The sequence below is a fragment of the Mercurialis annua genome, linkage group LG7 (genome assembly GCF_937616625.2).
Source record: "Mercurialis annua linkage group LG7, ddMerAnnu1.2, whole genome shotgun sequence".
NCBI lineage: Eukaryota > Viridiplantae > Streptophyta > Magnoliopsida > Malpighiales > Euphorbiaceae > Mercurialis > Mercurialis annua.
The window spans coordinates 44,311,152-44,383,240 of NC_065576.1; the positions used below are offsets into that span (position 1 = coordinate 44,311,152).

At 33.2% G+C, this 72,089-nt stretch overlaps 5 protein-coding genes across 5 annotated transcripts; 3 read left to right on the forward strand and 2 right to left on the reverse strand.

Moving 5' to 3' along the window:
- The first annotated feature begins 10,712 nt into the window (after positions 1–10,712).
- On the forward strand, positions 10,713–14,930 carry LOC126657234 (uncharacterized). Its single transcript, XM_056103809.1, has 7 exons — positions 10,713–10,795; positions 11,320–12,559; positions 12,641–12,927; positions 13,072–13,468; positions 13,628–13,996; positions 14,073–14,172; positions 14,247–14,930. The coding sequence occupies exons 1-7, from the start codon at positions 10,723–10,725 to the stop codon at positions 14,928–14,930; spliced, it is 3,150 nt and encodes a 1,049-aa protein (XP_055959784.1). The 5' UTR covers positions 10,713–10,722.
- A 340-nt stretch (positions 14,931–15,270) lies between these two features.
- On the forward strand, positions 15,271–16,951 carry LOC126655507 (uncharacterized). Its single transcript, XM_050349724.1, has 5 exons — positions 15,271–15,316; positions 15,402–15,534; positions 15,619–15,918; positions 16,003–16,107; positions 16,422–16,951. Exons 1-5 carry the CDS (start codon positions 15,294–15,296, stop codon positions 16,833–16,835), a joined length of 975 nt encoding a protein of 324 aa, XP_050205681.1. The 5' UTR covers positions 15,271–15,293; the 3' UTR covers positions 16,836–16,951.
- Positions 16,952–33,118: 16,167 nt separating this feature from the next.
- On the forward strand, positions 33,119–37,048 carry LOC126657393 (uncharacterized). Its single transcript, XM_050352067.2, has 5 exons — positions 33,119–33,225; positions 33,317–33,387; positions 33,498–33,578; positions 33,881–33,924; positions 36,817–37,048. Exons 1-5 carry the CDS (start codon positions 33,129–33,131, stop codon positions 36,914–36,916), a joined length of 393 nt encoding a protein of 130 aa, XP_050208024.1. The 5' UTR covers positions 33,119–33,128; the 3' UTR covers positions 36,917–37,048.
- A 120-nt stretch (positions 37,049–37,168) lies between these two features.
- Positions 37,169–38,782, reverse strand: LOC126657394 (glucan endo-1,3-beta-glucosidase 1). The gene is made up of 3 exons (XM_050352068.2): positions 38,674–38,782; positions 38,340–38,594; positions 37,169–37,379 (listed from the first exon to the last, which is right to left on the reverse strand). Exons 1-3 carry the CDS (start codon positions 38,738–38,740, stop codon positions 37,345–37,347), a joined length of 357 nt encoding a protein of 118 aa, XP_050208025.1. The 5' UTR covers positions 38,741–38,782; the 3' UTR covers positions 37,169–37,344.
- Positions 38,783–39,703: 921 nt separating this feature from the next.
- On the reverse strand, positions 39,704–50,436 carry LOC126654929 (histidine kinase 2). The gene is made up of 14 exons (XM_050348931.2): positions 49,364–50,436; positions 47,602–47,793; positions 46,477–46,971; positions 45,573–45,848; positions 44,705–44,874; positions 44,399–44,611; positions 44,128–44,314; positions 43,710–43,761; positions 43,363–43,592; positions 42,917–43,015; positions 42,131–42,798; positions 41,359–41,859; positions 40,536–40,929; positions 39,704–40,250 (listed from the first exon to the last, which is right to left on the reverse strand). The coding sequence occupies exons 1-13, from the start codon at positions 49,745–49,747 to the stop codon at positions 40,680–40,682; spliced, it is 3,717 nt and encodes a 1,238-aa protein (XP_050204888.1). The 5' UTR covers positions 49,748–50,436; the 3' UTR covers positions 39,704–40,250; positions 40,536–40,679.
- Positions 50,437–72,089: the final 21,653 nt, after the last annotated feature.

Consider the following 72,089-nt stretch of genomic DNA (forward strand, 5'->3'; position numbering starts at 1 on the left):
TTCAAAGTTTTAACTTAGAAGTGGCCCACTCCCTTATCTTGGTTCTCTTTTCTCGATATCGCTCTAAAATGACTGCCTTTCGTTTTCTTCCGTTTTATTTAAATAATAATTTTAATCTAAAATTTTAATAATTTTAGTTTAATTTTTGAAAATAAAATATTTTTAAAACTGTTCGGAAAATTGTTATTAAAGATACTGACAAAAAAACAAAAATAAATCAAGGTATTGGACAAACAAAATATTTGTAAAAATACTGAAAAAATACACTAAAAAAATATAGGCCTAAATGCATAAAAAATCACCAATTTTCAAGTGTTTTTGCTATTTAACACGAACTTTTAATTTTGGCATAAAAATACACGAACATCATTTTGGGCATAAAATGACACCGTTTCTCCCCTAAAACGGCACCGTTTTTGCCTTAAAACGACATCGTTTTTTGAAAAAAATGCAAGTTTGGTCTTATATGCAAAAATTTGATAGTTCATGTATTTTTACGCCAAAATTAAAAGTTCATGTTAAATATCAAAAACACGCGAAAGTTTGTGATTTTTTGTGCATTTAAACCAAAAATATAACATATAAAAAAAACAATTAAACTGTAATACCCCAAAATATTTTAAGGTAATTAAGTCGTGCCACGTGTCGTGATTTCCGATAAATTAAATTAAGGAGAATTTAATTTAATTATATCGGGAATTTAGAATAAAATTTAAGGAGTTAATTTTAAAAATTTGGATATGGAGACATTTTGGGGCTAAATTGTAAATTTTGAAAAGTTTAGGGGCTAAAGTGCAAATTAGCCAATTAAGCCCCGAAAATAGAAATTTGGAGGATTTCGATGGAAATATGTATTTTTAGTCAGTATTATTTATTCGGATATAAATAATACGTATATGAATTAATAGAAAGATTAATTGATTGGGTTTTGGATTAAATTGAAACTTTTGAAAAGTTTCAAGAACCAAGGCGTACTTTAGCCAGGATATATATATGAATCCTTAAGGATGAAGGATTCAGAACCTTCATCTGATTCATTTTTTTTCGTTCGTCAAATTCGTTCGGTTCGTCGCGCGGTTTTCGTTTCTCGTCCATTTCCGACGTTTAATAGCTCAAAACGATCGTATTTCGACGGGTAATCACGATCCGGCGAGGCAATTTCTGAATCAATTTCTTACGGGAATTGCGGCTATGCAAGCTAATCAGGCTGAGGTGCAGAATATGCATCGTGAACAACTTCAATAGCAACAGCTACGCAATGTTGCTTTCACTGACCGAGATATCGTTTTGGCTTATATGCGCCTCAAGCCAACTAAGTTTGACAGTACAGGCGATGCTCTCGATTTCCTTGAAGAAGTAGAACGTAATGCTCGACGCCTGCAAGCTAATGAGAGACAGACCATCATTATGGTGGAAATGTCATTGAAAGGACCTGCGAAAGATTGGTTTCAGCAGCACATTCAGCCAGCCATGGATACTATGACCTGGGCTGAATTTGCAAACCACTTTAGGGAATACTTTTTACCATATGCGGTGACGGAGAGTTATCGTAGTCAGTGGTTGACCCTGAGTAGAGGCAATCGGTCTGTGCAAGAGTATGTGACAGAGTTTACCAGAGTGAATAGGTTTGCACCAGACCTGACTACAGACCCAGTCAGAGTGAACTCGAGGTCTGTAGAGGGTCTAGGAGCTGAATTTGTGAGTCTGACGTCTGATATCGGAAGAACCCTAGTGCAACTGATTGATAGTGCTAGGCAAATGGAAGTTTCTTTGATTCGTTTTGTAAGGATTCCCGATCCTTCCAATGTTGCACCTGTGAGAGATAATACGTTTCGTAGCATACAGAGTGCACCTACTCAGTCATATGTTGGGAATTATTCTCGATACACACAACGTCAGCGAGAACGCAAAAGACCTCGACGTGGAACACGGGTTAGTACCTCAGGCATCGGATTTAGTGCCAGATCGATGAGTGACATGGGAGGCGGAGTTCCTTTATGTCTGAATTGTAATAGGAGGCACTACGGCGCGTGTTACACTGCTAATGGAGCATGCTTTAACTGTGGTCAACGGGGCCATTTTGCTAGAGACTGTCCGAGGCAGATGCCCCAAGGCTCGATGACTACTGTAGTACAGCCTTCTTATCAGCAACAGAGGACTGCACATCAGGCAGCGTCAGGATATGATCAGACAGGGAGTACCTTCACTGGCCAGAGAGGCCGTGGTTACGCAAATCGAGGAGGCAGAAATGGCGGAGGACGCGGTACTGGCCAGACTTCCCAGGCTGGCGGGAGTCAAGCCAGGGTCTTTGCACTGAATCCTCATGAGGCTCAGGCTTCCAATGCTGTGGTGCAAGGTACCTTTCCTATCGCTTCTCAAGACGCACTAATTTTATTTGATCCGGGCGCTACGCGTTCGTTTGTTTCGCCTAGTTTTGCTAGTAAGTTAGGAGTGCAACCAGCGTATCTTAGGAATCCCTTGTCTGTAGCTACTCCAGTTGGAGAAAGTGTGGAAGTTAGTATCGTTTATCCGTCTTGTCCTGTAAGAGTTCAAGGACGAGATTTGTTAGTTGACTTGATTTTACTCGAGGTATTAGCTTTTGACGTCATTCTGGGAATGGATTGGCTAGCTCAGCACTACGCCAATGTGGATTGCCGGAAGAAGACGGTAACCTTTAACACGCCTGGAATTGAAGTGGTATCAATTCAGGGTGATAAGACGGAATCTCCTACGAGTATTATCTCAGCTGTTAAAGCTTGTCGTATGTTGAAGAAGGGATGTCAAGGATTTTTAGCGATAGTACGAGACGTGGAGAAGAAAAGTGTAAACTTAAGTGATGTGCCAGTTGTATCAGAATATCCAGATGTTTTTCCGGAGGAATTACCTGGATTACCCCCAGATCGCGAGATTGAATTTTGTATCGAATTGGCTCCTGGCACGAAGCCGATATCGATACCGCCTTATCGGATGGCGCCAGCAGAACTCAAAGAACTTAAAGATCAGCTAGAAGAATTATTTGATCGTGGTTTCATTAGACCAAGTGTATCCCCGTGGGGTGCACCAGTGTTGTTCGTGAAAAAGAAAGATGGATCGCTTAGACTATGTATCGATTATCGACAGCTGAACAAGGTGACAATTAAGAATAAGTATCCGTTACCTAGAATCGACGATTTGTTCGACCAATTACAAGGAGCGAAGTATTTCTCCAAAATCGACTTGAGATCAGGGTATCATCAGCTGAAAATTCGTGACGATGATGTACAAAAGACTGCTTTTCGAACTCGATACGGACATTACGAATTTCTCGTTATGTCATTCGGGTTGACGAACGCGCCAGCAGCCTTCATGGACTTGATGAATAGGATATTCAAACCGTACTTGGATCAGTTCGTGATCGTGTTCATCGACGACATTCTGATCTATTCACGTACAGAAGAAGAGCACGCTCAGCATTTACGGATAGTACTACAGAGGCTAAAAGAACATCAGCTTTATGCCAAATTCTCAAAATGTGAATTTTGGCTAAAGGTAGTGGCCTTCTTAGGTCACGTGGTTTCACAAAGCGGCATTAAGGTTGATCCAAAGAAGATTGAAGCTGTGATAGAATGGAAGCGGCCTGAATCAGTTACGGAAGTTAGAAGTTTCCTTGGTTTAGTGGGATATTACAGACGATTCGTGCAAGATTTTTCAAAAATCGCCGTACCTTTGACGAAGTTAACTCAGAAAAACGCGAAGTTCAATTGGACGGATCAGTGTGAACTCAGTTTTCTGAAACTGAAGGAGTGTCTGACGACAGCACCAGTCTTAGCACTACCAGAAGGAACAGAAGGATTCACAGTATACTGTGATGCGTCAAGGATTGGATTAGGATGCGTCCTTATGCAACACGGTAGAGTGATTGCATACGCTCCGCGACAGCTCAAGAAGCACGAAACAAACTACCCGACACATGATCTGGAATTAGCAGCGGTAATATTTGCGTTGAAGATCTGGAGACATTATTTATACGGCGCTACATGTGAGATCTTTACAGATCATAAAAGCTTGAAGTATATTTTCGACCAGCGAGAGTTGAATCTCAGACAAAGGAGATGGATGGAGTTACTAAAAGATTATGACTGCACGATACAATACCATCCAGGCAAGGCCAACGTAGTGGCGGATGCCTTAAGCAGGAAGTCAGCAGGAAGTCTCGCGCACGTTACAACGACATGGCGGAGACCATTAATCAACGAAATTCATATGATGTTTAGCCAAGGAGTTGAGTTCGAGATTTCATCTCTCGGAAACCTAATGGCTCAGCTAACGATACGATCGACGATGATAGATCAGATCAAAGAGTTGCAAGTAGACGACCCTCAATTGAAGCATTTAATTGAGGAAGTTCAACAAGGAAAGAGTCAAGATTTCAGTATCGTCAACGGAATGCTGAAATACGGCAATCGAATGTGCGTTCCAGACGTGGAAGACTTGAGACAGAAGATCATGGAAGAGACACATGGAACGATCTATAGCGTTCATCCTGGTTCCACGAAGATGTACCATGACATCAAATCAACGTATTGGTGGAGCGGAATGAAGAAAGATATCGCAGAATTTGTGGCTAAATGCCCGACTTGTCAAATTGGAGCATCAACGACCTTACAAATTTCTTCAACCGTTACCCATTCCGGAGTGGAAATGGGAGCAAATCACGATGGATTTCGTAATTGGATTGCCCAAGACGCAAAAAGGTTTTGACTCTATTTGGGTAATTGTGGATCGTTTGACGAAGTCAGCGCACTTCATTCCTATAAAGACGACTTATTCTGCAGCAAAGTTGGCGGAGATTTATATCGATAAGATTGTGAGCCTACACGGAGTTCCCGTGTCAATCGTTTCCGACAGAGGTTCCGTATTTACCTCTCATTTCTGGAAGAGCTTACAAGACGCGTTGGGAACGCGATTGAATTTTAACACTGCGTTTCATCCTCAGACGGACGGCCAGTCTGAGCGGACGATTCAAACGTTAGAAGATATGCTTCGACTTTGAATATTAGACTTCGGAGGTAGTTGGGATACGTACCTACCTCTAGTCGAGTTTGCCTACAACAACAGCTATCATTCAAGCATCGAGATGGCTCCTTACGAAGCATTATACGGTCGCAAGTGTCGATCCCCTATCTGTTGGGACGAAGTCGGTGAATGAATGCTCACTGGAGCAAAGATCATCCAGATTACGTCAGAAAAAGTACCATTGATAAAGCAGCGTTTGAATACTGCTTCCAGTCGACAGAAAAGTTACGCGGACCCCAAGAGGAAGGATATCGAATTTCAGGTCGGAGACTACGTGTTTCTCAAAGTATCACCGATGAAGGGAGTAATTTGTTTCAGAAAGAAGGGTAAGTTGGCTCCGAGATATGTCGGACCCTACTAGATCGTACAACGTATAGGCTCAGTCGCCTATAAGCTGGATTTGCCACCAGAGATGTCGCAAGTTCATCCTGTCTTTCATATTTCCATGCTTCGGAAATATGTACCAGACCCTTCTCGAATAATTCAACCGCAAGTGGTGGACGTGAGCGAGGAACTGACTTATGAAGAACGGCTAGTGCAGATTGTCGACACGCAGATACGACAATTACGAACGAAGAGGATTCCAATGGTGAAAGTCCTTTGGAGAAGTCAATCCGTAGAAGAATGCACGTGGGAGACAGAAGAGGATATGAGGCAGCAATATCCTTACCTTTTTACTCAAGGTATGTGGCTAATTTTAAATTTGAGGACGAATTTATTTTAAGGGGGGGTGAATGTAATACCCCAAAATATTTTAAGGTAATTATGTCGTGCCACGTGTCGTGATTTCCGATAAATTAAATTAAGGAGAATTTAATTTAATTATATCGGGAATTTAGAATAAAATTTAAGGAGTTAATTTTGAAAATTTGGATATGGAGACATTTTGGGGCTAAATTGTAAATTTTGAAAAGTTTAGGGGCTAAAGTGCAAATTAGCCAATTAAGCCCTGAAAATAGAAATTTGGAGGATTTCGATGGAAATATGTATTTTTAGTCAGTATTATTTATTCGGATATAAATAATACGTATATGAATTAATAGAAAGATTAATTGATTGGGTTTTGGATTAAATTGAAACTTTTGAAAAGTTTCAAGGACCAAGGCGTACTTTAGCCAGGATATATATATGAATCCTTAAGGATGAAGGATTCAGAACCTTCATCTGATTCATTTTCTTTCGTTCGTCAAATTCGTTCGGTTCGTCGCGCGGTTTTCGTTTCTCGTCCGTTTCCGACGTTTAATAGCTCAAAACGATCGTATTTCGACGGGTAATCACGATCCGGCGAGGCAAGAAGCAGCTGGACCAGTAGTTCGGGAAGCTTGACGTTCTAAAGCCCCGACGTATTTTTGGATAAGCGTTTTCTGTGAGTTTATACGATTTGCTTTTAAAGTATTTATTCAAGCAAATATTTTATATTGCCTTCTGTTTGAATTGCATGATTTATATATTAAATCTCTATATGAATTGCACATATGCTTGATTTGAAACCAGTATTGATCCGATGGAACGTGCTACCTATTGAGCGGCAATAGGACTGTGTGATCACCAGTTTTGATTTGATACAGCTGTGAATACGATTAAGTACATGAATTCTGAAGGCAGATGTATGATTGTGATACGAGAGTGAACTCGGTTACAGTGTAACCTGAGCCCCGTATCTAGTGGGTTAGACCCACCAATGGGATTAAGAGAATTGTCGCGACTGACGTGGTAGAGTGTGAATACTCCCGGGTCGGACTATTGGATAAGTTTTCCTCATAGTGTATACGTTTAACATATTCGAGGATTAGGGTTTCAATCGGATCCTGTACTTGGCTGCATATGATTGATTACGATTTTATGTTTTATTTGAATACTTATTAGTAAATGTATGAACTCACTCAGTATATCCCAATATACTGACCCTCACAGATTTCCTTTCAGGATAAAGACGCTTTGAAGCAACGGACTTCTATCCTACTCCCAGAAGTCTGTATTTTTGAGTATGTAAAGAAATAGTGCTTTACTCTTAGAGCTGCAGTAGATAAGTATTTTGCCAGTCAGCTTATATGTATAGTTTTCTGTATATATAACTTTAACGTTTTAAAGTTTAAAACGTTTACGCTTGCTGCGTTATTCTTATTGTGACTGTCAGAGGATATGTATGCCTGGCATGTATGCTTCTGCATGACACGTGTTTATGTATGTCATGCATGACGTTTATGTTTCGTGAAAAATTACTTTATGTTTTTAGGCTTGCTACGGGTTTCGAAGCAACCACTCCCATTCCCTAGCGCCGGTCTCGGCCCTGAGATTGGGTCGTGACATAAACATTACAAAGTACTAAACTGAGAACACTGAGAAAACACCGAAAAATGAAAAAAAAAACACTAAAAAGTACTCCTCCATCCCAATTTAAAAGTCTCATTTACGTTTACATATAGATTAATAAAACATTTATTATCTTTGATTTTTTTATGTTTTTTCATGTTTTGCCGCGATTAATGATAGTGAAATTCCCATAGAGTTCTTTTAAAATGGAGAAATTTTTAGGTAGACTCAGTCAATCACGTCATCCATGGATTAAACTTATCACATTATGACATGTCATTAAAATAATGGCATTATCGTAATATTACTATTCAAAAGTGTAAAAAGAATTACGATAGTGCCACTATTTTAATAATGTGGCATAAAAAGCTAATCCACGGATTACGTGATAGACTGGGTCTATTTTAGAATCTTTTTTAAAATGACTAAAAGAAGGATAAAATAAGAAATATAATGAAAAAATATTCTACAATGGAAATGAGACTTTGTAAATGGAATATGAGACTTTTTAAAGGAATAGAAGAATTAATAAATTGTAAACACTAAAAAACACTGAAAAATAAAAAAAAAACACTTAAGATAATAAATAATACTTTAAAACACTTGTTCATAAAAAGCTAATAAAATTCAACAATCCACTGATCAACAATAAATATAGCACGTGTTGACCATGTGTTCACTACAATATTAACTATTTATTAACCGCGTTATTAACCGTCGTTGACCGACAGTAACCACAAATAGTTTTTGTCAAATTCTAGCAACTGGTCATGGGAGGAGCCATAACGCCTCCAATCGCGCCTCACCTATAGTAAATGTGAAATTGATGTTTCAGACCTATACACTTCATTCCGGTGTAAAAATACAAAGCGCAACTTTGGAATTTCACCTAATTCGAAGTAGAGATTGACATATGGTACAAATAGGAGTTTTCTACAGCATATTAAAAAATAAAACATTATTAGTTTAGACTACAAACCCTACAATAGTTTAATTTCAATTTTAGGCTAGTTTAGATTAGAATTTCAGCAAGACGATTATAATTGGAGAGAGGAACGAAGATGCCTACATTATTCGAGAGATTGTTTTTATTTGTTATTTTTTTACCATGAACTCTTTTATTATTTGTGATATTGATTTTATGTTTATAAGCAACTAAACCCTTAACAACTTGAAGTATGTTTATTTAATTATGGATTATGGTTTTTTTGTCAGAATTGTATATTGTTTATTTTGCTTAATACTTGGTTTGAATTGATGAGTTAAATCATTGTTATGGGTTTTGAATTTGAATTGACCGAAAAGAGCTAATTTGAAATAACCATTAATAAACAATAACCTGCGATTTAATTTTGCGAGAGTGAATTGTTGATTAGATGTTTTTTAGGTTTGTTTTATCAATTTAGTTAGATAGATTGCTTAGACTTATAATTATGCAAGAGTGAAGTATAGGATTAGTAATTAATTTAATTAGGTTTTTGTCATATTATGACTTGAGAAAGCTTAATTTGGTTTATTCGAATAACCTAAACTTCAATTAGGTAAATTGGCCATAATCCATGAATGGAATAGCATATGAATAGTTATTAATCCCTGGTTAATCTCTCATAAGTATTAATCATTTTTATTTGAGTTAGTTTACTTCAATAGTTTAATTTCCTAATTTGATATGTCAGCTTTTGGAATTTATTGCTAAACAAATTGAGATTTGTAATTTGGTGGATAGAGATTAACTTTTTCAGTTGACATCTGTATACTTGCAGATTTTCACCAATAAAAACGATCCAAACTGGGAAAAGTCGTGACTGTAACCTCTTCGTCGCTAAAAAAACCATCATCCATAGCGTCGAAAATATTTTTTGCCATTTTTTGAAAGAAGGTTTAGGGAAAAAAAGACTAGAAACACTACTAGAAAACATCACATTAGCGACGGATTTTAGTGACGGAACTAAAATCCGTCGCTAATTTAACATTTTTGCGACGGACTTAACGACCGAGTACATATCGGTCGTTAACCCATCAAAATTAATGGCGGGAGTGTTCCCGCCAGGTTAGCGACGGATATTTAGTCTCCAGTCCGTCGCTAAGTTGGCTGTAATTTGGAGGGAAAAGGGAGCGCCAAAATTTGGCTAAATATTAGCGACGGATTCCAATTTTCCGTCATTAATGTATAGTCCAGACTAAAACGTCGCGTTCAGGGCAACGTTTTAGCGACGGATTGGAAATTCCGTCGCTAAATACGTATCCCTGAACGCAGCGTTTCATTTAACAGTGATTTAGCGACGGAAATAAGATCCGTCGCTAAATCAGTGTTAAATGAAAACGCTGCGCCTTCTCTTCCCCCTTTCTTCTTTCCTTCTGTTTTTATTAAACTGCCGCCGTTCAGAAATCCCCTCCCCTGTTGCTGCCCACCACCGCCGTTCAGTTCCCCTCCCCCGTTGCTGCCACCACCGCCGTCCTCTTCTCCTTCCCCTTGCTGCCACCGCGCGCCGTCAGTTTTCTGTTCAGCCTTTGCTGCCACCGCGACGTCCAGTTTCCGGTGTCCCCCCTTCCCCTTGCTGCCACCGCCGCCTCTCCCTTTTCCCCACTGCCACCGGCGTTTCCCTTTTCCAGGTATGTATTTTTTTTATTTATATATAATTTGTTATTTATTATTTATTTTAATTTATAATTTAAATTAATTATTTTATTTACAGCCTCTCCGCTGCCTCCGCTGCCTCCGCCGACATTGCAACTCCGCTGCCACGCCGAACTTCGCTGCATCCGGTAAGTTTCAGTTTTAATTTTTATTATTTTATTTATTAATTAATTAGATTACTTTATTAGTTGTTAATTAGATAATTAGTAATAATTTAGGTTAGAGAATTAAACAATTAGGTTATTTAATGAATAATTAGTTAGTATAAAATATTGTAAATTAAATTTAAGTATTTTAATTATTTGTTAGATAAATTAGTTTACTAATTAGTTTAAATTTAAGTATTTAAGTATTTTAATTATTAGGCTAACTATTAGTTTATTAATTAATTAGGTCAATTAATTGTTTAATTAGAATAATTTGTTAAGTTGGTTAATTTTTTATTTTAGTTAATTTATTTAATTGTCTAATTAGTTGGTTAAAGTATATAATTAGTTAATTAAAATATTTATTAGTGCTAATTTGGTTAATTAATTTTGTTATAATTGAGTTGTATTTTGGTTTGTGAATTGTAATGTGCTTGCAGGACTTCCCTGAAAAATGGGTGATGCTCATTTTTAGGGGAAGTGCTGCCCAATTGTTTTCCTGAAAATGAATGTATTTATTAATTGTATAATAACAAAACAGTGAAACCAATTTCGTGATAGGTTTGATAGATGTCAGTTGGTTGCATCGGTCTGACATTTCTCATCGATTTTTTTTATCTATTGCGGTTCTGCTCTGCAACAAGTATACAAATATTATTTTTATTTTTAATTATTTAATTTTATAAGCTGTTTTACCCTAAAATGACCCCGATTTTATTCCCACCGAATAAAATCGTAAACCTAGCCATAGATTTCCCGTCCTGTGTGTTCAAGCGATTGAACGACACGGGATTGTACAGTTTGTACAGTTCGCAAAACTGGTCCTCCCGTAGCTCGGTCACGAAATTATATATGTCTAGTGGCGGTAGAAAAATATTCGGTTGTTTTCCAGCGTTTGTTCTCCGGGTGGATGTATAGTATATGTTCTGTAATGCTTATTCCTCGCGGAATATATAATTAGCGTTACACCACATATACTAAATATCGCACTAAAGGAGAACGACGCCGGAAGGCTGCCGAATATTTTCTCCGTTGCTAGGCATATATCGTGGCCGAGTTAAGGGGCGCTAGTTTTGCGAATGGGATAGGTCCATACCTTTAATGCAGTCAATTAAATTGACTTTACTATTTCCGAGCGAGAACCCCTCCTAATTATCCGTACTACAGTAATGGATACAGACCGAAGTTGGATGTATAAGCGGCTGCAGGGCGGGTTGCTATACCCAGGTTTTGACGAGCGCGTGCAGGAATTTGTTAATTTTGCTTTACGTCATCCCGCGTGCATGAGTGGGCCCGAGATTAAATGCCCATGTCCTAGGGCAAGATGTAAAAATACGAGTTATCGAGACGTCGAAACAGTGAAGCTGCACATTCTGCAGAAAGGGTTTGTGGCAGATTATAAAGTCTGGGTTTTTCATGGGGAGGGAAATGTTTTAGATCCTCGTCCCGTTGCACAGATGCCGGAGTATGACATTGACATGGAAAATGAGGAGGAAGACGATTTCAGCTCCGTTCAGAGAATGATTATCGATGCTGCTGGTCCAGAAGTAGTGTTCACGGAGGAGGAACCGAATAATGAAGCTAAACATTTTTATAATATGATGCGTGCAGCTGAAGAACCTGTATACCCCGGTAGTAGCAAACACTCTCCTTTGTCTGCGGCTGTTAAAATGTTGGACATCAAATGTCGACATAGTGGGTCAGTGGCTTTAGTAGATGATGTGACCGAATTTATACAAGAGCTGCTTCTAGAGGACAACAAGATGCCGAAGAACTTTGCCGAAATAAAGAAGATGGTTAGAGGTCTTGGGTTGCCGGTTGAAGTTATCGATTGCTGTTTACGCAACTGTATGATTTATTGGGGGTCAGACGCGGATTTAACGCGATGCAAAATTTGCGATCACGAACGGTGGAAACCGGCCCCTAACGGAAATTCTGCGAAAAGACGAGTTAACGTCCCATATAGGAAAATGTTTTATTTTCCTATAACTCCGAGATTGCAGAGGTTGTACGCTTCTAAAGCCACTGCCAAGCATATGACGTGGCACACTGAACACGAAATGGTTGATGGAAAGATGTGTCACCCGTCAGATTCCCCGGCGTGGAAACATTTTAGTGAATTGCATACAGAGTTTGCGGAAGAAATTCGAAATATCAGACTAGGCCTGTGTACTGATGGGTTTCAACCATTTGGGGCCTTCGGGCAGAATTATTCATCATGGCCAGTAATTTTGACACCTTACAATCTCCCTCCAGGAATGTGTATGAAAGATGAGTTCATGTTTTTAACTGTTATTGTCCCTGGGCCTCGAAATCCTAAACATCAAATGGATATTTTCCTGCAGCCGTTGATAGCTGAGCTAAACCAACTTTGGGAATTTGGAGTCCAGACATTCGACGTTCATAGGCGACAAAATTTTCAAATGAAAGCGGCACTGATGTGGACAATTAATGATTTTCCCGCTTATTCAATGTTGGCTGGCTGGAGCACATCTGGGAGACTGGCTTGCCCTCACTGCATGGAAAATACAGATGCTTTCACGCTGAAAGGGAGTAGAAAACAGTCGTGGTTTGACTGCCACAGAAAGTTCTTGCCTCGTGGTCACCCGTACCGTCGTAACACAACTCAATTCCGTAAAGGGAAAACCGTAAACAAAGAATTCGGACACCCGAAAACCGGAGAAGAATTGTTGGCAGAGGTGGACAGTCTGGGGTTTATGAAGGCATATGAATTTGGGGCTGAGAAAAATAATGCTGCGAAGTCGGAAAATTATGGTTGGAATAAAAAAAGTATTTTCTGGGATTTGCCGTATTGGAAAACAAATCTCATTCGTCACAATCTCGATGTCATGCACATTGAGAAAAACGTATTCGACAACATTTTCAATACGGTACTAAATGTTCCCGGGAAAACGAAAGACCATGCAAAATCTAGAGAAGAGTTGAATGACATATGTGATCGGCCTGAGTTAGCTAAAGATCCGGTTACTGGGAGATTTCCTAAGGCGATGTATGCTTTGGACAGGGACGGGAAAAAAGCTTTACTTGAGTGGATTAAGTTAATAAGGTTTCCAGATGGCTACGCGTCCAACTTGTCCAGATGTGTCGATACAATCGGTCTGAAAATGCATGGAATGAAAAGTCACGACTGCCACATTTTTATGCAAAGACTTCTGCCAATCGCTCTCCGTGAGCTATTACCGAAGGAAGTCTGGGAGCCTTTAACAGAGCTGAGTATCTTCTTTCGTGAGTTAACCTCCACGTCTCTAACAGAGATAGATCTAGATCGTATGAGGCTGGAAATCCCAAAGATACTGTGCAAGCTGGAACGTATTTTTCCGCCCAGCTTTTTTGACTCCATGGAACATCTACCCGTACATCTGCCGTACGAAGCTATGATGGCAGGTCCGGTTCAGTATCGCTGGATGTATCCATTTGAAAGGTAAAGTAATTGAATTTTCTCAATTCTGTGTAGTAGTATATATATTGACATGTCATGTTCACTAACTGAGGAATGTGGAATCAGATATTTGAGAAAGCTGGAAAAAAAAGTCAGCAATAAAGGGAGGGTGGAAGGAAGCATCAGTAGCGGATACTTGAATGAAGAAACCGCAAAATTTGCAGCTTATTACTTTTCAGAAGGTGACCCAATGATACCTGAGCGGCCGCAAAGGAATGAAGTTTATGACATTGAAGTCGATGACGATGTGGACAGACTATCTATTTTTAAGCCGCACGGGCAATCAGTGGGTGCTTGCCGCAAGAGATATCTTGAAGATTCTGAGATTGTTGCTGCTCGGACATATGTTCTGTTGAATTGTTCAGAAATTGAAAATTACAGAGAGTAAGCTTTAATACAGTTGTCAATGTCATATCCAATAATTATTCAGCTTGTAATAATTGTTTTCTACTTAACTAAGGGTTTTCGAAGGCGAGTTGCGCAGAGAAAACCCTGAAATCACCATCTCTCAAATTGAAGCGAAGTTCGAGAGTCAATTTGCCTACTGGTTTCAACAATACGTAAGTATTTTACAAAATACTTTTCGATTCTTTCAATAAAAAGTTCTGATTTATAATACACTTTTACGCTACAGGTGCAAGATCCAACTGTTTGTACTAATCCCTTTATTCTTAGTCTCGCTAAAGGACCTCTTAGATCAGTAAGAACATTTAAGGGGTACCGTGTAAACGGATTTAAGTTTCAGACTCAAGCTTATGGGGAGGAACAGCTTACTATGAATAGTGGAGTCTGCGTGAAGGGAACTCAATATGTCGACAGCGAAAATGACTTTTATGGAGTTCTGACAGACATAATTGAGCTGGAGTATCCGGCTCTTCCAATGAAGACGACTGTCTTATTTAAATGCGAGTGGTTCGACCCAGCACGAAATTCTGGCACAATTAGTAACAAAAAATACAACGTGGTGGATATTAATAACAGAAGGAGATACAATAAGTATGAACCATTCATCTTAGCCGAACAGGCCGACCAGGTTCATTACCTGCCATATCCTAGTAAAAGAAGGGATAAATTAAATTGGTGGGCAGTTTGCAGGACAAAGGCAAGATCTGAACTTGACATGCCCGAGGGGATTATCCCGGCTTTTCAAGACGTGATAGAAGAAAATCCTCTCATTGTTGCAACGGACGACAATTCGACATATTTAGCTGATGACAACGGAGAAGCTGAAGAAGATGCGTTGTTCGTGCCTCCTGATGAAACAGAATCTGACTTTATCGCATCCTCATCAGATGAAGATGAAATTGAAGAACTTTAGTAGCTTAGAGTATTTTATGTATTAGCATGTTTCTTAATTATAATTATGTTTTATAATTATTTATTCAAGTGTACTATTTTAAATTGAATTCATATTTCTTAGTTATATGTTTCACGTATGTAGTTTTATAATGTGTTGTTTAGTTTTGGAACAATTAACTTGACAATTAGTGCAGGTATGAGGGGTCGAGGCTCAGGCGGAGGCTCAGGCCGAGGATCAGGCCGAGGATCAGGCCGAGGACGGGGGGACCCTACTGAGCCCGTTGAGGAGCAGCATCGTGAGGAGGCTGGAGGACCTGTTCAGCCTTTGCAGGAGCGTGAGGCAGGCGAGCCCTCGGCCATTTTGGACAACCAGGGTAGGGCGATGGTTCGTCCGGACCCTAGCAGGTATGATTAAAGTTTTTTTAATTTTTTTGATTTTTAGTATGGAATTAATATGTATGTAAAGTAAATTATGCTTATTATATCACAGGACAATGTTGCTGGACTCTGGGCCTGTTTCTCGGGCTATCCGGGATATTTTCAGGCAGTGCTGGTTCGAGACTGGATCAGCATGGCGCTTTCTGACAGCGGACCAGAGGGAGTTCTATTTTCAGGAATTTCAGGTAATTAAATTTAAAATTTAATATATTTAAGTTTTGGTATTTGTGAAAATTCTAACTCAAAGCTCATGTTATTACTGTTTGCAGAAGAAGTTCTGGTGGGATGACTCTGCGTACAGCGAGGAGGTAATCAGACGGGTCTTCATGACCCATGCAGCCACCCGGTACAAAGACAACATCCACAAGATGAGGAAAATGCAAAAGAAGCATACATCTGTGAATCAGGAGATCTGGGAAGCCTGGAATGCATTTTGGGACACAGAGAAGGAGAAAAAGAAGTTAGAGACAGCTCGGGCAAACCGGATGAGTGAGCCTGCGGGCCCCGGTTCTGGTCCTGTCCGCCATACCGGAGGATCTCGCTCTGCTATCAAGCATATGGATGTGATGGTTTGTTTCTAATCAGTAATTAAATTACTTAAATAACGTATTTGTTTTATTTTAATACTTAATAAATCTGTATTTTTCTGATAGGCTAAGGAGCTCGGCCGGAAGCCGAGTGCGACAGAGCTGTACAGTCGCCTTCATAAAACGAAGGCTGAGAAGAAACCAGTCGACAAGAGGGCTCAGGATATGACTGTAAGTCCTTATCACATTAAAATTCTATAAGTTGTGTATATAGGCTTAAGTGTTGAATATATTATATATGAAGTGTTAAACTGTATAGGCTTAACGTTTGTGTAATTAGAACTTAATATATTTGGTTGGTTGGGTTATATATTGTAATTTGCTGTAATTTGCTTGCAGGACTTCCCTGAAAAATGGGTGATGTTCATATTACAGAGGAAATGCTGCCGAAATTTCCTGAATAATTAGAATTATTTATAAAGTGTTATGTTTTTTTATTTGTTATAAAACTAAACTGATATGTTTTGTAATTGTTTTGTACGTAGGACGCCATCGCTGAGAGGCTTGCTGCTGCGACACAGTCGCCGACCGGAGAGGGGAGCACCTCGAGTCCTGTGGATGAGACGCAGATATTTATGGATATCAAGGGCGTCAACAAGAAGCATCGGGTGTACGGCCTGGGTTCGGCTACCAGCAGATATGTAGGCCCGAGTATCAGACCGCAGAGAGGCAGCTCTTCACGGACATCACAGCAGGCGGATGAGGAGGTCGAGCGCCGTGTGCAGGCCGGCATCCAGGAGGGCCTGCGGCAGGTTGAGCAGCGGTTGGCGGCGCAGCAGGCCAGCATGGCACAGATGATACGTGATGAGATTGCACGGATGATGCCGAATCTCCCACCAGAGTATCAGCCACAGTTTCCCCCTCCTCCGCCAGACGGTGGCGATACTACAGATTTGTAGTTTCCTGTTTATTTTATTTTCTAAAATATATTATGTACGATGTTTTTTTTCAGACAACGTTTTATGTATACTTTGATATTTTATTTTATATATATATACTTTTATTCAGTTTCAAATAGGTGTAATCTAAAATAAAATTTAATTACTGTATTTAGCAGGTTTTAAACATCAGTGAAACACAAAAACAACAGAAAACGGCAGAAATTTGCCAAAATAATACAAAATTGGCGACGGAATTGTCAGGTTTAGCGACGGATATTTCCGTCGCTAACCGGTCACAGTGAGACGAACTGTGACCGGTTTAGCGACGGAAATATCCGTCGCTAAACCTGACAATTTAGCGACGGATAATCCGTCGCTAATATATCTATATCCGTCGCCAATTAGTCTCAGAATTCGTCTCCAAATGAGACTAATTGGCGACGGATTGGCAAATTTAGCGACGGAAATTCGCTAACTTTGCCACGGATTGAAAATGTTGGTCGCTACTTGTTTAGCGACCAACATTGTGGCGACGGACTTAATCCGTCGCCATTCCGTCGCTAATCACCATTAGCGACGGAATTCAAGGGTTTAGCGACTGAATAGTCCGTCGCTAAACCACTGTTTTTTAGTAGTGAAAAGGAGAGGGTGAAAGCTTCGGGAAGATCTTAAAAATGAAAGAAAAGAACTAAAAGAGTCTAAGTAGAAAGAAATGACAGGAGAAAGAAAATATCTATTGATAAAGAAAATGAGAGAGAACGAGGTGGAAATACAAGGGACAAAACCACTGAGAATTCTAAGAATTCTGAAGTCCAAAACATCATCATTAATCGCAGCATGTTACGAAAAACAATTAAAAATGAGGCGACGTAGGTTAGTAACCGTAAAAAATAAAGAGGCGGCAATAACATGTACACGACACCCGAGGAGCATTAAGCAAAACAAACTGAAAATAATTGTACAACATTACGAATGAAGTATAAATACCATCACAAGAAAAAGTATAAAGAGTACTAAAAAGAAAGAACATATGGAATAACAAAGAAGAATATAAAAAAAGAAAAAAGATAATTCTTTTCTTTGATCGTCGAGGTAACTTCAGGGTTTGTGCAACGTCTAAACTAGAGTCACCTCCAAGATCAAAAGGATCATTATCAAACAAGGAGTACCAACATGGAGCAAGAACAAACATAAGCTTTTCCGAATTTTGTATCGAGCTATAGTCTAAACACTCCTTGAGGGACTAATGATGGAATACTACAACATCCAACATCATTAGAAAAAGGAAGACAACCCAAAAAAGCCCTATAAAAGATGTAATAGTATCACTTCTCGTTTTTCAGATATGATTCATTTATTACTCGTCTAAAATACCATAATTACCCTTACTGGCTTAGGAACTGGAGCAAACTCGGGCCCCATAGCCCAAGTTCGCCTTTCCTACATCTGTCTTTTGTAGGTCATCCAGATCCTTTCGAGAACACGAAAAGACGGATTTCAATCACCATATTTCCGGATCCATCAATAATAGCGTGTTCTTTTTTCTACAGGTACACCATGTATGAGGTGTCTTAAATAGATTCCAATTGTAAAGCGGCATTTTAAAATTTTTATATTCAGACTAATTTATATTCAAGCCAGATAAATTTTGAGCAAATTATTTTGAGGCCCCTTACATATACCACAGTTTACAGTTTGATACTCCATATTTAAAAACTTTACTTAATGGCCTTTTACTTTCAATTATATAATCAATTTTGTTAATTTGTTGTAACAAATCGTTAAAGGAATTAAAATTGAGGTTCAAATCGTTTGAAATTGAGGTATCAACTCGTTCATGGAATTGAAAGTGAGGTATAAAATTGTTCGGGAATGAATACCAAATCATTAATGGAATTAACAAAAATTGTTAATTGTTAATGGAGTTAAAGATAATGGTCAATAAATGTGATTTCAAATAAAATATATCAAATTGTGAATTATGCGTGAAAGTCTCAGAATAATTTTCACTAAATTTTATACAGGAGATAAAACTTTAATTCATTTTAAATTTTAAAAGGCAGTATATCTATACAATTTAAATCCGTAATTTCATATAAATTAAAAAAAGTTTTATCAACTTGTCTGCTGTCGTGGTGGGATAAGTAATCATTTAAAGATAATTAATGTATTTTTAAAAGGTAATCCAACATTTTGATTAGTGATTACCTTAACTTAAAAGGAATAGAAACAAACAAACTCAGTGCATTGTATCTTCATAAGAATCATTGCTGCCTCCTTTATCCCGAATCCGATAATGCTAACTCACATCGTGTGCAAAAGCTTATCATGCTAAGCTGTCCAATCAAGAATGTTGGTGCCACTTATATAAGCATGACAAAAAAGATTGAAATTTCCTTAATAATTAATGGTAACAATCTTAAGATATCATTAATGTTGCAATCTACTACTAACAGTTTAAATTTGGAAATAAATACTATAGTCTTTATAATTAAAAAAATGGTTAATTATATATAAAATCACGACATTTACACTGATTCACGAAATAAACATTGACTTTTAAAACGTGACAATTGCACAACCTTTTGTTTCTTTTCAAATTCAACATTAACATATTTTTTGGTGAAATTTTGCTAACTTGGACACCTCATATTTCTGCCGCGTGTCATGCCACGTCAGCGAAAACGTCTCTAATGTTGAATTTGAAAAGAAAAGAAAGGTTATGTCTTCGATTGCTACATTTTAAGAGTCATATTTTTCGTGAATCGGTGTAAATGTCGTAATTTTATATGTAACTAACCCTTAAAAGTATAGGACACTTCTTGTAGGGATTGAATTATACGGAATTTATCAAATTTATAATGAATATAAAGATCGAGTTATTTTCTATTAATAGGGAACATAAATTTTATTTTAATATACAAATTATGACTAAATTGAGATAAATATTTTTTTTAAAAAAATGACTACATATTCCGTTAATTTTACAAATCTAAAACAATTGCATTTACGCAACAAATAAAAAAAATGAATAAATAAATTTTTCTTAATTTATTTTTATAAAAATTACACAATAATTTGAAAAATTCATAAACTTTTTTAAAAAAATATCTATCTAGTTCTATAAAAGTTGTAATTGAAATAATTTTATTATTATAAAATTATTTAAATTCTTTCTTCAAATACGAACTAATATATGGTAAAAATATCAAAAATATTAAATTATATCTTATTTTATTAGTTAAACTCTTGATAACTTTTATTTAGTTATTGAATATAATTTCTATAAATTATAAAATTGATAAATCAAATTGTCGAAATAGTTTTTTATAAATACTTTTATCAATTTGATTATAGTTTAAAATAAATAAAAATATTTTTTCGTTTATATAATTCATAATTCATTAAATCTCCAATCTACAACAAATTAAAATCATATTACTCTTTTATTAATTAAAAAACATACATTTCTCTTTTTGGAAAGCAGCCATGCTCCTTACGCTGAACCCTAACTCTAGCCACCAAAATACAGCAAGCCACCACCATGCTCCATGTTCAAGTTAGGTCATATTCCTCGTCCATAAATGTCACCTCAGAATAGCTAGAACTTTTGGTCTTCGGTTTCGCAATGATTCAGTTCGTGACTCCCGTTACTTTGTTCAAGTGGTTTCTAATAATTCTCTTATCTATGATGTTCCTACTTCCAAACAAGATTTCTCTATTAACTCTTTGATTGTTAAGGTGAAAAACATTAAGAGTTTGTTGCACATCAGTTCTTATTTGGAGGACATCGAGTTGGTTTTCGAATCAGAATCCTTTTTTGGGGAGGGTGTTTTATTCTGATAGGTTTTCATAATGAAACTTATCTAAATTGTTTTATAAGCAATATATTTTCAGTATGGTAGAATTTTTCGAATAGATCATCCCTTGGGATGATTCCTTTCTATCCAAAGAGCGTTATGCATGGATTTCACTGTCAAATATCCTTTTATGTGCTTAGGAAGGTGTTCTTACTAATTGGTGACAAACTTGGTCAATCCATTACTGTGCACCCTTCGGTGCTCGCTCCACTACTAGAAATCAGATTCGTTGCTAAAAACGGTTTGCAACGGATTAGCGACAGACGTGGTCCGTCAAAAGATTTATGATCGCAAATCGTGTTTACGACGCTTTTTCTTGTCTTTGGCAATTTAAGCGAGGAATATTCCGTCCCTAATTTTTTAAATCCGTCGCAAACAGTCAACGAACGAGACAAAAATGGAGGCGTTATTTGCGACGAAGTTGGCACGTTTAGCAACGGATATGTCTGTCGCTAAATGTGCCTTTTCTGTCTTAGGGAAGGCACGTTTAGCGACGGACAATATCTGTCGCTAAACGTGCCATTTTTGTCTTAGGAAAGGCACGTTTAGCGACGGATAATCCGTCGCTAAATAGATATAATATGTCGCTATTTAACAGGTTTTTCGGTAGAATTTTGCCGTTTTCCGCTATTTTTTTTGTTTTTTCCTATCGTTTTAAACCTGTCAAATACAGTAATCACAATTAATTGAAACTGAGTATATAAATAAGTAATAAAGTATACATATAGCGTCTAAAAAAGAAAAAAAAACATAATCTGTTCGTAAACTAATCAAACACAACACTACAAAGTTGTACGTGGTGTCGTCATCGTCTGGTAGGGGAGGGGGGAACTGTGGCTTATACTCTGCAGGAAGGTTAGGCATCATCCTTGCGAGCTTCGCATGGATAAGTTGGGCCATCAACTCCTCGTCGGTCGCCTGCTGCTGACGTTGTTGCTCCGCCAGCCGCTCCTCAACCTATCGCAGGCCCTCCTGCATGACGGCCTGCACACGACGCTCGACCTCCTGGATGCCTTCTTTTTCACAAAGTATTTTTGATGTGGAGGGGATGTATTGTTCGTTTTGCTCAAGTTTGGAGATATTTATATCTTTGTTCATTGTGATTTTGCTTGAAAATTTTGGAATACTCTTTTGAATAGTTGTGGTTTGATGTGGATAGATCCAAATTTGATTATTGATTTCATTCTCGTTTGAAAAAGTTTTGGCCGGAGTCGCTACAATGATCTTTTGCTGGCTTTATTTTTGTTGGGAAATTTGAAAAGCGAGGAATAGAAGGATTTTCATAAAGGAAAGCACAAATATTATACTTGGTCAATTCGACCATTACAAAAGCTGTTGGTTTCTACTAGTCCGTTCACAGTCATTTTTCCCATTCGGGCAACGATGTAAACCGTAGTGTAGACTCTTTATTCTTTCATAAGTAGTCTAATTTTGTTGGGTTGTGTCGTTTGAATTTATTTGCTTGCCACGTCTTGTGATTTTTAATAAAATCCTTAATTTATCCAAAAATTTAAAAGACATTTTAGTTTATTTATGTTCAACGCTAATGAGCCTTTACATATCATGATATATTAAACAAATATTTTTTCTGTTCTTTTAGATTTTTATTCTAAATTTTAAATATTCAATTATTGCTTAAATAATTGAAATGTCATATTTTTCATTATTAACTACAGTAGAATGCATTAAAAATAAAAGAAAGGTTGTTAAAACATACAAAATTAATATATATTAAAATATGTAAAAAATTATAAATTAAATGTTTTTATCTAGATAAACTAAGTTTTTTTTACTATTTGTGTTTATCATAAAGTGTCTATTATTTTAAACGGGAGTATAAAATTATTATTATAATTTAAATGTTCAGATGACATAACTATTTAAAAATTAAGAGAATTATTTTAGAATTAAGAAAAAGAAACTCAAATAAATATAATCAACTAGCTAGGTAAAAAGTTTTTTTGTATACATGCCTTAGACCAACTAATAAAGTAAATTTGCCAAATGTTTTTTTTTTGGGAATGTTTATTTTCCATTTATATAGAAATTAGAACACTTTATTTATATTTTTCGCTTAAAAATATTCATTAAAAAAATATTTTACCATTTTTCGTGTTCAAGTGGTTCATTTTTTTTTCGAATCCATACTTAGCAAAAACCTTCACAATTATGTCTATCCATGTTGCCGACCAGATGTATTGGCTTTTTAGAGATCGAGTCCATTGATGTTCTTACCTTTTTAAAATATGCATGCAGCTTCTTATTTGTATTACAAGTAGAAAATCCTTTCAATCAAAAATCAAATAGATATAATGGCTTAATTATTTTTAAATACAAATTTTAGCATTTTTTTAGAAAATTACGTACTTTTAATTTTTACAATATCAAATGTTTAAATTTTTACAATTCAAAATGAATAATTTTCCACTAAAAAGTTACTGATGTGAATATCTAAATAATGTATGTTCTGGTGGTTATATTAATATATTTTTAAATAGAAAACTATTTAATATTTTGAATTACAAAAAGTAATAGTTCATGATATAAATGCTATAATTATTAATATATGTTAAAATTACAAAATATATTAAAATCTGTGATTTTTAAAATATTGAGAATTAAAATTATCTCTAATTCTAATAAACATGGAAGATCATGTTCACTTGATCAACACCATTCATAATAAATAAATGATTAGATCAATTTAATTTAATTTATATTTTTTTATAAATTAAATAAACATGACCTATTATGTTCATAAGTAAAAATTTGAGAGGAGTTTAATTTACCAATTAAACCATATAATTTGTCCTCTATTTTCTTTTTCTTTCATGTAATTAATCAACTTTTAGGGTCTCATGTGGGACACTTGCTTGTCTCTCTTTAGACCTATAAACAACTTTTTGCTTCGCTCCCTTATGCTTTCTACCACTCATAATCGGCGTGGTCCGTGGCGAAGCCACATGGTTAGGAAGGGGTCAATTGACCATCTTTTTAGAAAGAAAATTGAACCAATATATTAAATAATTAGACTAAATAATATAATAAGGGCAGAACATACAAAAAATCCTCGATTTTTTTTTAAAATACAGATTAATCTTTTTATTTTTATTGGGCATAATTAAGTCTTTGTATTTTTAAAATTGAACAATTAAATCTTTATTGTTTTAAAATCAAACAAATAAACTCTTTTAGTTTATTTTTAGGACACTTACCCTCTAAAATTTTCAGTAAATATTTTAAACATTAAAATTATTTTTGAACTTCTTTTCTATATGAATATGAGAGACATCTTAGCTATTAACGAGTGTTTTTAATAATGCTGGACGAAAGGGGTTATTTGTTCTATTTGAAAATAAAAAGGGCTTAATTATACCCCAAAAAAGTAAAAGGGCTGATTTGTACTTTTGTGAAAATTACAAGGGTTTTTTTATACATTTTGCCTATAATAAATTAATTTATGGACCACTTTATTTTTATATGAAAAAAGAGTCATTTATACTCCTAAAATTTATTTGTAGAATTAAATAAGCCCTCATATTCGGAAAGATTTAAATATGCAGCCAACGTCTTAAAAAGTGAATAATCAGGCCCCCATTTTGACTTGTAAATGAGACGTTGAGGCCTGATTGTCGAAATTAGAGAGCCCAATTGTCTATTTTTTAAAACTTTAGGGACATATTTGAACCTTTTAAGACATTAAAAACTTACTTGATCCTGAAGTTAAACTTTAAAAGCATCAATGACCATTTTTTATTTTTATATTTTATATAAAATATCAAACTTTCCCCACTTTCAGATAATTTCTAATTGCGCCCCCGTATGGGGATCGCTAAAATTAGTGGTGATAAAGTCTACATTGTAACATATTTTTTCGGTTTTTATTTATCCAGTTATTCAAATAAATAATTACGTTAGAATAGAAAAACTTGAAAAATAAACCGAAAAGAGAGTAAGTAGTTTAATCTTCAAATAAATAAATAAAAATTATCTAAGCCTAATACAAAAAACAGTTATTTTCTTATATTTATAAAATAAAATAAAACAAATTAAATGATATATTTATAGTTATGATTAAACTTATAGAAAAAATTTAAAATAATAATAATGACAATCTATTCTTTTAAATAAAACTAGTAAAATATAAACACTAAAATTAAATAGGATGGTAGTTTGGATATCCTAATTATCCGACATTTATGTATCATGTTCTTTACTTTGACCTTGAAAATAAATATTCAATATTGAATTTCCCTCCCTAGAATATAATTAATCACTACTACTTTCAATGAAATTAATTCCTAGAATGTTCATGGCTTCTTGCTTAGACTTCAAAATTCTATCAAAAGGATAAAAATCAATTAGCTGGTCAAGGTAAGTTTCAAAAGAAGGTGGACTTTATAGACTCATAATATTTGTGTTTATTTATTAATACATAACATGTGAATCGTGTAATACAGGGGTATATTTTTCAAAAGAATATATCTTTTGTTTTCGAGTAATAGAGAGTGAGGTGCAACTATGGACAAATATGAAAAAAAAAAAACAATTAATGTTAAATATATTAAAAAGAATTATATTAAATGCCATAAATACGCGAAATTTGGTAATTTTTGGTGCAATTAAATTTTAATTATAAAATATTCTAGAGTCTAGATATAGAAGAATAAAAATGTTGTTTTATTGTTGAACTCGTTAAAAACACTTCATAATAAAAAAAAAGTTATTAATTTTATTAGCAACATACATCAATTGATACTAAAAATTATTTTTGGAGTGCGAAAGTCTACAAATCAATTTGATAAACCTGAAAATAAAAAAAAGAAACATTTACAGAGTATTTATGCTTAGAAAACACTATTAGATTACTTAGTAATAAATTGGATTCTACTCCCTCCGGTCCATAATATTTGTCGCATTTATCTTTGGTACAAGAACTAAGAAAACAATTAATATGTCTTAATTTATAAACACTTTTACTAAGTTAACCCTACATTGAAATTCGTTTATATTTATGACTACCATTTTTATTTGTTTATTGTATTCTTTCAATAAATTAATGGGGGGCAAACATGGAAAAATAGCAATTAATATTCTCTTGATATTATAACATGAAAAATATTATGGACCAAAATAATTTCTCAAATGCGACAAATATTATGGACCGGAGGGAGTAATAGATAAAAGAGATATATTTCGTCCCATTTAAAAAAAGGACATATCTCATTTTTATTTGTTCCACTTAAGAAGGCCATATCGTATTTTTTGTGCCAATTTATATGAATTTTTTTTAACCCCTTTTCTCTTTCTATAATTAATGACTATTAGTCTATACATAAAATACAATACTATCATAAATAGGGATAAAATAAGAAAACACCATCATAGTTAATTCTTTCTTAATATATGTGAAAAAGTCATTTGTCCCTTTTTAAACGGAACAGAGAGAGTACTTCTTTTCTTTGTTCGACTCAAATTTAAAAGTATATTAAATTTTTTGATTGCTTTATAGTATTCTTTTCTCCAACATAAAATCTATTTATAAAAATTAAGGTACAAACAATGAAAACTCATATATAAAAAAGCACAATTATGTGACCTTTAAAATTTAAACTACTAAATAATAAGTAACAACTCAATACAAAAAATAAAGATCAATTGAAAACAAGAAAATTTTAATCATAAATCTCGTAAAATTAACCTAACGATGAATGTTAGATGGGATGTTTTGATGATTATACGTGATAATGAGATCTGAATACCCGATCCGGCAATAAACATATAAGAAAAATTGTATTGAGAAGCAATTTGTATGAAACTTGTGGCGCGTCTATTTGTGTTAAGGGTTTCTTTTTCCAATTTGACAGACGATCCGCTCGATCGGTTGAATCCTAGTATTTTCTAATCTTCATCTTCAATAAAATTCTAAAGAGTTAGATTTACAACCTCCCAATTTTTCAGAGAAATTGTATTTAAAGTCCGAACAAGCACTAACAATTTTTAAGAGACCTAAAAAATCGAATCAAAAGAAGTATAAAAAGACCATAAAATTTTTTTCAAACAAAAAAAGAGTTCAAAACAAAAAAAAACTTCCTAAAAAAAACTTATTGAATTAAATAATAGATTTATAATAGATAGTTATATGGGTGGAAAAAAATAAAAAAGAAAAGTTTTTTTTTTATAGAGAGAAGAGATAACAAAATTTCAAAGAGAGGAGTATAGTATTTTGCAGGGACGGATGTAAGGTAGGGCCAGGTATGGCCTGGGCCCTACCTCACATAATTAAGATAAGCTGATATCAATTTTCTGGGTTAGAGTTAAATGAAATTAGGTATGTATAATTTCACCTGATTAAAAAATAATGATGTAAATTTTTATTTTATAGCAAAGCCCAGTGTACTATTTGGGTTAGCTTAAGATACTACTAAGATGAGGAGTGTGTGGCAAATCAAAATGTATAATAATTTTAATATTTAAATAAATCAATTTAAAATTTCTCTTAGTTGTATAATTAATAGGAGTATTTTACTCCTATAATTAGGGTCGATTTTACTCGGTTTTTATCACGTTTAGTACTAATTTTATACATTATTTGGCATTTTTATGTTTGATGGTGTTTGTTAATGTTTCAGTGGAAATGAGGTGAAAATCGAGTATTTGAAGCTAATTTATGGTGGATTAAGCGTTGGAGTAAAAGCGTAGCTTGCGGACGAAGGAATTAACGTCGTAAAGAAAAGATTACAAAGTCTCGAACGAAACTTGTGCAGTAAAGAGTTGTTCCCGTTCGAAAAACACTATTCTCGAACGGGAACCATGAAGAAATGGCTTGAGTCTCGAACGAGAAAGCCATTCTCGAACGAGACCCAAGTGAAAAGGTGAAGGTACGTTCGAAACCAAGGATGGGCAAACGAGAATTTTCTCTCGGTCAAAGCTTTTTCGAACGGGAAGCCAAGGTACGTACGAGAACCATGAAGAATTCAGGCATGTCTCGTTCGAGAATGAAGGGTACGAACGGGAAAAAGCTGAATTTTGCCTAATCAGAATTGGACTTGGACTTAATCTCCTTTTACGACTACAACTGAAACTCCTATTTCAAATTCGATTCGTCAATCGACTTAGAAGATTCCAGAGCTTCCTCCTCTATATAAAGACCTTGTAATAGACTAGTTTTAATAATTTAGAATACATTAGTTTTATTTTCATTCTCTTAAAATAGCGTTTTAACTTTTGTTTCTCAGCAGTTTATAAGTAGTTTATTATTAGTTTCTGCAAATAATGATTGTGAAGATTTCAAGTTTAATCTAGACGATTCTTCCGAAATTGACAACTCCGGTATTTATTGTTCTAATTATGTTTAATTCTTCATCTTCTTCTTTGGTTAATTTAAGCTTAAGCATGTGTAACTAAATCCTTTGTTCGGGGATTGATATGAACACTTAGATTAGTTTTCAAATTGGATTAGGATTTATTAAGTGAGTAAAATTGTGTTTTAATTACTAAGATTAATGCTTGAATTGATTTGATCACTTAGTTCATGAATTTGTGTTTAATCAACTAATTGAGAGATTGTTAATTAAATAGACATAGGTAATTAAAAAGTTAGAGGAAAACGCCGTGAGAGCGGGTTTGAATTTAGGTAGTCGTTGAGTTTGCTTCATAATTACAATTTAGTTATTTAATTCAGTTTTAATATTGTGAGAGCAAGTTAATAATTGATTAGCTAATCAGGTTGTGATTTTATTTGAATCTTTGAGGTTTGGATTCAGTGCATTAGAATAGCTCGATTCATAATAAAATCACTAGATAAATTTTGATCCATTCTTCTACTAGTTTATTTGGAATTATCAATCCTTGAGCTTTTGTCATTATTGTTTAAACTTCAATTTATTTGTTTGGTTTCAGATTTTTAGTCTAATTACTTGAGTTAATTTACTTTAGATTATAATTAGTTTACACAAATCCATTTATTTTTCTACTAGCCAATTAAAGAATATTAGAAATTAGTTGTTTAGTTCATTGTTCCTTGTGGGATCGATACTTGGTCTTCCAAGTTATATTACTTGCGCGATATCGTACACTTGCGATTATTTGCCAACAATAATCTTTATTCAAGTTAAATTCTAATTATTAATTTTTCAGCATTTTCTATTCAAAAACATAGTCTTAATTTTCTAACTATTTTTAAATATGATAAATTTAATTTCTAATAGCACTCATGATGTGCGTTATCAACTTAACAATTTGACTAATTTTCTCATTTTTGTCTAAATCCTCTTCGGTTTATCTAAAAAATTTAACACCACTGATCAAACTTCGATTTGAAGGTACTTAAATTTTTTATTATAAATTCAAAATTTTAATTCAGAACTAATTTAAGTTGATTTATACAATGATTAATTATTGTATGTAACAAACTATATTTAAATAATCGCCCATAATTTAAAAGGAAAATTGAACAGGTTTTTAAAATAAATGAAAAAATTGATATATTTTATGTCATGCAATTTTTAACTTTTTATTTTATCTTACATTAATATAATAATTATACATATTGATTATATTTTTCGTTTTATGATACTTGGATTTGTGCCCTACTTGAATTTTGGGCTGGCTTCGTCACTGGTATTTTGCAATGTTAACATATTGGATTCTTGAACAATGATATTCAGATTTTACAAATTTTTTGGTCAAAGTCTCAAACAAAAATGTATTTATAAATAAGAAACTATTAAAAATAGGGTCAATGTCATAAAAATTCACCAATTTTATACATTTTCTCATTTTAATCACGCAGTTTGAATTTTCTCATTTTCATGCACGAACTGTCATTTTTTCTCAAATTCATGCACGATGCTGAGGTGTCACGGCTCTATTGGCGTAATTCGCTGAGGTGGAGGTCATTTTACACCAATAATAGAGTGCCACCTCAACACCGTGTATAAATTTAGGAAAAAGTGGTAGTTCATGTATGAAAATGAGAAAATTTAAACTGCGTGATTAAAATGAAAAAATGTGTAAAGTTCGTGTTTTTTTTTGACATCAACCCTTAAAAATATTACTCACCATTTTAATAAAACTATTCACTTTTTCAATTTTCTTTTATGACTTTTGTCCATCTCCAGTGAAATAACAACCTTTAAAATTAAATTTTTTATATTTAAAATTCACAAACAATCTAGTATTTAAGGATATTATATGAAATTTTTGTGACTATATTAATTAAGAATATTATAAAAAAAGTAGATAAAATCGTGTAAAAATTTATTGTAATAATTGTGTTTCTTAAAATGTATGATAATATGAAAGTGGATAACTCTATTAGGACAGAAGAAGTATGATTTATGAGTTTATAAATTTTTTAAAAACTTTCTAGTATTTTTATAAGGCTTAATATTTTAAAAACTCTCCACCTTTTAACCCCTTTTTAATTGCACCCTCATATTGTAAAATTACATATTTCACCCAAATTACTACCTTCGGTTTTCAATTCCACCCTAAATCATCAAATTGACCTCTTTTTCATTCGAAAGAGAATTATAATCAATATTTTATATTTTAACATACATTTTAAATAGTCATTGATGTTATAATTAGAACAAAAAACTATTCTTATCTATTTGCATTTTTTTTCAATTTAAACACATTTGAGCAAACTTGGCATTGCATCTCTCAACCTATCATTTTTAGCATAAAAAACCAATTTTTTTATTTTTGTGGTATTTATAACCTAAATGCCTCGATGTCGTTTTAGCATTCAAAACGGCCAAAAAGACATCTTTTTTCTAGGAAAAAAAATGTCTGAACAACTCTAGGCTATAAGATAAATGATTTGAAATATTCGGATGTGTGATGCCATGTTTAGTAGAATGCGCTTAAATAAACAAAACACAAAATGCATGAATATTTTATGATAACAATCCTATTTTTAACAATTTAAAATTTTCATATCAAACTGAACAAGTTGGCATGATTAATTTTTTTATTCAACTCGAGTTTTCTTATTTAGTTTCTACTAAAATTATTTGAATATTTTATATATTCAAAGTCGACCTATAAAAAACTTTTCTTCCGATATTTTCATATCAAAAGAGAATTTAATTTATCAAACAAGTTTAATTACTTGTTTTGATTCAGATATCAGATTACATTGGAAGTAAATATATGAAGACGCAAGTTGTAAGTAAAATGAATTAACAGGTCAATTTAATCAGAAAACCAACTAGAAAAAATATAAAAATAATATAAAATTGATAAATATTTTAAAAAAAGGTTAATGACCAAAAAAAATTCCCACCTTTTCAGTTGCACCCTGACATTGCAATTTTGTCAATTGCACCCAAATTCGCACCTTTAGATTTCAATTCCACCCTAAAAATCAAATTGGATTCCTTTTCACTTGGAAAATATTCATAAAAACATATAAAGTACTCGTTTGAACTCTTTTCCACATAAAAACTTAAAAGTAGATGGCTTATTTTTACTTTTTTCAAATGGAGAAGAGATCAATTTAATATTTGAGGGTGGAATTGAAACTCAAAAGTACGAATTTGGGTGCAGCTGATAAAATCGCAACGTCCGAGTGTATTTGAAAAGGAGCTAAAATGTGGGGTGTTTTTCGGTGAATAACCTTAAAAAAAGATTCTATGTTTTTATTTTATATTTAAAAATAGTCATTTCATACACACTACATCAACAATGTATATTTTATAGAAGATAAGAAGTATAAAAAGTTAATGTATTTTTATGTTTTAGGTAAAAATAAATTTTATAACTTTTTTTTTTAAATTTTAGGATTTTTTTGTTAGAATTAAATATTTATAAAATTTAATGCAAAAATGATAACTTCAAAACCCTACCCTAGTGCTTCTCATAATTTATTTTTCTATTCTTGCGCTTTAGTTTCCTATTTCAAATCCTGTATGTTTTTTAGAAAATGAATAAAGGATCAATTCACCCTCTCAATTTGGCACGAAATATCAAATAAGTCATTTCTACTGTTTTTGAATCAAACAGACCCGCAATTTTGCAAAATCGTACAAATCGCACCCTCTCTAAGAGAGTGTAACACACTCTCTGGTTTTGAAGGGAAAATTGTTCAAAATAGTACTCAATATTCTATTCATTTTCTGGTTTAACACTTAATGTATTTTAAATTTCAATTTTACCCTTTATATTTTAATACTTTAAAAATCAATTTGTTTTTTAAACTAAAATTGAGGGGCTTTTTTCCCCCTGTTTCCACCCATTTCTCGCCGGAAAATAGAGGAGTTGCTGCTCCTCGCCGGAAAAACGAGGAGCTCTGCTCCTCGTTTATGGAGGAGCAGATCTGAGTCTCTTCAGATCTACTCCGGAGCAGATCTGACGGTAGTTGAAGGGCGGACAGTGGCGGCAGTGGCGGGTGAAAGAGAAGAAGAAGAAAAGAGTTAAAGGGTATATTTTTTTGGATTAGTGTTTAATTTAACAGTTTAATTAGTATTAATTAAGATCAATTAGGAGTAATTTTTTTTAATTAGACAATCCACTCTCTTTTTTTTGTCAGAAGGGTAAATTTGAGCCGGTTTTGTTAAGTTGCGGGTTAAACTGTACCAAAATCGTCCAAAATGACTCATTTGATATTTCGTGCCAAGTTGAGGGGGTGAATCGATCCTTTGTTCTTTAGAAAATAGTTTATAAAAGAACATTTTACAACCGTTTTTAAAAATCCATTTCTCAAATTTGTTTTTAAAAGAATTTCAAACGGTTTCAAGTAGTTTATTAAAACATAATCGTTCCTAAAAATAGTTATTGACAATTATAAATGGTTTAAAAATTATGTTAAACAAAATATTTTTAAATATTTAGAAAATACGAACATAAACATTAAAACAAGAGAGTAGTACAATAAAGTTTAAAAATCGGAATAATTTTTTGAGGTATTGGTAAAACAAATCATAACGTTTCAATTTTATAGCGATCTAATCCCATTGTTCAAAACGTTATAAAACAAATCATAACCTTTTCCATTTTTGCTTTTTATAACCTAAATTTGTTTTCCGACAATTGTGTCCATTGTTTAAAGTTGCATATTGCAAAAACGCAAAAGGTTAGTATTTTATTTATAATATTTTTATATTGTTGGGATTTAATATGTCAATATATATCTAATATGACTGCCACATGTATAAAATTACTGAAAGACGGTTTGAGCTATAAAATATAAAAAAATGATAAGGTTAGGATTTGTTTTATAACGTTTTAACATTTAGATTAAACCACCGTAAACATGAAGTGTTGAATTTTTTTTCCAATACCTCTAATTTTTGCAAATAAAGTTACAAATGGAGTATTTTTTTTACAAATTTCCTTTTCTCAACTAACTAAATCAAAGTTCCAATCATTAGGCCCAACTTGATTATTTACAAAGTTTAAGCCCACAAAACAAAAGCTATTTATTTTAGCTTTTGACATTTTAATGGTTTCATTAGACACAAACCAAAAAATAAAAAAGAAGAAAAGATCATCAAATCAAATGGAAGTTTATGCTTGGCACAAAGTAGCTGCTATCTCTGGTACTAATTATACTACTTAATTCTCATAATTTATGCATAATCTCTTCATAATTAATTCATAATGTTTTCAATACTGACTTTAAAAAAACAGGAGTAGCAGCACTTGGGTTAGGCACTTATGGTGCTCATTTGTTCAAGCCTCAAAATCCTGCTTACAAGGAGGTAAATTTTTAGTACCCTTTTGTTTTTCTTGCTGTAAAGTTTAATTCTTTCACTCTGTTTTTATAATTATTTTTGAAAAATTATTGATGGGTTTTGATCATGTTATTAAGGTATGGCAAACAGCATCTTTATACCATCTTGTTCATACTGCTGCTCTGCTTGCTGCCCCTATTACTAAACGTCCCAATATAGTAAGTTTTGCTGTTTTTTTGGTCAATTAATTAAGTCCTAGGTAGCGCGGACATGGGGAAACGGGACACTCAGGAATGGACACGGTGAAACGGGACACTCAGGAATGGACACGGTGAAACGGTGTTATTTTAAGGTTTCCTATGTAAAAGATAAAGTTTCGTGTCCGGAACGTCAAGTTCCGAAATGTTTCCGAAACGGGACACGAACGAAGATTCCGTGCTACCTAGATTAAGTCTCTCTTATTGATTGCATTTATATCAATGTGTTTTTATTTTGGGTGAATTTTGTTTTTTTGTCTTAGTTTGGTGGCCTTTTGACTGGTGGGATTCTTGCATTCTCTGGGACGTAAGTTATCTTTTCTCTTATTCCTTGTATGAAATGTTAATGTTGCTACTAAGAAAATGCTGAATGGATATGGACTCTTGCTTTTATTATTTGAATCTGCCATGTAGTGTTTAGTGATCGGTTGAGTGCTTTAATTTGTATATGTCGGCGGTTCCTAGCATTAATGTGGAAGAATCAAAAGATAAAATAGAGAAATTAATCGAGATGAGAGTTTTCTTAGTTTGATACAGTAAAGTTGTAGTGATGTTTTCATGGTAAAAGAGTCCTGCAAACCTTCATGTGGAAGGACTAAATTTGATTATTTATTTTGACAACTTAAAGTCACTCATCTAGCTAACTTCATAAGCTCTCACACGACTGAGTCACTTAATGTAGGGCATGATAACAATTCTACGTCTTGGCTTGAATTCTTTTCTTAATCTCATGAAAAGAAAATTAGTAGACTTCACTTCATTTTCCCTCATTAATCTGCAAGGACATCCCAAGCATGAAAAATACCAACCAAATCCAATAGCTTGCTGACTAGAAGAGGTTTAATCATCATATGAATTGCATCGTGTGCACATCTATACATCTATTCATGTATGTGAATTGAAGAGCTAAAACTAGAATGCAGGTCACGGTGGACATTTTGATGTCTAGAGTTCTGATACCCTTTTGGACTCTTGTCACTTGCTAAGGCTTTCCAAGTATGCCAAGTCAAATCAGATTTAAGTTGGCACAGTTAACCGATGAAATGCTCTACTAAGTTGGTCCTTTAGGTGGCCAAACTAGTTTTAGGATTCTAGTTCTCCGTGCTAAAAGACCTCTCACATTTTGAACTAGCACTTAGGTATATTCTTATAAGCCTTTATCTTGGAATCTAATGTCTAATTTCCTTGAGTATCCTATCGGGTTTAGGTGCAGTAAGCTAGGTACGGACACAGATACTGGTAAACGGGACACTCGGATACTGACACGGCGAAACGACGATTTTCTAAGGTTTTCTATGTTAAAATTGAAGTTTCATATCTGAAACGTCAAGTGTCCGACACATTTCCGAAATGAGAAATGTTTGAATGAGTGAAGTATCCTGCTACCTACACGGTTAGAATTGCAGTTCAATTTCTTGTCTCTCTCTGTTGAGTTTATTTGAGAGGTGAGCGCATTGGGTGTAATTGCGTTTGGATTTTGAGTTTAGATCTGTTTCTGTGGTTGTGTCTTGGGCATTATATTAGTGGGCGGGAGCTTCATTCACCTTTACCAGTGGACATAGAATTACATCAAGCCATGTAAAGTTGTCTGTCATTTTTTGTACTTTTTTCTGTCACTTCACGTATTACAGTTACATTCTTTTGCTAATCTTAACAGTGATGTTTAAAGGATTGGAAATGAATGTTGTGGAATTTGCATCTCAATTATCGGCGATACACTTTGTGGCACTTTTAGACTTGCTAAGTTGGTTTCTAGCTATTTGCATGGTGAAGTGATGATGAGTCTTATGTCCTGAGCATATTGTAGTCATTAAAGACTCCAGAGAATTTAAGGTGCTGTAAGGATTTTTGAACTGAGACATAAGCATTAGTACGCACCTGAAAGACAGCAGAAACGTGGGTATCTTTGAATTTGTGAGGGAGACAAATAGATAGGAAAAACAATACAGAAACAAAAAGATCTAGTGAAGCTATGTAAATTGACATTGATAGAAGATTGAAGAAACAAAAAAAGGATGAAGAGGACGGTAACCATCAACTTCAGCACCTGTGAAGTGAGTAGCATGTGAGAGAGTGATCTCTACCTTTTGCAGGTTGAGGCACTAAGGGTTGTGCTAGAACCATGTGTCTAAGGTGCAACTTTTCAACAACTATGGTCAATGAATTCTTTGTCAGGGGAAATCAATCCTTAAATTTGCCTATTGAATATAGATCCATGTCTCGTTCTTACTTATGACCCGTGGAGTAAAAGAAAATGTGGAGTAAAAATCCGCATGTCACCAATTCAAATCTAGAGGAAGCCCAAAAAAGCGGTAAGTGCATTGTCTGGGGCCACAACCCAAAGTGGCGAAGCCATTTCAGTTTAAAAAGGGAAAGCTGGTTAGAAGGCTGACACTCCTTTCTGTTAGAGATAATGATAGCTATTGTCGGAGCCTCACCTAACAGTTTAAACTATTGGGTGAATTGATTGTTTGACATCATATCATCCCCCTGTGACCAAAAAGTCTAGAGTTTGATGCTCGAGAGCCCTCATTTGATTAAATTCATAAGGTAGAGTGATTCGCTTCAAGTCCAATAGACATTCGCGTACAGGAGGGTGTTAGAGATAATGATAACTATTGTTAGAGTCTTGCCTAACGGTTTGAGATTTTGGGTGAATTGGTTTTTTGACACTTTCTACGAACTGGCTCAGAAGTGATTAGAAAGAGTTAGATGAGGGCTCTGCAAGACTTTGAATGCTATGGGTGGAGCATTCAGTTTAATTGGACAAATGCATTCATACCGAGTCTCGATCTTCCTTACGAAGATTATTCCAATCACACCTCATCCTACTTACGACTCTTTCTAGATGAAAGATATTTTAATCACCTGCTTTTAAACTTCCCTTGGGACCAGAAGGAATTGTTTTAAATGATGAGGATAGTTCTAATTACAGCTCTCTCATGTTTTCTTAGAAATAAGATAGTAATGATTGACTTAGCCTCAAATATATCTGTTTCAATATCAGTCTAGTTATCATATTGATCGAAATAGTAAGAGTTCAGATATTTTTCAACTGATTTAATAGATATTAATATCCGTTCTTTCTATAACTAAAATTTGTTTTCGTATTGCATTATCATTTGGCTTTGTTTGATCATCTCTTACATAGCAAATTATTGAAGGTGGAGAACAATAAGCCTTTTCTGGAATTATGCAGGTGTTATACTGTTGCCTTACTTGAGGACAGAAAATATGCTACCTTGGCTCCATTTGGTGGTTTTGCATTCATTGCTGCTTGGGCAAGCTTACTTATCTGAGGGTACCAATTGCTGAAATAGAGTTCTTTCATGTAAAATATCTTCTGAAACTTCAAAAACTTTATATTGATAATATATTCTTGTAAAAAATATTGTTTCGTTATTTTCAGTTCGGCATTTTTTGTTTTGATATTTTTATTTCCATGCAATATAACATATTAGGCATCACAACTGCATTTGCGGCAACGACAATGGTATCGTTTCCGAGCGAGTGTTGCTGTTTGCATTTCACCTAGCTTATGACACAATAGGGAAGATAAATGCATGATTTTAATGTTTCTTGAACAAAAAATTCGGAAATTTGCTACACCTCTATCCTATTTGAATTCTGTTGCTTGCTTTAACAACAGAATTCAGTCCTAAGACTGCTTGAATTCTTGATAAATTTTCTTGTAATCCATGTTTGTTCTTCTCCCTGCCTTTGGAAATTAGGGTAAGAACTCATAGTGGCAAGAATTGTGACCTGAACATAATTTGCAAACATAAGAAATTAATCACTTGCACATTGAATAACAGGGGCTGTGGCCTCTTTATATATTTATTTTAAAATAAATGAGAAGTCTCAAATTTAAATCTCTAAATTCTTAACTTTTTTTTATTATCTGACTTAATATCAACTTTGAACAATATTTCTTATTACTAGACTAAGCATGCAAGAATCTTTTTTGGTTCGGTTCAGTTTAAAAAAATATATATATATTTTTTACTGACTATGTTTCAATTAGGGTTTTATCTTCGATTGGTTCGTTTTGACTTTTGAGCATTTGGTTGATCAGTTAATTCGGTTTCAAACCGAAAAAACAAAAAAAAAAACTCAGCTCTAGTTAGAGAAAGCATAATGTAGTGGTCACATGTGATGATAACAGTATCTTTTTTCTATAAAAACAAAAACTTTTATGCGTGATTACTGCTAACTTTGACACTAGCGTTTGAGCAAATGTCAGCAAACCCCATTTGCTGAGTACTTAACCAATCTCTTAAGCATATACTTTCTAGGCACATGCATTGCTCATATTTATTAATTTTGAATTTTTATACTTTTTAACTTTATAGACGCTAGATTCTTTTATTACGAAAATAAAATGTGTATATTTCATGTGCCGTGAAATAATTTTTTTTATCCATTTTCATACTTTAACTTGATTGAAATTTAGTCCTACACTTTTAGTTTTATTGACGTTAAACTCCTAAGCTATTATTTAGTCTGAATCGACACGGTTAATACTTGTTACGACAAATGTACTCAATGTCTACAAATAAGAAGTTTAAGGACTCAATAATGACAAACAAAAGTATAGGAATCCAGCACAAAAAACAGGACAAGTGCAGGAACCAAATATGCATTATGCCATTTATATATATTAACAAAATGATGAAAAATAATAAAGTCAGTAAGTAGAATGGATGAATAAATTAAGCTTACTAGGATCAAGTTCAGTAATGAGAGCAGCTCCTCTAAAGTAGCAAGATCCACCCTTATGCTTAAACCTCTGAAAATAGCTATTAAATGCATAAGAAGTATGGTCTCTAACAGTATTAGGATAATAGCAAGGCTTATTCATTTGAATCATGCTACAATCTGCACCACCTGCTCCACATGCCCAATCCAATGCCATCTGCAGCTCCTCATCTGGAGTCTGCTCATCTGCTATGCACCATTGCTCCTCCAGCTGCCCATCTGTTCATCAGAACATTACATTTTCATTAATAATATGTAATTTAATGAGCATTTGTGTATAAATATGGATATGCATTACCTAATCTTGGAGGAGTTGTTGAGATGATGAGAAGAGTTAGCATTATCCTTGGCCAAAATATTGACATTTTGAGAGGGGGGGAGAGACATAATGGTCCCAAATGGTGTTATTTATAGAGCAAAATATAGGCAAAATGCGTATTAGGTCACTATATTTGTCCATCTTTTGAAGTTGAATTCCTACATTTTATTTGTTAACATTGAATTCTTATACTTTTAATTTTATAGACATTAGTGTTTTTGTCATAAAAAGGGTTAACAGTGTCAATTCAGACCAAAAAAGGACCCGATTTAGAGACTTAGCATCAATCAAAATAAAAAATCAGGGATTAATGCCTACAAAATTGAAAATGTTAGGACTAAATGTTGATAAATTAAAGTGTATGAATGTAATGACAAAAAATGAATAAAAGCAGGGATCTAAATATACATTTTGCCAAAAGATAATGATATGGTGGAGTATATATCACATTTTACTTAGCTGCATGCACAAGTAAGAATCTTCTTTTATGTGTTTATTTTTACAGTAGATCGCACATGGAGGATGAGGAGATAAATGCCTTCCACATGAGCTCATTTTCAAAGCTAATGCCTTTTTATTAACTTTATTGGGAAATAATAGCGAAATCAATTAATGGAGAAAAACGAACGACGACTATAGAAAAGATGGTAGCGGAATCAGAAAATGAACGGAGAAAACAATAGATAAATCTAACAACCGATGACTGAAAAATAGATTATAGATAGACAATTAAAGAAGAATTAATAATGCCGAGAGGGAAAGAGCAACAACTGGAAAAAAAAATCGGTAACCGACAGTTCGAAACACGGAATCCGCTTTTGTTAACTGCAAATTCCTAGCCCTAAATTCTCAATGTGTGAACATTGTCGACCATCCATGTGACATATTTTCTTCACATGGTCTTCACTGTCTGCATTATAATTCCATAATGGCATATACTATGTCTAAATTCATCATATTCTCATCTTCAATAATATACCATATTGGACAACAAAGAAGAAAACTGCACTGATTAGATTATATTAATCCATTTAAGCAACCTGATATTTATTCTGTATACAAGAAATAATAGATGTTACAATTTATATACAAGGAATAACATTTTAGTTACAAAAAAGTAAACCTTCATTACTTATAAACCAACAATACCATACAACATTTCATTCTCAAGCTCCGACAAACGGGGACTCCCTTTTTATGCAGAAGTCGCGCTGCACACTAAAACATGTTACAACGCCGCCAATCATAATTTTTCGCGCATGAATCTGATTAGATGCACTAGTCAATAGAAGATTAAAGGTTGAGTTGACCTTCTCAACAGCTTCAGGTTATTATCTTTATACTCTGACGAATGAGGCCGTGTAAATAAAACTCGAGGAAGATTGAATTAAGATAATACAGCTCTGTGCAGATTGCCCCCATGTTAGTCATTATCTTCAACTGACTGTTAGTCGAGGAACCAGTGACGATATACTGGCTAAAGCATTTCATTGTGATTACCAGGTCTCGACCATCTTGAAGCTAGTAGCCTGCAGGTACTAAAAGCATTCCAGGACCTGCAGAATTCATATTTAGAAATTCCATTCTGAATATAACTTCGACGTGCTAGTAACAGAAACAAACTGTAATGTGGAATTTAAGGAACTATTAGTAAAAAAAATGATTTGAAGGAAAACAAAGTAAGTTAAAGGAAATAATTAATGGAAGTCAATACCAGAGGTAGCTAAACAGAAAACGGTTGCACATGAGAAATAAGTCAAGTATAAACACACAACATTTATCTATATGCAAATGTTAATTTAAAAAAAGTGTGTATCAGAGTAATGCTAAGCCAAACTTACCGAGCTGGAAAGATGAAAAGCATGTGTTGTGGCCATACTATCCGCGACCTCATGCACACGGCTCATGGTTAGTCAGCCAAGCATATGCCTTGAGGTTGAAGTAAATTCAGAACTAGTCAAAAGCTGATACTTAGGTACACTAAATTAACCAGACTCGAAAAAAGGAGCCACTGCATTGTAAAGCTGCTCTTCTTCAAATGGCTTTGAAACAAAGTCATCCATCCCACATCTTCGGCATTCTTCATTTGTCGCCTGAATCACATCAGCTGTCATTGCGAGTATTGGTGTGTGCCACTGTGCCACATCTCCAAATGTCTCCGTTGATACTTCCCCAGACGCAATTTTCTCATTAAATTCCCGTTCCCTAGCCCGAATTTGCCGGGTAGCTTCAAAGCTGCAAAAATGACCCACAGAGAGAGGGAATCAACTTCAAAATTCTTAATTGAGAATTTGTGACAAGAAAACCTAAGGTAATTGATATTTTGAATTGATTTAATTTAGTTTAGTTTTGTTTCAATTGAAGACTTTCTTGCCAAATATGCACGAGGCAGTTGAAGCTAATTGTTTGAGGAAAAAAGGGAAAACTTGATTGCCACATGGCAAAAACAAGCAAAATCCAGCTTCTACCTGTGCATTTTGGCCGGAAAACCTCTCGTTGAAATGAAATTACAGGTTAGTAACCAAAACAAAACGAATCATGGTTGGTCGCCAAAATGCAATAAGATGATAGTTTGGCTGCTCCTCATAATCAATTACCCAGAAACCTGAGCTAAGATATTGTAATATTCAAAATTATTCGAAGGTCATAAGTAAAAAAGATTACCCGTCCATTCCCGGCATATGACGATCCATGAAACAAGCATCAAAAGAGTGTGGTGGTTGTAGCAATTCCAAAGCCTCATTTCCACTCTCAACACATGTAACAATTGCTCCATATTTCTTCAGAGCTCCTTCTGCCACTCTTCTGTTCACTTTATTGTCATCAACAACCAAAATTCTCCTTTCTCTCAGTAAATTCTTAAGATCTGAAGGTTTCTTCCTGTTTTCTTGACTCTTCTTGACACTTCCAATGGCTTCTTGGAAGCAAGCAATTAAAACACCTAATCTGAGAGGCTTCATAATCACATTATCGACTAAACCAGCTGATAAGAGTTCACGGCGTTCGTCGGGGTTGATGGTTGTAGCCAGAAGAAACATCTTTGGAAAGTTTACCATGTTTTCTGCCCCACCATTTCGCTTGGACTCTTTTAATAGCTGACGAAAAGTGAAACCGGTTTGATTATCCCAAGCATCTTTGTCGATAAGAACCAAATCCACAGGGGCACTATCAAAAACAATAAACCAATAAATATTAGCAAATGAAATTGAGATGTACTTCAAAATGTTCTCTGAATCCTAGTTTCTCGTTGAAAACACGATATCTAATGTTAATTTTCAAATTGGATTGCACTTTTACTAGTGATGGTCAAATGAACTAAATTTGTTAGAGAAAGGATATGTTTGCTTGTCGAAAAATATAACAGTGTTGAATCATTTGTGTATTTCATATTCAACTAAATCTAAACCTTTTGAGCAAGTTCAAACGTCAAAAATACCTGGTGTAGTGATCTCCAGAAACATAAGAACATCCAGATTTTAGGGTGGAAGCTATATTCACAGTTATTCCCAGTCTCTGAAGATGGTATCTAGTGACTTCAGCTCGAATGCTTCTTCGATCAATTACTAATGCTCTCCACCCTCGGAACTCCAAAACATTCGGATCATAAGGCTGTAACTTTGTATCCAGAGACCTCAACTCTCCTTTTCTGAAAGCAGCTGTGAATGAGAATGTACTACCGGTGCCAGGTTCGCTAACAAATCCGATCTCACCGCCCATGAGGTCAACTAGAAATTTGCTGATGCTCAATCCTATTCCGGTCCCACCATAAGTTCGAGAGGTGGAACTGTCTGCTTGCATAAACGGCATAAAGATGCGGCTTTGTGCATCTACTGGTATGCCCACTCCTGTATCTTCAACTGTAACTAGTAATCTAATCGTTCCAGCTTCTTCCATTACATCTTTCTTATTCAATTTTTTAAAGCTCGCCCAACTTTTCCACCTGTCGACCACAGGACATCCACTTAATGTATTATCAACTTCATTTGGCATGTGTCGAACTATACTTAAGCCTTGTTTCAGCACTGTATCCCTAACATTAAGTAGGTTTGTTACTTCTTCTGCCATATGAATCGAGACAAAGATATGCCCCCTCTCGCGTGTGAACTGAAATTAAACATGCAAAATATTAACATTTGACATAAAATGTTTAAACGCAAATCTGTAGCTTATATGCATAAAGTTCCGAGAAGAAATGTAATCATAATTATCTACGGAAACCAACCTTTACTGAATTCCCAACAAGGTTTGTGATTATTTGCCGGAACCGCCCAGGGTCACCTATAACAACTTCAGGCACTTGACTGGAGACATAAATGGCCAACTGCCCTCCATCAAAACATCAACCAAGTTTGTGTGAGAAATGATACATTCAACTTTATAAAAACAGGAAACAAGGTTGTTATTATCCACAGTTGTAAACTTTGATATACCTGTACTATTACAATCTTACTGAATTTTTTGACTTTTTAAATTACAATTATAATACAATACTAAGGATAAAATCTGATAAAAAAATTATGAGTTTCTGAAATACTTTTTAAAACATTGAAATCAATGGAATATTTATCAATAACTACTATGTATTTAGTAAAGATTTTCATTGATTTTTGTATTAGACTTGCTAGAGAAGAAAGAGCATGGAAAAATGTATGCCATGTCAATATATACCTCGATTCCTTTTTCATTGGATTTTCCAGAAAAAAGTGATAGGACGTTATCAAGAACAGAAGGCAGATCAAAAGGAACAGCTTCCAGCTCTAACCTGCCAGACTCTATCTTAGCCTGATCAAGAACCTCATTTATTAGCGAGATTAAATCCTTTCCACTATTATAAGCAGTCTGAGCAAAGTCCATTTGATTTCCATCAAGATCAGTATCCATCAGCATTTGCAGCATACCTAACATTTGGCAGAAACCATCATTTTGTTAATTACGCTGCTTGCCGGAGCAGAAGTTTGTTATTGATCTTGCCGGTATTGCTAAAAAATTCACTGTTATTGACATATCTTGATTACCTAAAACACCATTCATAGGGGTCCTGATTTCATGTGAAACAGTCGCAAGAAACTGCAAAATGGAGCATAATTGAGTCTCAGGAACATGGCAATAGAGATGTGCAAAAACTGAATCAAAATAAATAACCAAACCGAACCAATAAATTTAGTTCCGAGTTACTATAATAAAAAAATCACTTTTTTTTCGTTTGGTTTAGTAAAAAAAATCAGTTCACTTTTAGTTCAAACAGAACTGAAAAACTGAACAGAACCAAAAAAACTAACTAAACCGACTGGTTTGGCTCGGAAATATTCTAAATCCTTGTACATACGATTTGGTTTGGTTTTGAATAATCTAAATTTCGATTTGGTTGGTTTGATCCGAATACTCACACCCCTACTTGGCAGAACTTTAAACACAGAAGCAAAGTAGAAATACCTGAGATTTGGCCACATCTGCGGCTTCAGCACGAACTTTGAGCATCATCATTTTGCGATAATCCTCCTCAACTTTTGCAATTCTGCTTATGGCTGCATGAAATATATGGCCGACAAGAAGAGTGATAACCAGGACTCCTGATGATGCAATTATTGCTGTCCAAGGCAAAGAAGGCTTTTGCTTGAAACTGTACACAAAGTAGAACAATTAAATAGATGACAAGTTATAATCCTGATATGTAAACTTGTTATTTTGTTATTAAATAATGAACCTGCAATGCATTTCATGCTTTCGCATTGGATCCCCAAAGTCAAGATTGCTGACGTACAAGAGGCCAGTATCGACATAATTAGTCCCGTACATGAGAATTGGAGCTGATGAATTTGTTGTGTCATAAACATTCACAACTATTGTTTGCTTACTAGCAAGCTGGTGTAAGAGCTTCTCAACTAGTGATGGGACATCATAAGATGCGCCGAGATACCTATAAAAGGTTAAGCCAAACAAAATTTTAATGGTCTTATCACAACAAATAAGCAGTAGTTATGAATAATTTTTTTTTCAGGTGGCGTATTACCCAACAGTAGCTTCAATTCGTTGCTCTGGTGTGGCATTCGGTGGGAGATCAGTCTTATAAACAGCAAAAGTAAGTACAACTCCCAGGTGGTTGGATTTCAAAAGCTTAAAAGGAGAGGTCAACACTCCCTTTCCGGAAGCCCTTGCTCGCAAAATGTTCTCACGGTCCTCCTATATATAGGCAGCAATCCATATCAAAATCATCAGCTTATAAACGAACAGTACATATTAATAGAAGAAGTGTTCGAATATCAAAACATAATCATGTTTAGCATATATTCAATAAAATGAAAAGTAATCAAGCTACTCAACAAGTGCACATGATTTTGCATGTAGAGGGTCTCCATATCTTTTTGCTAAAAGGGAAAATGAGTTAAACTTGCAAGATGAACCCAAAGGAAACATTATTCTAGTTGTGAATAACCATTTATCCAGACCAGATGTTCAATATGTCCTACTAACCGATTTTAAACAGATAAGTTACTCATTATTAACACTTCATACAATGGTCTAGATAGCCACTACATCTATCAACGGTTTCAGTTGTAGCATATAAGAAGCAAAAAGTAGATGTTACAGAAGAAAAACATAGCAAAAAATTATTCTTGGACTCCTTTGCTTCCAAACAAGAGGCGAACGGTGAAGGAAACAGTTTTTTTCTTCTATAGTGGAATCATCAAAGATATAGTTACATTTTAAAGTTATTTCAAGAGCATATACAAAAAGTTCACAATAATTCCACAATTTTCATTACTATGGTAAGGACATGCAGGATATGCATCCAAAGAAAAATGTAATTCGTAGGTCGAAAGAGAAGAAATTGATATAAAAAAAAATGAACAAGCAAAACAGAAGTGCCTGAAGTGTACCTTTCCAGACATCATATCAATAGAGACAATATGTGAGACAGTTTCTTGAGAAAATATTACAGGTGCATATTCATCTTGAATTGGTGCAGGATCCAACTTTTCAGGAATATAATCTTGCACAAGGGTCTGGTCATCAGCCTCCATTTTCCTTATTACCCACCCATGCCGCTTTTCAAACTCCTCTCTTTCCGAATGTAGAACTTTTAAAGCATATGCAACACCACTAGTCAGTGGCCTCTCAAAATCTGTTCTCTCAGTGTATTCTCCAAATGTTTTCTGTGAAATTAAAGAAAGCTTATAATAACATCATAATACCATCTAGCATTGCATACTAGTATGACCATAACACTAGTATACGAACAATTTAGAGTACATACTACGGTTTTTCAATAATCTCACATGATGTTATGATCATAAAAAGAGTAATTAAATGAAGACTTAAATATCAATTTGCCCCAAGAATATATACATAAAGAGAGATTAACACCAGAATTAACTTTTTTTAACTAGCTCAAATTAATGATCAATTAATCGTAAATTGTGATTCATTATCCCCTTACGGCTGTTTTTAAATTTGATGCATTTGGTCTAATAATAAAAATTGATAAGTTCAAGGGACTAATTGATAAAATAAAAAGTTAATTTTGATGTTATTTGCTCATTGCTTAAAAGTTTAAAGAGCAAATTGATACGTATGTCAAAAAAATAAAAAATAAAACCCACCAGCATCAAGTCATTTCAAAATTATTCACAAAAACCAAAACAGATTAGTAGGCTAGGTGCAACCAGACTACTAGCTACTGACTATGAGAAATTGATGTCTAGATGGTGCATCGATATAGAATACTTGGTTTAGCTTTAGCATAACAAAGAAATACTGACTTAAAGAGGATGAGAGTATCACCTGATCAACAGCAGAAGGATCTTTTCCATGGTGAAAAGTGGATACAAGAATAGCCAATGCATGAACATGGTTTAAACTCACATTAAACTGATCCTGCAACATACGTGCTCGCTCATCACACATGTTGATAAGTGTCTCTTCCCTCCTCGAGATGATTTTTCCATTCAAATGCCAAAACAACCAAATAGAGGTAAGAATACCAATCAGGACAAAAACAATGAGAAGCTTCTTCCTCCACTTCCCAGCACTTTTAAGAGGACTCTGGGATAGCTGCTGCTGCTTCAGCTGCAGTAATTGCTGCCGCGGCTGAGGCACTGGCTCCGGATGAACAGCTTTCATCGTTTTCTTCTTCCAGAATTTCCAACGAAACCCAGATATGGCATAGGTCACAGTCATTACAAAAAGTAGCCACCAACATACTTTTACAAAACCAAATGATAGAATACTACAGCGATCTTCTGCACAGTATCTCGCTTCCCTTGTTCGTAGGATGTTCTAGGAAAAAGCAAGAGAAATCCAAAAGATATTACTTTATGTGGCATAACTAAGAGTAGACAATTGGGACTAAAAATGTCATCATTTTTACATTTATTACAGAAATGGGGAAACTTTTAAAATGCTAACCTAGAAAAATTTAAATCTTCTTAGTATTACTGATAAACTCTTCCATAGCACCTATGAGGAATCCGAAGATGTTAAATTTCTTCAGATAGCATCAGTATTAACAACTGTTGATGCTATTCTCGATGCATGATATTTACTGTAGGTCAACTCCACCTAGGGTGAACCGTGATATATATACTTCAATTTTCAAGATTAACACTCATAGTCACAAGTTCAACCAACTACAGGATCCAATTTCTTCACAAAATTTCAGTGCTTATAATATACGTAAAAGGTACAAAGGATCTACACTCTATCTACATTAAGCAGCCATGATTTTTCTGAAAAATACATTTCTAATTGTGTGTACCGGGTTTGGCAGTATTGCATGGATATTTGCATAGTTTACCTAAAATACACATTATTCGGGGCATAAATTCTAACACTTGAAATGCAAAACTCCCAAGTAAGACACTTTCATGTTCAATTGTTACCAGCAACAAGTTGAAAGATGAAAAATACCAAATTATGTTTGAGTGGTTGTCTAAGCTCCCTCCGTATGTTCTCTTCTTGAGTCGGGCACTGGTCATTTGCATCTACATCTACAGGAGTCCATCTACCTTGTGGCTGACAAAGAACCTTTAAAGCACAGGCAACGTCATTGTTCATTTCCATTTTGTATCCCGATTCTTTGGTGCATTCCAGAGATGTTATCTGTGATGTAGCCAGAAAGTAGTTAAACATCCACGAACAAGTTTGTAATCTATTGTTTTTTCTTTTCTTTATTGAGAAAGAAAAATTCAACCAATTTTTTAGCAATCTCTCCCTTCAACTTTAAACATAAGGGTAAAAGAATGTGAATTATGAAGGATCAGAGCACGAAATGACTGAAAAATTCTAGTACTAATCTACGGTTAATGATCCAAAAGACGGAAGTTTGATTCATAGCGAAATATGATTAGCACGCTGAAATAGCCAATTTATCCAGTGCAGTCATGGCCAGTAACCTAAAACCATTTCAGTAAACACAAATTAACTTAAGTAAAATAAATTGAGTACACGCCTATATATTTATTGGTCTGTGAGCAACATGACCAGTCTTTTGGTTGATCTTTGATTGAAACCTTGCATCTGAATTTCATCATAACACATTCAGTTTTTACATTGATAAACATGGTATGCATCGTAAGGGTAAACCAGAAAGGTGATACTTCATTCTTTACTAATAATTTGTCCTAAAATAGAAGGTCTATCCATGATTGAATCAAATACGAAAATATAATGTGCCAAAAATGGACATAATTGTAACTTCAATTAAATTAAACATGATAACAAATAGAATAAAACTTATAGATTAGTATTCCAATTTATTTCACAAAATCCACACTTTATCACAGAATGTATACCATTCAAACTTAATTACTTAATTAATTAATTAAGAAGTACATGAAGATTTCTGATTCTTTGTTTTTTGGAAAGATTCACATGTCATGATTCAATAGCAAATTTAGCAAACTACACAGAATGATAGTTTAAGAATATCAATTGTACTTGCACCGACTTATCTATAAAGATTGTGTAATAGCTGTGAATTTCGACACTTAGTTACTAGTATATAATAAAAAGAAAAGCCGGCAATCACTCTTAAATCCAATTTGCAGCTTCATGTATAGCTGCATTGCAGTCCATCTCAATTTTAAACAAGTATCCCTTATAATGTCTTAAGTGCGGCCAAAACACCGAGTTCCTACAAAGAGTTAAAACTAAAAGAAATGACCTACTGTCTCATTCTCCACCTATATTGCACAGAAGTTTATCGATCCTATATTTCAATATTTTCATTTCCATTTCCAGAATCACTCTGAAACTCCAAAATTTGATTTTTTTTTAACCTATTCTGTAATAAAACATTGAATGCTACATTTTGATATTTTTGTTTTTATTTCCGAAATAGCTTCTAAAACTCCAACAGTTACCTATTTCCGAAAACACTTCCAACTCTGAAACTTATATTTTAATAACCTATTTCTGTACAAAATATCATTTTACTGTTTCCCATTTCAACCTTTTTAGTTTGAACATATCCATTTCCATCCAACATAGTTCTCCACCATTGACTATGTTCAACAAATTTCTCAAGTAAAAATAGACCAAGTTGTAAACATGAACAGTTTAATCAAAAGCTACTAAATCAGCCCAGAAACCAAAATTTAAAAGCCAGAAATGGAAGATCTCTGTTCTAAACAAGATATCTAGTTAAAGAGACAGAATTAGAGTACTAGACCTGATCTGATTCAGAGAACAAAGAAACCAAAGCTTGGAGCTGGCTCTTGCTGACATTAAAATGCTGAAGCAAGACTTGAGCTTTTTCCTCACATGAACTTGAAACTTTCCTCTCTGATACCCCATTTTCAAAGCTCAAGAAACACCAAATGCTGACTGTAGTAAAAACACATAAAAGCCATAAAAACAGTAGCTTTCTCCTCCATTTCCAACCAGAATTATGCCCATGCAAAGTCTCCTTTTGCTTCTTAACCCTAAAATTTGCTGGTAATGCGCCATTATTCGACCCGGAAAGCTTAGATTTCAGAGACATTTTAACAAAACTCCACCTCACAAAGATTCTTGAAAGGTTAAGAAAAACTCCAGTTCCAGAACCACAACTCATCACCTTCAAAGAATCCCCAACAAGGCTAAATTTTCAAGACCCACCTCACATTAGTCCTCAAAAATCAAAACTTTATACATAAAACCCTCAAACAAATGATGTAGAAATTGCATGAAAACAGCTTCAATTACCCAACAAATCAAGAAAAAAGTAAGTGGTCCAACTTAGTTCTGATCTCCTTCACTCCTTAAAACCCTATGAAAAACCCAAAACAACCAACTAATCATACAAAAACACAAAAATGAAGTACCAAGTTGATATTTTAAGAAACTAAGGGAATCATTTATTATGCAAGGCACAAATTTTGGATCTTTTCTATTTCTAGCTACAAGATGGTAACTTTTTTACTCAAAAACACTACCCAATCACTAACTAAGTAAAGAAAAACAAAAAAAATGAACACCCAGTTGGTTTCTGCTGAAAATCCAACTGGAATCAATGATAAAAAATGGTGGGCTCTAGCTTTCTCTCTCTAGCTTTATCTCTCTAACTCAGCAAAACCTCTGATCATTAGGTTTGTTGTATGAGTGTGGGTTGAGTATGGTGTACAAACAAACATTTGAAATTTGAGGTTGGGGACATCATTATCTCATCATCTAAGTGGTGGAAGTAAGCAAAACCCAAAATCATCATAATTCTTTCTTTTTTAATGCTACTCACACTTTTACTTTTTTTTTTTTCCTTTTAATAACATTGTTTTTATCATTATATGCTAAGCTCAAATCTTTATTTAAAGGCTTAATTACTTAAAAAACCCTCACCTTTAATTTTGTTTTCGTTTATACCCTGACCTAGGAAAATTGTCACAAATAATCATGACCTTATCTTTATGTTTCACCTCTACCCCAAATTTCAAAAAAAGATGATTTATTGAAAATAACTAAATATAAGGGTTATTTTATACCTTTTTCTAATAAAAAAAATTGCAAAAAAATACTTCATCTATAAAAACGCTCAAATAAGTCCTAAAATTAAAAACCGCTAATATTATTATTTTCAAAAAAAAATCAATTTTTGTATAATTAATAACATTGACGTGTAATTAGAATATATACTAAAAATGAAGGACTATTTTAAACTTTTTTTCAAATGAAAAGAGGTAAATTTAATACCTCGAGGGTAGAGGTGAAACATAAAGATAAGGTCATGAGTATATGTGACAATTTTCCTAGGTCAGTGTATAAACGAAAAAAAAGTTAAAGGTGAGGGTTTTTTAAGTAATTAAGCCTTATTTAAACAAGTTAATACTCCTATTTTACTGTGCAAAGCTTAGATGCTAGGGAAAAATTATATTAGTGGTGCCTTAATTTGTTTGAATCTTTCATTATGATGCCCTAGACTTTTATCCTTTTAAATAATATTTCAAGTTCTCAAACTATATGAAATGAGTATTTGTAGTCATTTTTTTTTTGATAATTGGGGGAGGGGGGAGCGCTTGTGGGAGGAATTGAACCCACAATCTTGACAGTTTGCTGTCCAGCGCTTATACCGTTTGAGCTACGTTTGACTCTCAAAATGCTAAAAAGACAAATAATAAATTTAGTATTTATATAAATTTTATTATCATATTAATAAAAGATTATAATGTAGAGGGTCGATATTTTATGAGCAACAACCAATAGAGACATACAAATATTTTTTATTTTGATATAATCACCATCTTTAATTGAAAAGAAGGTAATTTTGTCAAACTAAAAATATTACACTATCCTTATCCATTGTTGTTTTGAAAATAAAGTCACTTATAATAATAATAATAATAATAATAATAATAACAACAACAACAACAATAATAATAATAATAATAATCATAATAATAACAGCGTGTGGAATTGATTTATTGATTCGTGTAAGATTAAAATATCAAATTATAACAACCAATTTAGAATTTACTTTTTGATTTTATATTTCTTTTTTTTTTTTTGAGATAAAAAGTTCTATTAATCAAAAGCTGATTGATCAGCCAATACATAGAATTTGATAATTGGAGGGACATGCCCCAACCAATTAGATAAACTAAAATAGCCATATGCTACCACATGAGATTTTCTATTAAAACAACATTTATGCATCTCAATTAAGCTAAAGTAGTCATGTGCTATTAAACTGATAATATTACAAAGCAAAGAGTTGTTGTTGAAGACATCCATTACAACCTTTAAAATAAAGGGAATTAGATTAGCTTCGCTCGCCATGATAATACTACCTTTAATCGCACGACTGCTACAGCTAGCAGCTATAACTTCATCATTAAAGTTTCTGATCACATCTTCTGTGACATATCTCTTCTCTTGAACATTAAAGACATCATCGATATTGACGCAAAACATACCGATATTTGATGAAATCCGTCGTAAGATGGTGGCTCTAATTGTTTTAGAGATCCAAGTCGCTTGCATCGCAAAAAACAATTTCATCTCTAACGATGAAAATAAACTATTCTTAATTTCGATTAGATCAGATCTAATGAAATTAAGATACTAGAATAAAAAATAATTTCTAAATCTAGACCATAAATGGCCAAGAAAGAAATTTTATTCAAAATTAAAGATAAAAACTATGAAGAAAGCTGAAAAAACTGAATATGAGAGATTAGGGAGGTGATTTTAGGCCAAAAATGGCCAAAAACCACCTCCCAAATGACAAAAAGAAAAAAATTACATATCAAACAAATAAATTTATAAAAGTTCAGATATTAGTGGTAATAATTATTTTAAAATTATCATTTTTTTATCATTTGCAATAATGCTTTCTAAAATGTGAAAATGCACTTTTCTTAATATCATAAATTGTACTATGCTCTCTAATTACCAATTATATTTCTTACAACATTTAACCTTTTATATAGAGTTGACAGTGACATTATAATATACAAGTACTCAGTGATTAAAGATTGGTGTCTCTGTTTGCTGCCATACTGACTTTTTAACATACACCAGCATTATTAACCACATATTTTTTTACCTTAATTAAATTAATATATATAAAAAGTAAAAGGGTAAATTTGGTATCTTACAAGAGTATTATTTTAGTTCTCACTTCCCAGTCAGTTTGACAGTTTCAGGCTTTCAGTTAGATACAAAAGGCTTAATTACTTAAAAACCACTCACCTTAAACTTTTTTTTCGTTTATACCCTGACTTAGGAAAAAATTCATTTATACCCTGACGTATGTATTTATGTTTCACCTCTACCCCGAGGTACTAAATTAACATCTTTTCATTAAGAAAAAAGTTTAAACCTAAGCTAATTATAGTTTAATTAGAAATGAAATTTTCTCTAAATGAAGGACTATTTTAAACTTTTTTTAAATAAAAAGAGGTTAATTTAGTGTTTCGGGGTAGAGGTGAAACATAAACACATACGTCAGGGTATAAATGAATTTTTTCCTAGGTCAGGGTATAAACGAAAAAAAAGTTCAAGGTGGGTGGTTTTTAAGTAATTAAGCCGATACAAAAAGATCGCCCAAGATAAAACATCACTAAAAACAGTTAGGCTAAAAGTATAATCCAAATCTCCTAGTTTGAATTTTACTTTAATAAAATGAAAATTATATTTTTCAAACTAAATATTTTTTGACTGAATTCGATCAATCAGTTTTATTTAGTTCTATTTTTATACCATTATTAAATCTAAGTTTAATACATAATTTAGAGATTCTTAGGTAGACTCGGTTCGCCACGTCACCTATGGACTAAGCCTATCACATAAGGACATGTCATTAAAATGATGGCAATCTTGTAAATTCGTTTATTACTTATTTACACATTTGAATAGTAATATTACAAGATTGCCTTCATTTTAATGACGTGTCATTATGTGATAGGCTTAGTTCATGGATGACGTGGTGGACCGAGTCTACCTAAGAATTTTTCCATAATTTAACCCCTAAATTTTACCACTTTATTCCATGTAATCTCTAAATTATTTTTTTTTCATTAAACCTCTTAACTATTTTTTTATTCTATTTAACTCCTAAACTTTACCACTTTATTGCATGCGACCTATAAACTAATTTTTTTGTTACATTGAACCTCTTAACTATTTTATTTTGTTCTATTTAACCCCTAAAACTAAACTATTTGTTCTATTCCAATGAACATCTAAACTACTTTTTTTTACCCATTTAATCTCTCACACTATGTGTTAATTTTAGAAAAGATATGAATATATTTCTTACATTTAAAATAAAAAGTGATGCATTTTATATATTATTTAAAAATCCATTTAAGGATTAATTACTTTAAAAATCATGAATTTTAGCGTGTTTTACAATTTAAACACAAACTTAAAAGATTCGTAATTGATTTGAAAAGTTTGAAATTGTAAAAATTAAAAGTTAGTATCTTAAAATTTCTAAATTTCTAAATTTGAGTTAAATTTACGAAACACACTAAAATTTATATTTTTTAAAATAATTAAACATTCATTTAATATTATCAAAGTATAATAAATTTATGTATTTTATAAATATCGTTAACCAAAAGAGACAAACTCCTTTTATCATTATTGAAATGTAACAAAAAAAAACATTTGCATGTTTAAGAAGTAATATCATTTAATTATTTGATCAACTTTAAATATTTTTTATTTATTTTTACTCTTTTATTTCTAATTTATATTGTCATCAACAATTTACGAAAATATTATTAAAAAAATACATTTAAAAAATCATATGTCATTGTATACTTAATTTATACTCCCTCCGGTACATAATATTTGTCGCATTTGAGAATTTCTTTTTGTCCATAATATTTGTCACATTAGAGTTTTAAGAAAGCATTAATTGCTATTTTTTCAAAATTATCTCTAGTAATAAATACTTTATAAGGTTAAAAGAACTAGTCAAACATAAAATAAGTGGTAATTAATATGGACAATTTAGTAAAACTATACACAAATTAAGACATTTATTATTTTCTTAATGTATGTGAAATGACCAAATGCGACAAATATTATGGACCGGAGGGAGTATGCTTTTAAGCATTTATTCTAGCCATAATATGGTTGAAACCTAAATAGCTGTATTTTTTAGAAGGCTAAACGGGTAAAAATTAAAAGTTTAAATGTGTAATAGATAAAAAGAATAGTCAAGGGGTTAAAAAGAACAAATAGTATAATTTGAGGGTTAAATAGAACAAAAAATAGTTAAAAAGTCTAATGGAACACGAAATTAGTTTATAGGTCATAAGAAACAAAATGGTAAAGTTTAGGGGATAAATAGGATAAAAAAAATAGTTAAGAGGTCTAATAGAACAAAAAAATAGTTTAGAGGTCATATAAAGTAAAATAATAAAATTTAAGGGTTAAATAATATATTAAGCTTTAAATTTAATCTTATTTGAAATATTATACTAGAGCCAATGTGGGCCTAGCTTGAATGGCTAAGGCACCTCTAAGTGCATCAAGAGGTTGTGGGTTCGAACCACGCCTCGGTAACTAACAACTAACAAATGAGACTCGAAAGAGTCGATTCCCACCTTTGATAAAAAAAAAAAAATATTATACTAGAGATGATACGTATAGAGTTGTACATTGAAAGTAAATGTCGGCTTTATACCTGATCCACCATTCATTTTATAATGCTTAAGATAAATATTTTATAATGCTTAATCATGGGATTTAAATAGAAAAAGAAAAACGCATTAAGTTAAATCACTTTTTAGCAAAGCCATACTTTTTTATATAGAAACAAAGACATGATTAGTTTGACCCAAATTGCAAATTTATAATCTTTTAACTTTGCAATTCTCAATTTACTTTCTCATTTCCAATAGAATTTGCCAAACCTTTTTTTTTAAAAAAGCTTTTATATATTCTTAATAGACTATTTCTTGATAGGTATTTTTAATAGACTTGATTATACCAAAAATCACGAACTTTCACATATTTTTGGTATTTAATATAATTTTTTTCTTAACATATTAATAACACGGTAAATGGACCGACCTCAATAAAAGGCAAAAGTAACCGAGACAGACATAATCAAACCAATATAATATGAGACAGACATAACCAAACTAATATAAACCGAGTTAAACATATGAGCGCATATTATAAAAGCCCAACTCAGGAGAATACAAACCCCGTTAAAGACAGATTTGGTCAAACCGATCGTGGCATCTGTGCCCGAGAAGATATACCCCAGTTTTATCGAGCATAACCTCTCTGATTACTCGGCGACAGCCTGACAGAAGGTATTCTGACATTTCCAACAACCTCTGCACAGATAAAGATAATTACAATAGGCTTGTCGGCCAAACAAAGAGGAACAAAAGCATAGTATAAAAGATTAGGAAAAAGTAGGTAAAAAAGTTAATATTGTTTTTCTCTCAACTCTTAACTACTTTCACTTCTTATTTCCTTCTCTCACAAAAACACTTATTGACTTGACCGTCGGAGCGGCTTGCCGGAATCCCCTTTTGGCGCCCTTCTAACGGTTATGTTTTGGTTTTCAGGTACGCACTTGAAGACACCTTCGGACCTGAGATACACACACAATTCACAAGTTATCACATACTTAACATTATCAATCACTTTTTGGCATATTTAACATCGGTTGCGTTTCTTTTGAAAAATACTGTAGTTTTAATTCAAAATGGTGTCATTTTACATCTAAAACGGTCCAATGATCTTATATGTCAAAAAGTGATAGATAATGTAAAAATATGCCAAGAAAAAGAATATATTAAATAATAAAAATACGAGAAAGTTGATAATTTATGGTGCAATTAGACCTTAATAAGTTACACTTTCTAAAATTAATTATTTTATATTATTTTTATTTTAAAATTCACTGAATAACTAGTATTTGTTGTTATTATTCTAAAGAAATAGATTAGTTAAATCAAATAAGAATATAATAAAGAAATAGAAATAAATTTTATAACATTAATTACGTTCTTTGAAAATGCATGATAAAGCTAAAATGGACGTTCCACTTCTTTTTACCTAGTTTTTAGATAAAAATGGCTACTAATTTAGCTTTTCGATATGAGTTTAGTAGTTGATGGTTGAGATTAAATTAAAATTTTATTGTAAAGTAAAAGGTCCTATCTTAAAAGTCAAATACACTTGAACTTAAATTATTTAACCACTTTAATAAAAAAAAAATTGACCATATTTAAATATTCATTCAATCCCATTTTAAAATGGGATTGTTTTTAAATTTTCAGCTTTTAGAAAGTATTTAATTGATCATATTTTCTTGATTTTTCTTCCTACCATAGATAATTTTAAAAATGATGCTTTTTAATTAGAGTTTAATTCTCAGTTTTTCTCATTTTCTTTCAGCCGTTTTATTTTTTCTCTCCTTCCTCTCAAATTTATCTCTTTCTCTCTTCCTCTCTTTTCAAAAATCTTTCCCTTCTTTTCCCTCTCATATCTACGAGCACATATATGATGCCGCCTTTCACATATACAATACAAGCACAAACAACTGGCGTCAATTGCATCAGAGGACGGTGTTCTTCCGGTGGTTTTTTCGACATCGTCTTTTTTTCTGTAGTTTCTCGATGCCGACGTTGTTTTTTGTCCGGTAGTTTTTTCGACGTCGTCTTTTAGATTTTTTATAATTTTTTAGATTTTTTAGGTCTTTTATGACTTTTTTGATTTGTTTTATACTTATTATTATATTATTTCGATGTTGCTGATTTCGTATAATGTTTTTGTGGCTGATTTCATATACAACAGATTGATTTATATTTTTATGGTGTATTTACACTAATTAAAAAACTCATAGAATACACCATAAGAATACTATAAAAAAACACCATAAAAATATACCATAAATACACTATAAAAATAACATAGAAAAAACATCATAAAATACACTTTAAAAAACATCATATTAACACTATAAAAAAAACACCAGCAGAAATACAAAAAAAATCTATAAAAAGACATAAAACGTAAAAAAATAAAAAATATATTTTTCAACTTACAAAACTAAAAAGGGTTTTTTTTTATAAATAAAAGGAGTATACAATGAAAAGGGGTCTAAATTTTGGATAGAGTGATAAATAAGTTTGAAAATATAGTACCGTGGGAAGTTTCTTCTTTTAAAATCAATTTTTATTTAACATATAATTTAAAAACATAAATTTAAACATTATTTGTGTACTTTATCCTAATTAACATAAGTGATAACATTTCCCATTGGCGAAACAACCTCGCCAAAAAGGAGTATTGCTAAATCAAGAAAATTACCGACCTAGAGTATATGGGAGTCACCGAGCTATTAGGTAAAAGTCGTATCTTAGCGAGCTATCACTCCGGACAAGGATTTGAAGATTAAGTCAGTATATCCGAGGACATCGAGCTATAAAAACTATAATCCCCGCTAACAACTAACCCTAAAATAGGTATATCTCTAATTAGAAAAATAAGATATAAAATGGGTTTGCCCAAAAGAACATGAAATTAGATGAGATGACATTATGGTTGAGTGAAAGTGGGTGCTCAATTAGATTACCGATCCATCGAAAAGAAATGCGCTTTGTGCTTGACATCTAGCCTCTTTTACTTATTTCTAATTGCAGAGTATGTCTGGATAAACAAATATTTATATATTTATAAATAGGGTTATCCCCTTAAAAACCCCCCACCTTTTAGCCCCAATTCTTTTGCACCCTCACGTTGTAAAACCACCAAATATATTCAAATTACGACCTTTCACTTTCAATTACACCCTCAAGCATCAAATTGACCTCTTTTCACTTGAAAAATGTTCAAAAAAATAGTTTTATTTTCGTTTTAAATATAATATTAAGACCTATTTAGAATATATGTTAAAATTTAAAGTATTAATTTGAACATTTTTCAAGTGAAAATAGATCAATTTGAGGCTTGAGGGTGCAATTGAAAGTGAAAGGTCGTAATTTGGGTATATTTGGTGGTTTTACAACGTGAGGGTGCAAACGAATTGGGAATAAAAGGTGGGGGGTTTTTAAGGGGATAAGCCTTATAAATATGATAACATAAAAAGGTATCAATGAATTTGTCACCATTTAAATTAAGGTTAATGTCAAAAAAAATTACGAACTTAACACGTTTTCTCATTTTAATCACGTAGTTTAAATTTTCTCATTTTCATGCATGAACTGCCATTTTTTCTCAAATGTATGCATGGTGCTGAGGTGGCACTCATTTATTGGTGTAAAATGACTTCCACCTCAATGAATTCCACCAATGGAGCCGTGACACCTCAACACCGTGCATGAATTTGAGAAAAAGTGATAGTTCATGTATAAAAATGATAAAATTTAAACTACGTGATTAAAATGAGAAAATGTGTAAAATTGGTGAATTTTTATGACATTAACCCTTTAAATTATAATCAATATGATTATCCAAATTTTGTGGTTTCAAATATGAATGTTTTTTTTTATGGATATCGGTAAAACAAATTCCAACATTTTATTTTTATAGCAATTTAGTTTTAACATTTGAAATGTTACAAATTAAAATCTTAACCTTTCTTATTATTGCAATTTGTAACCCTAATCGATTTTCCGATAGTTGTATCTCTTTTTTATGCTACAAAATGCAAAAACATAAAAGATTAGAATTTTATTTGAAATATTTAAAAATATTGGGATTTAATATTGCCAATACATGTATCTAATATAACTGCCACGTATGCACAAAGTTGTCGGAAAACGGTTTGAGCTACAAATTGCAAAAATAAGAAAGGTTGTGATTTGTTTCATAATGTTTTGAACATTGGGATTAAACCGTTACAAAACTGAAACGTTGGATTTTTTTTACAAATTCCCCTTTTTCTATTGTGTAAAGAACTTAATCAATTCGTATTGTGTATAAGTAAAAAACACAGTATAATAAGATGTTATTTTGGTTTTTAAATTTGTAATACGAAATTAAATAGCTCAATTTTAATCATTTTATCACTTAAAGATAATATTTTCTTTTTAAAAAAAAGTCAATTAGAATAATACTCTCTATTTTTAGATCAATTAAAGACATAATTAAATCATTATAGCCCCTAAATCTGTTTATACTATATGATTTTATTGACGGTTGATCTAAAAATAGAGAGTATTATTGTCTTTAATTGATCAAATTGACCGAAAAGTGAATTATTTGATATTGAATAAATTCATAGATCGTATCGACCCTTTATTCAAATATAGTATGATCATAACAATAAATTTTTTTGACATAACATTTGAGAATAAAATAAAAATAGATAAATAGAAGATGTAAAATTTGGGTAATTAGGGCATTTTCAATAGTGGGAGCCAAAATAGTGCAAATTTTACACTAAAATTCCACTGCTACAGTGTTTCATTTTCAATAGTGACTCTATTTTTTTACACTAAAAGAATATTCTCAGCATATTCCTATCTAATAAATTAGTTAAACATTTTACACTTACACCCATGAATTATTTAAGACTTACAATATATATTTATATATTTTTATTTTTATTTTTGATTATGTTCATTTATTTATTTATAATAAAATATATTATTTATTTGGATAATTTATTTTCTAAATATGTTTATATATTTTTAAATATATAAAATTAATATATTTATTTTAAAAAATATTTTTTAAAATAATTGAACACATGAAAATATACTCTATTTATTAGAAAACACCAATAATGTATTCAACACTAAAAAACATTAAAACATATTTATTATGTTTATGTATCTAATATAAATATGTTTTTTTTTTTTATATATATATATATATATATATATATTTTAAATTTATATAATAAATATATTTATTAAAAAAATTAGAAACTTATTAAATAATAAAAATATTAAAATATACTCCACTTATAAATTGTTGAATTTATTAATACCGATTTTTTTTAATATTGTATCTTTACATTTTTGACTAAATCGGAAAAGTTTATTTTGGACTATATTATAACAAAAACTAACAAATGTTTAATAATAAAATTTATAATAAAAAAAAATCAAAAGTAAAATAGAGTTACTCTATTTTCATCTCGAATAGTACTCTATTTTAAGGCACACTATTATAAAGTGACTCTGCATATAGAATAAAAAAAATAAGGTACACAATATGTTAGATATAGAGTACTATTGGAGAGGATTTTTACTCTATATTGGCAAAATAGTGGATTATTGTAGATGGCTTTAGAGCTCTTCACTACAATATATAATGAAATTATTGATTAAGGTGCCATTTTTTTAATTAGAGGCAAAGAAAATGACAGGCGTCATTGAGGTTGATATAAAATGGATCTATTCAACAATATCATGTTTTAATTTCATTATCACTTTCAGTCTTAATCACAATATTTCCAAATCTATGATAAGATCTATTTATAGATTATCTGTCTTTGAATTACTTTTAACTCTACTCTAAGCTTTAATTTTATTTTCGTATTGTAGTGAAGAGAGTAGGGTGGTCATCAAGGGTGTGTACAAGTCAAACTGAATAACCAAACTGAATTAATAAATTTATATTAGTTTGAAATTATACAAAATTTTGAATGAATTTTGATTTTTTTTATTTTTTTAAATGTAAAACACTATAAATTTTAGTATAAATCGGATTGAACTAAAAAATAATTTAAACTGACTTATTCGATTTGGTTCAATTTTATTTGAATGTAATTTTGATTTCATTTATATTTTGTAAATAAATTAAAAAAATTAATTTGATCTTGTTTTTCTAATAATTTAAAAATATTGATGCAGAAGAATACTGAAGTAATTTTAATATTGTTGATAAGTGGCATAATATGTCAAATTTAATTTCTTTCAGTATTCAATAACATTGTTTTTACATAATTTGATACTATAGTAACATTAAAAATAATTTAGCAGCTATCTAGATTAAGAAATTTTAGATAATTAAAATTAATGAATTTGAACAAAATTATCTTTTGCTAGGATATAAAATTGTAAAAATCTATAAATTTTAAAAATTTCAAATTTACTCTTTAGATTTTCACTTTATATGTGATAAAATTAAAAGTCATCAGCTTCTCCTCCTCCGACAGCTCTTCAATAGAGGAGCAGAACTGCTCCTCGCCTGAGGAGCAGAGCAGATACTCCTCCTCTTCCAAGGAACAGCAGCTCCTCCTCTTCCAAGGAATAGCAGCTCTTCCTTGGCAAAGGAGGAGTTCCGATCGAAATAAAAAATATAAAAAAAATTGTTTGGGAGTTCCCGGTGGAGTGTGGCGGTGGATGGTTCGGACGATTAGGTGACGAGCGAAGCTTAGTTAATGGGTCCGATAATGGCGGGTTCTATGAAACTAGAGTGAGACGTATTAAAATTAAATACTAATTAATTATAATTAATGTTGTATTTAGGATTTATTTGTAATTTTTTTAAATTTAAAGACTTGTTTAAATTTGTTCAAAATAAAAAAAGTATAAATAATTTTTAAATATATTTATTTTATATATTCTAATTTTTATAATAATAAAATTATTTAATTTTTTTAATTCAGTTGTAATTGAATATAAAAAATTTAAATAGACTAAAATTTAAATTTTCTAATTCATAATTTTTTCAGTCCATTACCCTAAAAATTAAAAGATCGGCGCTTGAATGTATTTTAATCGGCGAAATGAAGATTCCTGGAGAATCGTGTAAGTGGGACCCAGTGACAGCTAGATCTGACAAATCACGTTTGAATTCAGTACTAAAAAACAATAAAAAGAAGAGAAGGCAGAGGAGATAGTTACACGTCATCTACGTCATGTGGACCCAATGAGAGAGGTGGTTTCGGTTCGCTATCGGTTTCGGTTCGGTCAGCCTAACTGGATGGAACCAAATCAGGAGCTGACAGACAAAACCAATCAGTTCTTGTCTTTATTACCCGACACAAATTGGTTTCTATCTTTATCCGCAGGGAGAAATTTTTGCAATGGCTAAATATATGCTTGTGTCCCTAAATTTTAAACCTTTGATTAATTAAAACTCAAACTTAATTGATAACTATTTTGACACTTAAAATCCATAATTATTTTACATTATAAGTTTTTTGCCATAATTATTAAAACTTTTTTCTCTCTCAAATAAAAAACCCTAGCCGTCAAGAGTTTTCTTTTTGTTTTTAGCTTCGGCCGCCGTCAATAGTTTATTTTGCCGTTGGCGGTAGCCATTTCTTTTTTTAATTGCTTTAGGATAAATAAATAGCCGATTTCTTTTCATTTTTTTTGTTGTTGTTGGTAAATCTATCGACGGGACGCATCAATTCCAATATATATATATATATATATAAATCAGGAATCGATATAGATCAAGACCTTTTTAAGACTGAAGATGAAATTGTTTATAAGTTATATTAGTTTTGTTTTATATATTTATTACAGCGATTGTTTTTTTTTATGAAAGTTTTGTTGTTCTTTTTATATGATTTTTTTTTTGTCTGATGAAGGATTGGTGAGTTTTCTGTTAGACAGAGAAGGATTGGATCTTATTGTGTTAGAGCAGTTATGTAATTTTATTTTTATTTTATAAGAGGATCTACGAATTAAGATTTTATATCTTGTTCCATGTCAGGTCATTAGAAACAGTTATATTTTAATTAAAATCATACACTTGTAACTGCTTGATTTTAATGGAAGATTGTTTAATTGTAAAAAAAAGTAAAGGGTGTGTATAAATGCTCATGGAAGGGTGACTTCCTTATTTATATGCTAGAAAGATGCTCAATTAGATCTTTAGAATTTTAAAAACAAATTAAATTGTATTTTTTATTTTTATATTAAAATTAATTCAAATATTAAATCATTACTATATAAAAATTTATTAGCATATATATATATATATTTTATACGAAATTTATTTATTTATATATCAACTATAATTAAGTAAAAAAGACAAAAATAATACATATACATATACATATATATATTATTTTATTATTCAGTTGTTTGATTTTTTTTTGTTATTTTGGTTTTTAAAATATTTAATCGAACGAAAAATCAAACACTGAACTTTTACCTAAGTACAAACTAAACTTGTAGTTGTTTTCACTTAATAACTGAACCAAATAATAAATTTCAGTTCAGTTCGATCTTTCAGTTTTTGCTCAGCTCTAATAGTAATCGCTTCATGCTTAAGTTAGTTATACAAATTAAAATTGGTGGTATATAAATTTGAATTTGGTTGTTATATTTTTTAAAAATTACTCTATCCGTAGTCCATTTTGCAAAATATATTTGTCTCTAATTAGTCGTCCATTTAAAATTTCAATGTGACTTTAACTATTATCTTCCAAATTTATATCTTTTTAATAAATGACTATATGAATCAATTTATAATGCATTTATTAACTAATAGGATTATATTTATATTTATTTTTATAATTTAATACAAAACATCCACTATGATAATTAAATAAAAGTGGAGAGAGTATTATGAAATTTATTTAAGTTGTCTTTTATCCAGAATTTATTTAAATTGTTGGTTAGTGTACAAAAGCAATGCAAATAATTACACTTTATTTGTGAACAAAATGGTTATAAGAGTTGCAAAACATAAAGAAGTTTTTAGGGCTTTTTACCCAATATACTGAAAATTGGCCCAAATTTACTTTTATACAGTGCAAAACCAAAGTTTACATTTCATACCATCCAAAATTAAAATTGTAACCTAATTTCTTTGAATTCTTATTTTTCTACTGTTTCTTATTTTTCTCTTAAATTTTGGCGACTCCTTCTTCTTCTCCACGAGTCCAGCAGAGTTTTTCCACGTTCTTATTCCTTTGCTTCCGCCGTTCCGCCTCCGCAGTTCCGTTTTTGCTGTTCTGTAATACCCCAAAATATTTAATTACCTAATTGGGCACGTGTCCAGTTTGGATTTGCCAGAGTGGCAAAATCGGAAAGTTTTCCGATAAATAAGTTTTAGTAGGTCGGTTTTGGAAAGGATTATATGCGAGGAATTTAATAATATATTTCAATTCTAAAGACAGAATTGGAATTGAAAAGAAAAATGGCAAGAAAAGCCCAAAATAGAGTACATGGACCAAAGTGGTAATTTAGCCACTTCGTGTCGAAAATGGAACTTTTGGATTTTGATGGGAAAGTATTAATATCGGGTTTCGTATTATTTATTGGATATAAATAATACGTATAAGTTATAATAAAAGGATTTATCGATTTAGTTATGGACTAAATCGTATAAAAGAAAAGTTTAAACGATAAATGGTAAGAAACAAAAAGGACAAGGACTAAAATGGCACTTTAGCCAAATGATATAAGAAAGAAAGATATGAATCAGAGAGGGAGCAGAAGGATCGAGAGAAATGGAGGAAAATATCGACGATACCGTCGTTTCGCCGCCGTTTCGCCGTTCGACGTCCGATTCAAGTGATTTTCGCGGCGATTTCTTCAGAATCGAATCCTCTATCAATCCCGAGCATCAAATCAAGGTAAAGATTTCGAAAATTGGTGATAAATTCGAATATATAGGGCTGTTTTGAGTTAGGATTTTGTTTGGATTGAATTTGACGTTTTTGAAGTTATTATAGCGTTTTAATGAAAACCGAGATGCGGGTTTCGTATAGTTGGATGTATAGCACGTCGGGATAGCTGAAAAGCCCCGGAAAACGACTTTCCGGGGAGCTGTCATGAGTGTGCGTTCGCACACTCCCTAAGTTTTAGGGTGTGCGTTCGCACACTCACTGTGTGCGTTCGCACACTACCCTAAACTTGGCAGATTCAAAATCCCAACGGTCAGTTTATAGATTTGCCTCTTAGGAACGCGTCTGTCAAATTTCAGCTCGATCCGACGGTTCAATTGGGAGAGATCGTCGTTTTACTAAACAGTGTCAGTGCGCAGGCAACACCTGCGCACTGTCCTGAAAACTCCTTAAAACTTCATCGAAATGAAACTAAACCTTAAAACTTAAAAGCATTATACGTATAGGAATACGAGATTCACGTCTAATCATTAAACATTAATTATTTATCAGACGTGTCAGAGCAGAGAGGTCAGTAGACGTGGGATAGCAAGGGCATATCATTTCATCGACCATATTTGTGATTGGATTGCGGTCACTGTGAGTTGCTCTTTACTTTCGTGTATTATACATATAAAGTTATTTTATATTGATATGTATACTGTTTTTACGCATCGCATGTTAGATGATTTGATTAAATATTATATGTTTCTATCAAATGTATATACGAGAACTAGTATGCGATCCGAAGAAACTAGCTACCTATTGGGTGTCAATAGGCTGTGTGATCACCAGTATCGAGTCAGTCTAGTATATTTGCATTTGAGAAATGACTTGGCACAGCTGGGAGCTGTTGATGATTATAAAATTTATGTGGCTGGGCCACCAGCGAGTTAGACTCGCGATTGATATTTACGATTGGGTATATGATTTAGATACGCAGAGTGAACTCGGCTACGGTGTAGCCTGGAAGTCCCCGTATCTAGTGGCTGGGCCACCAGCGAGTTGGACTCGCAATTGATAATTACGATTGGATTGAATAATATATGATTATTCGGGAAGATGTGTCGCATGCTAGGATATTAGTTTCGTACGGATCAATTACATGTTTATATGTTTTACATTATTGTTTTATTGAGATGCGATGCTATGTTTTTATAATAATACCGTTAGTAAACTGCGAACTCACTCAGTATTTCCCCAAATACTGACCCCTCACCTTTGATGTTTTCAGGTACTTAGTATGTGGACCTAGTTAGAGGCCAATGTTGAAGTCCAGAAGTCAGTTGTATATGTATAATTTCTGACTTCTGTGAATGCTGCAGTAGTGGTCCCGTGTGACAGAGTCGTAGCCTAGACAGCAGTACACATTGAGTGTACATATTACTTGCTGCCCAGTTTATATGTTTTTTGTAGGCTACGTGTTTTATATGTTGTGCACGGCACTAGGTGCCAGTGATATGTTGGATACACTAACTGAGGTATATAGTACCGCGAGGCCAGTTCGTACGAGGTACGGTAACCAGAGCCCGCGAGGATAACAGAACAGTTAGTGTGAATGTTTGTGTATACATGTTATGTATACTTGCTTCTGTTGCTTTATGTTATTTGTTTATTATTTGCGAAAAATTAATAGTGATTTAAGGCTTGCTACGGGTTCCGGAGCTACCACTCCCGTTCCCTAGCGCCGGTCGCGGCTCAATAATTTGGGTCGTGACAATGTTGGTATCAGATCAGTTGGTCCAGTTACCACTGCAAGTTTGTTTTGATGATTGTTTGAGAGCAGTTGGTCCAGTTACCACTGCTAGTTTGTTTTGGATGTCTGTCTGAATTGTGAAACTCTGTCAGTAAGTAAACCTAGGAACTACTGCAGCAAGAGAGTCAAACCTTAGTTGTTTGCATTTGATTGATGTGTGCATTATTAGTAAGTTCCATAAAGCGTGCGAACCGAGATGGTTAAATGGAGAAGTGATGAATATTTGTGTATATGAGCGGATAAGGCAACTAAGTGTTTATTACTTGTGTAAGGGATATTCAGTGATTACGTATTTGCGAATTACGTATAGATTGATTTGAATTTAATGTTTGTGATGCCTTACGAGATGATATTGGAGTTAAGCAAGGAGAAAGAGGGCTCAGATGGTCGCTGGCATTGGAGTTGTTCTTTTTAGCATGTCTGGGCATAACGGAGCTCAGTCACATGCTGCAGAGGAATGGGAGGAAGCACCTCCTATCTGTCAAAATGGATTTCACAACGAAATAGGCGGACCATCTGAAGTCCACCAGAATGGATTACACTCAGATGCTAGGAGATCACCTGAGATATATCAGAATGGTTTCATGTCAGTATCAGAAATTGATAGTTCTTTTAGAGTTAGAGGTAGAACTCACTTACTTGAAATGGAGTACAATGAAGAAAGTGAGGAAGAATCAGAATAAGTTCATCAAGAAGAGAACTTTGAAGAAGAAGAGTTATCAGGTAAGTCAGACGTTGAGAAGTACCAAAGTGAATATTTCTGGTCCAATGTGTGGAGGTACCGCGATTTGAGAGAAGATGGAGGGCTAGTAAATGGCCAGACACAAGTGGTTTCGAATCAGGTTAGGAGGCAAATACGTCCTTTTTCAGAAGAATACCACCAATGGGACTGTATTCCTCTGATTTTCTGCGCGTGGACAAAAGAGTTCCAGACCTTAATGAAGACAATAGGACGATTAACCGTAGATACGTTAGGGGTTTGGGACTCGAATTTGATGAGCTATATGAGTATGTTCACGAGCACTTTGAGACGCTCACTATGATGGCCCGTAAGATCGAGGCTGACCGCGAGTGGGATGACAATTATGTTCGACCCTACTTTTTCAGACGTGCGTTCTATCCAGACTATAATAGTCGATCCTCTGGTATTAGGACTAACCCCCACTCCGTGCATAGAGGCGGAGTCAACTCCAGTAGAAGAGTTAAGGGTCGACACACTGGAATAGTTATTAAGAAACCTAGCGTTCTACATCAGGCACCCTTAGGTATAAATGATTAATATGCTTTGAGTATTTGTGTTTATATGTTGCATTGTGGTGTATATGTTTACTGCATGCATGATAGAGCATAACGAGTAGAATGTACCTATAGGATAATACCTTAGAGAAGTAAGAACCTATAGGAAGCGCTGTTGTTAAACACGCGACTAATAAAAGAATATATAAACATAATTTACAAAAGCAATAACATAATAAACACCATATAATACATTTGTTGTAAACGTAATCCCTATATTACGTTTTAGAAGTTGTAAAGAAAGAGATGGATTATCGATAGGGAATCGATGTGAAACATCGGTACCTGCGTTTTTACAGTAATAGAATGTTGCAGAAGTAGATGTGGTGATTACAGCAGTAGAAAATTTTGAATTGAATTGAGTTATCGGGAATATGCAGAAAGAAGTGATGAGACAGAAGAACAGTCTGTAAATGACAGAAGGTGACAGCAATACAAAAATTTGAAATATACTCAATAAGTAAAAAGAAAGCCGTTGAAAGTCGCAGAGTGTACAATCTAGAGTAAACTGATAATTTTATGAAAATTTTGAAAGTTTTTATGATTTTTCAAGGTACAATTGTGCTCAGACATAGCATATGATATTGCATAATCACGATAGGAATGCATAAAAGATTGATTTTCAAATTTTAGATCATGCATCATATCTTTACAATGATAAAGAAAATGCAATTTCGAGCAACTCTTTGGTGATGAGAGGTGTCATCACTCTGAGCTACAATTGTATTATCGATTTCAAACGATTTATGAAAAGTGATTTAAAAGAGCTGGCCAGCCAAAGAATGTTTTGAAATCTTTTGTTAGTAAGTGAACTCAGATGTGAAACTCTGCGACGGATAATAAAATGTTCTTAGTAAATAAGAATAAAATTTAAAAGCAAATCCCAATAACGGAATAAAGCCCTGTTAATGATAACTGCAATAATGTTAAGGGAGCTACAGTGAAATGTGAACGAGGAGTTATTGCCGGAGAGCGAACGCAGTCAAGATGCAATGCGCTGGCAATATTTAAGGATATAGTAATTATCCTTATGATAAAGTAAAGGATGAAATGACAGAGAGTCATATTAAACGAAAGAAATACAACGAAAATGCAAGAATGAAGAATATAATGAATATCATTATGTTGAGATAAGTAATACTGCGATCGTGAGTCATATCGGAGGAGAGAAATTAAAAGTATAAAAGACGATAATACGAATGATGAACATCAAGTGATATTTTAAGGATATATAACCTTATCAATATCAGTGTTTGAAGATATAAAAGTAGAAGGAGAAGGAATACGAAACGACGAAGAAGATAATCTTGTAAGACGTGAAAGTTTGAAAGTAGATAGTTCAAAAGATAAGTGATGCTAATTGACTGATATTAGGTGAAGTCACTAATATCAGCATTAAGAGTTATAAGTTGTGTTAACAGAAAAGAGAAGAGTTAAGTTATGAAACTCTAGTATAAGGACAAAAGCACACGTATAGGTATACATGTCAGTAAATATAAGAATAATGGATAAGATGAAAGAAAGTATAATGAAGGGACTCATATACCCTTAAGATTTAGTAAGATGAATAGAGAAGTGGAAAGTTCTAGAGATACGTCAGAAAGATTATCAGAGTGGAACAGCATTAATTGAGCTATTATAAACGAAGGAAAGACGTAGCGAATACAGTAAGCAAAGGATAAGATGATACTTCATCGCTATTGGATAAATAGGACTGAATTGTATCTAAGGAGCCGCAATGTCATAAGAACGAGAAAGGGTATAACAAGTAAGAGACAAGACAAAAGTCGGTATTAGTATAAAGAGATCAAGTTGTTTAAAAGACAATTAGAAACGCGTTATAAGTGCTAAGGAAGCATAAGGAATTGTGACATAAAGGAAGAACATCGTAAGCGGAAAAGTCAATAAGAGATTCGAGGCGAACCTCAAAGAAGCAACTAGAGGGAAGTGAAGAGGATAAGAATACGAGTAGTACTAGTAAACAAGGACAACTGTATAAGCTATATAACCGAAAGTAATGTGAAAGGAAACGTTTAAGACAATGGTAAAGGATGAAGGATCACGACCAACAGAGCAACGTGAAATTCACGATTGCTTAAATAAGCAAAGAAAGGATAAATTGAAGATAGTAAAAGATGTATCAGACCCAACTACGTTAAGAAACAACATGTGTGATAAACAAGGTACAAGTTGAAAAAGATTAGCTAATAAGGAAGGAAATGTCAGATGACAGTAGAGAGAAGTAAGAAACGACGATAACCAGTTAAAGGAGAAGGGTGATATCGTCAGATGATAGCAAGGATTAAAAGTCGTAGATTGTGCTTATAAAAGAAAATACTCATAGAAGTACGAATGAAGTAAATACGTTATTAAAGGTGTAATCGATACGTCATGACTATTCACGTATAAAAGAGATAAGTAACGACCCGATGACTATTAAGAATGAGATAATAGAGTTGGAAAGTATCAAGTGAGGATTAATCGACGCTAATAATGATCAGGAAGATCACGACCAGTTGTAGATGACGAAAAGAGACGAGACGAGAGTAACAATAAGAAGATTCTCAGCTATGCTACGATAAGAAACTACTATGAGCAAGATAGACAATCGATTAGTGATAAGTGTAAGGTCACAGCTTTAGGCGGAAAGCTAAGAGTTAAAGTAAAAGAAAAAGCTATGATTGACACATAGTAATGGACGTCAATGGAGATATAAGAATAATTTAAAGTCCCAACAAATTTTATGAAAATTCGAGGACGAATTTTTATAAGGGGGGAAGAATGTAATACCCCAAAATATTTAATTACCTAATTGGACACGTGTCCAGTTTGGATTTGCCAGAGTGGCAAAATCGGAAAGTTTTCCGATAAATAAGTTTTAGTAGGTCGGTTTTGGAAAGGATTATATGCGAGGAATTTAATAATATATTTCAATTCTAAAGACAGAATTGGAATTGAAAAGAAAAATGGCAAGAAAAGCCCAAAATAGAGTACATGGACCAAAGTGGTAATTTAGCCACTTCGTGTCGAAAATGGAACTTTTGGATTTTGATGGGAAAGTATTAATATCGGGTTTCGTATTATTTATTGGATATAAATAATACGTATAAGTTATAATAAAAGGATTTATCGATTTAGTTATGGACTAAATCGTATAAAAGAAAAGTTTAAACGATAAATGGTAAGAAACAAAAAGGACAAGGACTAAAATGGCACTTTAGCCAAATGATATAAGAAAGAAAGATATGAATCAGAGAGGGAGCAGAAGGATCGAGAGAAATGGAGGAAAATATCGACGATACCGTCGTTTCGCCGCCGTTTCGCCGTTCGACGTCCGATTCAAGTGATTTTCGCGGCGATTTCTTCAGAATCGAATCCTCTATCAATCCCGAGCATCAAATCAAGGTAAAGATTTCGAAAATTGGTGATAAATTCGAATATATAGGGCTGTTTTGAGTTAGGATTTTGTTTGGATTGAATTTGACGTTTTTGAAGTTATTATAGCGTTTTAATGAAAACCGAGATGCGGGTTTCGTATAGTTGGATGTATAGCACGTCGGGATAGCTGAAAAGCCCCGGAAAACGACTTTCCGGGGAGCTGTCATGAGTGTGCGTTCGCACACATTGAGTGTGCGTTCGCACACTCCCTAAGTTTTAGGGTGTGCGTTCGCACACTCACTGTGTGCGTTCGCACACTACCCTAAACTTGGCAGATTCAAAATCCCAACGGTCAGTTTATAGATTTGCCTCTTAGGAACGCGTCTGTCAAATTTCAGCTCGATCCGACGGTTCAATTGGGAGAGATCGTCGTTTTACTAAACAGTGTCAGTGCGCAGGCAACACCTGCGCACTGTCCTGAAAACTCCTTAA

Excerpts from the sequence above, each read along its gene's own strand:
- LOC126654929 (XM_050348931.2), bottom strand. The coding sequence starts at position 49,747 with ATGAGTTGTGGTTCTGGAACTGGAGTTTTTCTTAACCTTTCAAGAATC. Across the intron at positions 42,799-42,916 it reads TTGTTGGGAATTCAGTAAAG|TTCACACGCGAGAGGGGGCA; the intron begins GTTGGTTTCCGT and ends GTTTAATTTCAG. Across the intron at positions 40,930-41,358 it reads CATATGCCGGGAATGGACGG|CTTTGAAGCTACCCGGCAAA; the intron begins GTAATCTTTTTT and ends TCATTTTTGCAG.
- LOC126657234 (XM_056103809.1), top strand. The coding sequence starts at position 10,723 with ATGTCAGTTGGTTGCATCGGTCTGACATTTCTCATCGATTTTTTTTAT. Across the intron at positions 12,560-12,640 it reads CAGACATTCGACGTTCATAG|CACATCTGGGAGACTGGCTT; the intron begins GCGACAAAATTT and ends GGCTGGCTGGAG. Across the intron at positions 14,173-14,246 it reads CCTACTGGTTTCAACAATAC|GTGCAAGATCCAACTGTTTG; the intron begins GTAAGTATTTTA and ends TTTACGCTACAG.
- LOC126657393 (XM_050352067.2), top strand. The coding sequence starts at position 33,129 with ATGGTTTCATTAGACACAAACCAAAAAATAAAAAAGAAGAAAAGATCA. Across the intron at positions 33,388-33,497 it reads AAAATCCTGCTTACAAGGAG|GTATGGCAAACAGCATCTTT; the intron begins GTAAATTTTTAG and ends CATGTTATTAAG. Across the intron at positions 33,925-36,816 it reads ATTCTTGCATTCTCTGGGAC|GTGTTATACTGTTGCCTTAC; the intron begins GTAAGTTATCTT and ends GGAATTATGCAG.
- LOC126657394 (XM_050352068.2), bottom strand. The coding sequence starts at position 38,740 with ATGTCAATATTTTGGCCAAGGATAATGCTAACTCTTCTCATCATCTCA. Across the intron at positions 38,595-38,673 it reads AACAACTCCTCCAAGATTAG|ATGGGCAGCTGGAGGAGCAA; the intron begins GTAATGCATATC and ends TCTGATGAACAG. Across the intron at positions 37,380-38,339 it reads CATTACTGAACTTGATCCTA|GTCACAATTCTTGCCACTAT; the intron begins GTAAGCTTAATT and ends AATTATGTTCAG.
- LOC126655507 (XM_050349724.1), top strand. The coding sequence starts at position 15,294 with ATGGTTCGTCCGGACCCTAGCAG. Across the intron at positions 15,535-15,618 it reads TCTATTTTCAGGAATTTCAG|AAGAAGTTCTGGTGGGATGA; the intron begins GTAATTAAATTT and ends TACTGTTTGCAG. Across the intron at positions 16,108-16,421 it reads AGAGGGCTCAGGATATGACT|GACGCCATCGCTGAGAGGCT; the intron begins GTAAGTCCTTAT and ends TTTTGTACGTAG.